Source organism: Mustela lutreola, chromosome X (assembly GCF_030435805.1).
Source record: "Mustela lutreola isolate mMusLut2 chromosome X, mMusLut2.pri, whole genome shotgun sequence".
Taxonomy (NCBI): domain Eukaryota; kingdom Metazoa; phylum Chordata; class Mammalia; order Carnivora; family Mustelidae; genus Mustela; species Mustela lutreola.
In genome coordinates this window covers 91808988-91881076 of record NC_081308.1, presented here as the reverse complement: position 1 = coordinate 91881076, position 72089 = coordinate 91808988, and the positions used below count along the sequence as shown (strand labels likewise).

The 72089-nt window shown below is 41.7% G+C and overlaps 1 protein-coding gene across 4 annotated transcripts; it reads left to right on the top strand.

Moving 5' to 3' along the window:
- The first annotated feature begins 17390 nt into the window (after positions 1-17390).
- On the top strand, positions 17391-69886 carry MORC4 (MORC family CW-type zinc finger 4). Of its 4 annotated transcripts, none has more exons than XM_059157460.1 (17): positions 17391-17780; positions 17899-17971; positions 23718-23850; positions 29344-29562; positions 30208-30354; positions 32645-32777; positions 33088-33216; positions 37080-37199; positions 38596-38696; positions 48254-48352; positions 51840-51968; positions 54220-54288; positions 54677-54728; positions 56108-56283; positions 67342-68035; positions 68320-68565; positions 68907-69886. In XM_059157460.1, the coding sequence occupies exons 1-17, from the start codon at positions 17679-17681 to the stop codon at positions 68985-68987; spliced, it is 2703 nt and encodes a 900-aa protein (XP_059013443.1). In that variant the 5' UTR covers positions 17391-17678; the 3' UTR covers positions 68988-69886. The 4 variants fall into 4 exon arrangements, with proteins under 4 accessions (XP_059013443.1, XP_059013441.1, XP_059013444.1 ...); XM_059157458.1 differs by having other exon boundaries at positions 68320-68603; XM_059157461.1 differs by lacking the exon at positions 17899-17971 and having other exon boundaries at positions 17392-17780; positions 68320-68603.
- The last annotated feature ends 2203 nt before the right edge of the window (positions 69887-72089 follow it).

The window sequence follows — 72089 nt, the reverse complement described above, 5'->3', positions numbered from 1 at the left end:
AATTCTATTTAGTTGATATCAGTACAAATAGGACTAATGATTCCTTTTTTGGTCAGGGCTCATCTGGCTTGCTGTGGTAAGTGGATGGACTTGCACATATAGGTCATATCTTGTAGGAATCAGACTAATGTTCAGTTGGTTGAATATGGGTTCTTTGTACTATTATTTCTGTTACCAATCACTGTATAACAAACAACCCTAAGATGTAGTGACAAAATAACCATTTATTTGCTCACTATGTTAAAGCTCAGAAACTCAGACAAGGCTCAGGAAGCTGCCTACATTCCACATGGTGTCAGCTGAGTCAGCTCAACTGAGGCTGGAAGACCCAAGTTGGCTCCATGCATATGTCTGGGATCTTGATTCTGATTCATTCTCCATGTAGCTTCTCTTTCCAGTAGGGTAGCTCTCCAAAAGGCAAAAACAGAAGTTACTAAGGCCTCCTCAGGCCTAGTCTCAGATATTAAACAACATCATTTCTGTGACATTCTATTTGTCAAAGCCAGTCACTAGGCCGGCCTAGATTCTTGGACAAGGAAAATAGACTCTTTTTCTTGATGGGAGGAGCAGCAAAGTCATACTGCAAATGGGCCTTCAGGATTGAAGGGATTGTCATAGTTATCTTTGAAAACAATGTACCATAGATAGATTGTGAGCTTTTGGACCCAGAACCCAATTATCTTTGCTAGAGCTTGATGTGACTGTATTTCCATTTGCTAGTCTCTGGGTGATGAGGAAGCAGAACATTATCAAGTTTGTTTTGGGAAAGGATGTGTGGGAAAGATGAAAGAAACAACAAAAGAAACTGAGAAGATGCATCCCAGGAGAGAGAAAGAGAACCACAGGGGCTTGGGAGCCTGGAAGCTAAGTGAATACATGTTTTAAAGGGAGGAAGTGAACAACTATAAGACAAATGGTGCTAATAAGTTGAGCAAAATATTTCTTTTCTGGAAAGAGCTATAAGAAACTGATAAAAAGTATTTTCAGGGAGACGTTCTGGTGGAGGGGAAAGGGAAGACTGCCACTTATCATAACCTACCGTCTTCTGTTTGAACTTCCCAGCCTTGCACATAAAGTACTCTTTTATCCAATATGAATTATCTGAGATCACAGACATTTTTCCAAATACCTTTTTTTTTTTTCTAAAAGGGCCTCTTACTAACAGCTTTTCTGGACTTCCAACTAAAGTTACACAATAAGAAAATGCAAATGTAAGATTGCTCAACTAATTTATTGTTCCTTGAGTTCTTTGCCACTTTTTCTCATGGGTGTCATGTATAATCTAAAACAAGACATGGAGAAATCTCTGACTTGAAGATTGAATAAAGTTTTCAGCTTTTAAAAATAAGGTTTTCAGGTCTCTGAAATAAAATGAACACAGTGAAATTATCCATATATGAACTTAGGGGAAAGGCCAGTTAGGCTGTTTGAACATGTAGTTCTCAGAACTACAGTTTTCCTCAGGCTGAATTTATTTTCCAGAGAAGGTGACTTTGCACCTCTGCACAACATCCCCCTGAAGTGGAATGTGGTCTGAGCCTTCAGAGTGTCAAATCCAGTTTCATTAACATTAGGTTCCTGTTCCCAGGGTACTATTCTATGAGGGAACTCTGTGGAAATTGGGAATTGTTACAGATGTAATTCTTGACCCCTCTGCACCCTTGGCGCTCTAATGTTTCTCCCCCCTTCTACCGATGTTCTTCAGTAGAAGACCCCAAGGCAAGATCTGTTCCTACACACAAGATACTTACCAGCCTGTAATTTTACCTTCTATCACAGCTCCTGTACTCCAAATGTCCTGTTCCTCATCCATTACCTCACACTCAGCACTGCCAGAGCTAAGTTCACCTGACATGCTGAGAATCCTCACATAACCTCCATATCAATACCTTGCCACCTACCTCACAGCACTGCTGACAGGCCTATAGCCTAGTCCAGCCTGGGACCTGGTGGAGCCTGTAGCTTCTGCTCACCCTTACACTCAGGTCAGCCAAGGTGAACAGCCCTGATCAACATATATATACATACCCACAAATACACATTGATATATGCAAACAAACACCATACCCACATCTACACAAACACTAACTCACCTAATGCTTATGTGTACATATACATACATGCATGTACATACATACATAACAAATATGCGAAGATAGAGACACATGCCCTTTATTTGGGGCAGTCCTTAGGCCCAACACACATACATGCCTACAAACATACATGGTATACACAGACACACAGATAAACATATACATACACACATATATATATATATATATATATATATATGAAAGAGTTGCTCTCAGGCCCAGTGAGGACACCAGCCAGCCATAGAGACTGTATGTGGGTCTGTTGTTATGTAAGCAAGATGGAGGATTCTGAATTGCTCTCCATAGTGTCAAAAGGGTCAAGGGGTCATTTTAAAGAACATCTGGTCCACTTTGAATCCCACCATTCTCAGCTGCATGAACCTTTTCACATACAAGAGAATAATCTTCCCTGTTTCCATTTCTGGAAAAGTTATTTGTCCCAGGTACCTTGCCAAGTGTTTTACATATATCACCTCATTTTACTCTCACAGTAACCCAATGATAGGAGCTATAAACACCATGCTATATGGTCTCCCGCCTTAACACAACACAGGTGGCCCTCCCTCCTTTTGGTTTCCAAAATCCTTTCATATGCACTACTTTAAGTTGATCTAAGTCTTGCAATAACACTGTGAAGTAGGAAAACTTGGCATTGTCTTTCCCATTTTGCAGCCGAGACTCACATAGGTTAAGGAACTTTCTTAAGACTGTACGAGCTCATAAAAATAAGCCAGATCTTACCATTTCTAACAACGTGGATGGAACTAGAGGGTATTATGCTATGCAAAATAAGTCTATCAGGGAAGATAATTATCATACGATTTCATTCATATGTGGAATTTAAGAAACCAAGGATGATAGGGGAAGGGGGTGGAAAAATAAAATGAGATGAAATCAGAGAGGGAGACAAACCATAAGAGACTTTAAACTACAGGAAACAAACTGAGGGTTGCTGGAAGGGAGGTAACTGGGTGACGAGTATTAAGGAGGGTACTTGATGTAATGAGCACTGGGTGTTAATGCAACTGATGAATCACTAAACTTTACTTCCGAAACTAATAATACACTATGTGTTAATTAATTGAATTTAAATAAACAAACAAACAAAAACAAAGCCAAATCTTAACCCTCTGTCCACATATTCTGGTTCCGGTAACTTTGCATATTTATTCTTTTGTTCATTGATCATACATTAATGCTCCCTATCCATTTCAAGAGATTGTACCAAGCACCATGAAAACAAACACTGAACAAGATACAGTCTTGACTTTGAAATTCTGACATTCTAGAGGAGAAGAAAAAACAGTAGAGAGATATATCATAATATATGCCGGATACTGGACTTGAGACTTGGACAAACTGGGTGGAATAACTGGTTCTGGTGAGGGAACCAGAATGAAAAGGAGGCCATGTGTGACAGTCGACTCAAAGGCCATGCTTTGTCCATGCTGCTGGAACATCTACCTGCTTTGTGTGTGCAGTAAATGATAGGCTATTGGCCTCCGAAAAATTGCAGTCAGTCACGTTCATCTAACTTTTCCTTCTGCGAGGTATGAAAGGCCTTAGTAAATAACCAAAGTACATTTTTCTAAGCAAATGCAGTATCAGGTCATCAAACATATAGGGACCAATAGGATAGCTGTCACAAATAGCTAAATTATTATAGGTGAGAAACTACATGATCTGAGGTGCCCCCTAAACTGTTTTATGTAGTTTCTTAGCGTTTTTAGAAAGTGAATTACAGGTGAGAATATTCTGGCCTAAATAAGATCAAATATTACCTTTTGCATGGACATCTTATGGTGTTTTGTTTTAATTTTGATTATTGGATACCTTTTAGTGTTTCTTTCTCCCTCTTTCTCTCTCTCTCTCTCTCTCTCGGAAAATTTTAAACATACCCAAGAAGAGAGAGAATAATATAATCCATACCCATCATCTAGTTTCAACAATTATCAACACTTTATTAATCCTCTTTCATCTGTTTTTTTCACACAGCCATTCTTTTTTTTTTTTTCCTGGAGCATTTTAAAGAAACTACAGTCTTAGTTTTGAGAAAGATTTGAAGGGGTGTGAAATTAGAATGAGAAAATATATGTCCTTCCAAATCTCCTGGGTCTTTAGCCCTAATTAAATTGCCAGCATGATTTTTTAAAAAAACTATTCCAGCTTTAGCAAAGTCTCTTTTATGGCATTAGCTCAGCTAACACACAACTCAACTGGACAAGGTGTCTTTTGGCCCTTCTCCCTTTAAAAGTGTTCTGCCAGAACAAACAGAATGGAAAAATTTTTTGACTGAACACTTCAGATAAGAACAAAGCACAACTCAGACATAGAAACGTAGGAGTTTCGGCTGGATATCGAGGATACCACTGTTGTTGCTGTTTGGGAATTTCACTAGCTTTGTGTTTTAAGGTAACACGTTTGTCCTTTCTGTCATTGGAACTATGATTTCATTTATTTCCTTGTCTCCTGTTTTCAAGAGAGCCATCTCTTGGCTGGTGGGCTTAAGGGATCCTGCAATTCACTGTGATGATTACAAGGTGAAAAGTTCTAGACCTTAATGAGATATAATTGTTAGGCTATACCATCTTCAGCATTACAAATGGACAATGATTTCAAATTCAAATCAATTTTATTCTTAAAGATACAAGCTTCAATGTTACTTAGAACAGCAGAATAGAAACAACTATTGAATAAAAGTAAAAATAAAATTTACTCTACTATTGAATAGTAGAGTGAATTAGAGTACACCATATGAATGGAATCTTATAGAAACACGGTTTGTGGGAAATTGCTTGTTTTATTGCATTACATGATAAAAGTTGTATATAAAATTATATACCCAGGATGAGCTCCCCTATGTAAAAAAAAGTACATGGGAACAAAATCGGAAGGAAATATGCCAAAAGGTTAGCTGCGGTTGCCTCCGAGTGGTAGGGTTGTGAGTGAATTTTTTTCTGTTTCATTTTATACTTTTTTGTCTTTTTCAAATTTCCTACAGTGAACATGTAATCACTTGCATAATCAGAAAAATACTTTTTCTAAATAAAAGGGACAAGCAAGTCTCAAAAGCTCAGTGCCTCGAAGCAGACCAGCGATCTGTTTTGAATGTTTCCAAGGCAGTGAACCAGGCAAAAGTAAGAAGGACGATTTCAGAGTCCCCAGGGGAGACTTGTGTAGTTAGTTCCTAGGAAACCAGAAGTTTTAGCCACTCAAAACACATGTAAGTGTTTTTGGTGTGAATCAAAACCTTCCATTAGACATAATTGCAACAGCAGCTGTTACACAACCTGTATAAACTATTTTTGGTGTGAACCAAAATTTTAACAACATAGAGACTGTTAACTATTTCATGGTCACATAGGTATAAACCTCATCCACCACTGGCCAGCCTTGGCTGCTGTAACAGAGGGGGGATTCCTGATACAATGGTGGAGTTTGCGGGGAGGCTTAGCCAAGAATTAAGACAACTCTTCTGAATGGGTCTTTTTCCTCTTTGTCTTATTCTTTTAAAAGGACAAAAGGCAATTTGAAAATGGCTTTAAAAATTTACTGGATTTCTTAAAATGTCATGAGTAATTCATGCCCATTGTAATAAGAATAACAAAAGTGTATAAGGAAATCTCATTTTTTTCTGATTTCATCCACTTGGAAAAACCAGTATTAATCTGATGTGTATCCTTACACACTTTTCTCTATGCTTATATAGTAATGTGCACACACACACACACACACCAAAAGACAGTTCCTCTTCCCTTTATGTTCTTTACAAAACTGGAGTGTTACTTTACACGCAAAGGAGTCTGGTCACAGAATTGCCTTGAGTGTTTGTTTTTTAAAAATGCAGATTCCTGGGGCTCACCCTAGGCTAATTAGTGAGTTCTATAATCGGAAGGGCTTGATTAACGTTGCTCTCTGTATTATTCTACAGCTTGCTTTTATATCTTAACAATACAACAATACAATACAACACAGTCATCCTTTCGGCTTAATGCCTATACATTGAAGTCACGATCTTTCAGTAGATGTAAAGAAAGATGAACAGATTTGATCATAAAAAGAAGTCACATTTTTTGTTTTGCAAAAGACAATGTAGGCAATATTAAATGATATAAGACAGATGACGAAAAAAGAGATGCAGCACATATAACTGAGCATTAATATTGCTGATATACAAAGAGGTCTTATAAATCAAGAATTTTTTCTAAAGGGCACTGTTGTGGTAAGAAGTAGACTCAAAGATGGAGTGAGTAAGCAGGATGTTAATTAAGCAGTAAGCTTTGGGGGTCCCTGGGTGGCTCAGTGGGTTAAAGCCTCTGCCTTTGGCCCAGGTCATGATCTCAGGGTCCTGCGATGGAACCCCACATTGGGCTCTCTGCTCAGTGGGAAGCCTGCTTCCTCCTCTCTCTCTCTCTCTCTCTGCCTGCCTCTTCACCTACTTGTGATCTCTGCCTGTCAAATAAATAAATTAAATCTTTAAAAAGGAAAAAAAGTAAGCTTTGGATCAATGGCTATGGAAGGGAAAGGAACGAAGCAGGAGTGGGCAGAGGGAGAAGTAGGGTTGTGATGCAGGCCCAAAGACAGTCTCAGCCCTGCAGAGTTATGCCTCATCACTTCTGTTCAAGGCCATCATGAGTTGAGCTGTAGTGTGGCTGTCACTCACTTTTAGCTTATACCCATGCACCATGGCAATCCACCCATGAACAAAGCTCGAGCTTTTCCCTCCATTGTCATCTGATCTTAAAGGATGGTCCCATATACCATAAGTGTGAGCAGAGGAAGAGATGCCAGTGAGATAGTGGTGGAGAACATGGAGATTTAGGCTGCCCACTCATGTAGCTACTTGTGTCCTCTGGCCTACTTGTGCTGGCTTTATCACTTCCTTCTGAGAGCTTACTGTTAGGATTGGTGGGTTGGATTGATTGACCTTTGGATTTGGTGGGTCTAACAGAATCCAGTTCATGAGGAGTGGTTGTGGCCACATGCTCACTTGGTGTCCCATGACCAGCTTATTCCAATTCTACCAGTACCCAGTAGTCTGCTGGGAGTTGTTTGTCAAAGGCATATAATTCTCTAGAAATGTCATAGCTCTGTTCTGAACCTGGCATTGTGAATACCCCATGGGCTTTGCCATGAACTCCACCTGGCACCTTTTTCCACCACTGCTAACTTTGATACTATAGGGTACTCTAGTCATACAGCCGAAACAGTAGGGCTGTTTGCACTATGGTGTAGACCTGTTACAGAGCTCTTCCTGCCTTGAGTTCCACTCAAAGGTGTCAGTCTTCACATCATCTAATATATGGGTCAGAGCAGAATTTCCAAGGGCGGAGTATGTGGTCTGCATGGCCAGGTACTGTGCTACCAGACGTTGTGCTGCCCTTCCTTGTGCTGTGAGGTTCAAAGTGTGATCACGTGTCCTTTACCTCAGATAGGATTACTCATTGTGCCCATAACCGATGGATGCCTAAGAAATTTATTGTTATGCAAAGCCCCTGAAACTTCATAGGGTTTATCTCCCATGTTGTGAGTGATTCTCTATCACCAAGGTCACCAAAATGCAAGACACTTTTTGCTCATCCAGGCTAATTAGCACTGTTTCTTTCACATAATGAATCATTGCAGTGTTCTGGAGGGCGTCGGAATCTCTTCAGACAGAAGGCAAGAGAGTTAATATAGATCTATAACAAAATTACAAATGTATGTTGTTTTTTCCATATGACTTTGATCTTTTTTTCTGAATGGTATAGAAAAGAAGACATTCACCAAATTAATGGTAGTATACCATTTGCATGGGGCTATATTTACATGTTTTAGCAAATATTTCACATCTAACCCAGTGGCAGAGTTAGGATGCTACTTGGTTGAGTTTAGAATAGTCTGTCATTTTCTAAGATCTGTCCATTTTTTTTTCCAAGGGTTAGATTACTGAATTAAACATAGATATGATAGGACCTAACAGCTGTGCACGTGTAGATGTTACGAATGATATTAATTTCCATACCTCACTGCTAAATGCAATCTTATTTTTCCTAAATTTCCATTACGGAAGAATTTTAAACTTACACAAAGTTGAAAGTACTATACAGCTAACACCCATGTAGACACTAACTAGATTCTACATTTTATTGCATTTGGTTTATCCCCTATTTATCTATTTTTTTATCTTTCAATCTCTCAAATTTTAAATATGCATTTCAAAGTAAGTCACAGACATCAGAACACTTCCCTCGAAAAAATTCATCATGTATATCAATGTTTGTTTACACTTCTTATTTTAGGTAAAATTTTCATATAATGAGAGGCACAAATCTTATGTACACCATTTGATGGCTTTTGACAAGTACATATAACCTATGCATCATACCATTTACACACCTACCACCCCCCAAACATACACACATTTGGGACCAGCCCCACCTGAGTGAGCTAGTAAGCTACTCAGCTAGTCCTTTCTGCATAAATTAGCCAAGTGCCTTCTCTCTGAACCCCTCATACCCAGGGACTGCATGGCTTGACTCACAGCTGGAGACTGGCCTTGTGGCCGGCTCACAGCAAGAGCACCCCCTCGGAGAGTCAGCCTGGGCTGAGCTAACAGCACACTCCTGCCTCATCTGGAGGGCACCCCCACCCCCACCAGGGGTGCTCCCATGCCATCCTTCCAGGGAGCTGAAGTTTCCCTCGCATTCCCCCTGAGGTCTCTGGGATTCTTGCCAGGTGGGAGCCTGGAGGCAGCCGGCCCGCATTTGTCAGGAGGGGAACACGGAAATCACCGAGCACACGTGCTCTCTGCTGACCAAGGTGCCTAGGCAAGGTCTGCTCAGGCTCCTGGTAAGACCCCAGGAAGAGAAAGGAGCAAGTCAACGAAGTCCAGAAGGGAGAGCGGCTTTCCGTAGGAAGGCCTTATGCCTGTCATGAGCTGGGGAAAGCAGTCTTGTCCACTAACTGAGGAAAGGGACTGAGCCTCCTGGAGACCCGGGGGCACTGGGAGGGAGGCCGGGGGCTCATTCCACACTTTGTCCTTGTCCTCTCTCTCACACTGACAGGTACGCCAGTGAGTGCTGACTCCTCTCTCAGTGAGACTTTTATGGAGTCCTCTGCCTGGCTGGAGAGGGAAGTGCTTTGGTAATCCACACCCCTGGGCCCTCAGGCCTGAGCCCCTGGCCCTGATTTGCCCTCTGGGAATTCTCCCACAGAGCTCCCTCTGGCCCCTGGTCTGTCCTGTCCAGGCCCTCAGCCAGCCCTGCCTTGCCCCCAGCCCCCTCCTTCCCTGGTGAGGGCTCCACAGCTTAATATTTCCCCTTGCTATAAAACTGCCTGACTACTTTAGCCCTCTGGCCTTGATCTGCCAGGTGGGGAGTATATCTCTCCCGCTCCCCCTGCCCTTCATTTTCTTTCTTTTCTGGAATCTGTTTGCCTTCCCTGAGTCTTCACAACTGGAACTGAAATCAGAGCTGTAGAACACACCAAGCCAGTGGTGTAATGAAACTAAATCTCTGTGCAAAATGCTTCTATTTGTATTCCAAATGCTGTTTTGTGCGCCAGAGCTTTTACCAGTAGCCACTGGAGAAACAAGTGCTAAATGTAAATCAAGTTAGACCAGCCACAGGTCCCATGCGAAATGACTGGTCAGAAAGGGAAATCCAAACAGTAAAGTGTAAAGGGAGTTTCTTTCAATGAAGAAACTGGGCTTCACATATTCTCTCCATCAAAATGGTTTTATCTTTCTATCTTTTGTGTAGTACAAAAGAAAGAAATACCTAGAGAACTCTCGGAGAGGGTGAAAAAGCAAACTAAGTTAGGCTAGATTGCAATGTCTAGGTCAGTGATTCTCAAACTTCTACTTTAATGAAAATCACCTATAGTGGGCTGGGCTGGGCCTGTTGAACTTGCATCCGTAAGGGGTTCTCTGTTGGTACAGCTGCTGTTAGTTTGAGGACTGCACTTTGAGAACCACTGCTTTAGGAGCTGTGCCGAGTAGGCTTGAAAGTCAGGAGTCTCTGGTCCTGGGGGAGGGAACCTGTCCAGAAGCAGGGACTGCGCCATGTGATCTAGAGGAGTTTTCTAGGACAATGCAGCCAGGCCTTGGGCAGAGCTCAGCAACCTACTCCTGGACACCCTTGGTGGCTGAAGAATATGAGTTACAGCTGGGACATCCTGTCAAAGGCCCTGTCTCTGCAGATGTCCTCTAACACCTGGTGTCCTGCCTTTCTCTTCCTGGGCGGTGGAGGGAACTGAGGCACCAACAAACCCCAGGACATGTGGCCCATTACGAGCTGTGCGGTAGAGCAGGGGTGGCTCCCAAACTGAGCATGTGTTGGAGTCACTGGGAGAGGGGCGTTCTTGGTAAAACCTTCACTGCTGGGTGACAGCCCCAGCACTTCTGATCAGTAGGTCTGGGATAGCAGTGGCTGACAATGTGCGTTTCCAGCAAGTCCCCAGGTGACACTGATTGACACCTCTTGGCCAAAGGGATAAAAATACTTCTGTGTTCTTGTGCCCAAGCAGAGGGGCCTTGGCCATGGAGAGAGATGCAGACCAAGGATCAGGCTGAACAGAGACGGGATTTATTTGGGCATCAGATTGAAAGTTCTGAGTGACTTGTTTTTTTTTTTTTTTTTTTTTTGAGTTAAGGATGAGTGAGAAAAATACGAAATTATTTACACCATTTATACATTCTACCTATTTTTGGAGCTAATTGTTGGATGGTGTTGTTTAGGTGCATCTATTTCACTAAAGGGAAGAGTGAAGAGAACGAACATTCATGAGTTATGTTAAGCTTTGCACTAGGCCTTTTTCATATGTTTCCTTGTTTGCTTCTCATAACAACCATATGAACAGACGTCGATAAAAAGAAGACATTCCTGTTTTTCCAGAGGAGGAAACTGAGGCTCATCTGAAGAGCTTGGGTAACCCATCTAAGGTCACACAGCTAAAAGAGTTGGGCTCAGGTCCCAGCTCTGGCTGCATAGCCTTTTCAGTGGCTCTGCTCATGAATGCATAAAGGATACATCCTTACTCAGAGACCAGAGGCAAGGAGGAGACAGTGTTTTCTGAGAAAACATGATAGAAACAAAGTGTTCCCCATGGACAGAATAATGAGGAAGGGGCCTGAGGGCATAGGTCAGGGCTAGATCGTGGTGGGCCTTGAATGTCACCTAAGGAATTTGTATTTCACCACAGTCAACGAGGAGTCCCTGCAAAAATGTAAGAGGGGGTGGGATATTAAACTGAGTGTAGCTTAAGAGAATGGGAGGTAGAGAACCCCAGAGCTGGAAGGCACCCGAGAGCTCATCCTTAGGACCCATGTGACAGATGAGAAAACTGGGGCCCTAGGAACATGGCCTCTGACACTTCCCCACGGTCACAGCCCAGTTTGGTGGAGTCAGGACAGGAACCTGTCCTTCTGCCTCTCGACCCTTCTATCCCATCTTGCTGGCCTCCCACACTCATGCTTCTTAGGCTCCCTCTCCAGCACATCCTTCCAGGAACTTGGGACAAGTGACCTTAGGGCTGAGTCAAAGAGGCTAGGAGAAGCCTCTCCTCGCCCAGGAGCACCCTGCATGGTAACAAGTACATGTGTGTATCATACATATCGAGCTACCTGTTCCAGATGAATCAGCTGGGAGGAAATGCAAGGTGCCTTTCTAGTTCTCCCAGGGCCCCTTCATTTGCCTGCAACAACGGCTGGGGGATCTCAGCCTGGACTAGGCAGAAATAAAAAAGATCAGGGAGGGACGCCTGGGTGGCTCAGTCAGTGAAGCATCTGCCTTTGGCTCAGGTCATGATCCCAGGGCCCTGGGATCCAGTTAGGCTCCTTGCTCAGCAGGTAGCCTGCTTCTCCCTCTGCCTGCTGCTCCCCCCTGCTTGTGCTCCCTCTCTCTCTCTGAAAGATAAATAAAATCTTTAAAAACAAAAAAGAAAAGAAAAGATCAAGTCGATAGTTCAGGGCTTTAGACCCTAGACCCTGGATCAGGACAAGGCTGGCTCTGGATCAGGGCAAGACAGACAGGGGCAGGCTGGAGGCTGTCAGAGGGCCCCACCACACCCTGCTTGAGCACTTCCCTGCTCCTCATTTTGAGGCAAGACCCAGGGTTTCACAGCCGCCACCCATGCTCGGCCCCCTGACAGGATCTGTTGGCTGGAGTGCTCCCTTACAATGTGCCAGCTGCTGCCGCAGGCCTGTTGGGTGGCCAAGTATGTGGAACCTCGTGTTATGGCCTTTTTACTGCCCTGTGGAGCCACAGTGATGCGGTTTGTATGGATTCATTTGCTGCTTTTGTTTCTTGCTGTGCTGCGGCAGCAAGGCCCCAAGGGGGCCCAATCCTGAACTTCCAGAAGCTCCCTTGGCCACTGAGGACCGTCCCTCTGTCTTACAGAGCTGGGGAGGGGCTGAGAGGCAGCCTCTGACTCCAGCTGCCAGTCAGGAGGCCAGACTCTTGGGAGGACACAAAGGTTTTGTTTAAACACCAAACCCCCCAAGTAGTAAACATACCAGTTCTTAGTGCAGCATTCCCAATGACCATAGCAAACGGGAGACATGGACCGCACAGCTTAGAAGAAAGCAGTAAGGGGCACCTGGGTGGCTCAGTCAGTTAAATGTCTGCCTTTGGCTCAGGTCATGATCCCAGGTTCCTGGGAATCCCTGCTCAGCAGGAAGTCTGCTTCTCCCTCTGCCCCTCCCCCCTGGCTTGTGCTCTTGCTGGCATGCTCACTCTCTTTCTCTCAAATAAATAAATAAAATTTTTAAAAAGGAAGAAAGCAGTAAATGGGCATTTTTAGTAGTTCCAAGTCTTGAATCAAATAAAAGTGAGGGGCAAACGAGTTTTTAAGAAACGGTAGTGGGTCACTTAGCACGGAAAATTCTGAATGCTACTTCCAGGTATAAGGGTTCTGGTCCGATCCTCACCAGAATAACCTTTATTGTCCCTGTCCATCTGTTCTGCCCCCCATGCTATATTCTATTTCATAACTGCACTTCTGGCTCCTCCTCCAAGCCTGCTACTAATTATGTTACCTGCACCCACCTGACTTCTTCTTTTTTCTTTTTAAGATTTTATTTATTTACTTGAGAGAAGGCAATAGTGAGAGAGATCACAGAGGGATAGAGAGAAGTAGGCTTCCTGTGGAGCAGAGAGCTCCATGCTGGGCTCAATCCCGGGACCCTGGGATCATGACCTGAGCCATTAACCAGCTGAGCCACCCAGGCGCCCACCCACCTGGCTTCTGATGGTTGCTCTCAGCCAACGCTCTCCATCATGTCAGAGCTGCTCTGGAGAGCCTGGCTCCATAGCGGACACTCCCACTTGCAGGCTTGACCTGCGGAAGAGAACCAGGACTGAATTTCTTAGAGCTGCTGGTGCCCCTCTCGCCAGCTTGTTCCTTATCTTTGCTACATGGTGTATCCCGCAGCCTTCGGGTGAGTTTTCCAGGCCTGATTAGTATATCCACTCAAGGATGCTCGCCTCTGAGTCCTTTTATCCCTTCTTCCACGATTGCCCCAGCAATGCTGACTTGCCAACCTCACTTAGCATAGATCCTCACTCTTCCTGTACTTCTAGGAGCTACCCCAGCAGTGAGTTTGTACCATTTCTTGTGGTCCTTGTCAGGGTGTTAAATCCTATACTCCAGGAGAGTGTTCCCGCATTGAGAAACTCACTTGTATCCACCATTATAGTCTAGCTCCGTAGATCAGGCGCTCGCAGAATCCAATTCCATGGGAATTTCTCCAGCTCCTGCCAATCCATGCTGGCTAGATTTGTGGCTTCCTGGGGGGCATAGTCACTTTCCTCCCTCATCAGGCCTTGTTAGGCAAGCTCATACTTCATTATAGACCCAGTGGCCAGGAGGGAAAGTGAGTGCACACTTTGCCTTGTTGAGGAGAAATTCTGTATCATCTCCAAGCAAGAGGTAAGGAGGTTATCAGTAGGGAAGTCAGATGAGTTTTGTAGGCAAATCTGGGGATTCAAGATTTTGGTGGCATCCATCTATATAGCCCCAAACCATGTGTCAGGGTCCTGTTCTTTCCCAGGAAACATTCTGAATCTGGCATTAGCAAACCTGTCTCCAGGGGGAGTTTAAGCTTCTTGGGAGCTCAATAACCACTGCATCCTACTGGTCTTAGAGCTACTATTTCCCCCCCTATTGTTCAAACAGTCGATATTTATCACACCAGATCATGTGTTCTCTTCTACGGATATACCATTCCAGCTCACCATCTCGTGAAGATCTTAACAATAATAGGACTGCCACCTTGTGGCAGGGGACTATCTGTGATGTGGTCCTAATTGCCAACTGGGCTGTGAGTGACCCAGCTCCCAAGTCGCATCTACGTGCCAATTTCTTGACTAAGCCTCCGTTTCAAGCATCATCATTTGAGTTCCCCAAGAAATGGACTGCAAGATAGATTGTAGCATGCAGGATGCTTCCTTACTAAGAGGTGTCGTTCGGGGGAAAAACAAGAAAGGAAAAGAGGTGTCTTGGATTAGCAGCTGTGGAAGGAAGCTTGTAAGGGCAGAGAGGGAGTGGAGGGGCGCTGCAGCCTCAGGCAACCACACAGAGAGATCGAGTTAGAGTGACCCTTCGGAATTGTCCCAAGTCTGACTGACATGGTCAAGGCTTTCCTACTCCGTTTTTGGTCCAACACTGTGGCCGCCTCAGAACACTTGGTGAGCTTGAGTGAAACAGTATCTGTACCTAGGCAATCCCTGAAGGGACTAATAGCTCTAGTCAGCTTGCCAACAGTATTCTCAGCAGCTCAGCCCCAAAGTCCTTTATCGAAATGGGAGATGGGCCGGCGTATCACAGTATCCACCACAGGCACCAGCTTCTTCGTCCTAAAAATTGTCAATGAAAAGGAAAGAATTGGGCATTTATCCTCCTTCCTACAGGAATTATATTTCAGAGCAACCAACCAAACAGCCTAAGCTCCCAAGAACTTAGTGGATTAGACGATCATGGTTTTGCAACCCCAATAAAAATTTTTTTTCAGACAATGAATGAACATTGATGAGACCATAAAGTGAAAGGCTGATGGGGAACTTTATAGCAGGATATTGAGGCTGCCTCCACCTGAACCCACTGATCAATCTGAATATCATTAAGTGTTGGATCATATGTACTTCCTGATGTGATGCAATAGGAAGTCTATAGCACCATCTACGAGCATTCCTGCTTTCAGAAAACCTTCGTAATGAAGGCTTTAGAGCCAACTCATGATTTCTAGCTAAGTTACACTTATTGCTCTAACAAGAGGAGCAAGCTGAACGGTAATTATGAAGAAGCAAACAGACAAATGAGAACGTAGGGCATTCAACACTACAAGGGACTGGGTTTCTTCAGTGACTCAAAAGCATGAAGTCAAAGAGGGAAGACTGTTTTAAATTAAAGTAAGTTCAAGGCATATACCCCATGCAGTGTGTGCATCTTGTTTGGATCTAGGTTTAAATAAACCAAATGTAAAAAGGCATACCTTGGAGACAATGGAGAAGATTAGAATATGGACTGTACTGGAGGACATCAAAAAGTTGTTATGAATTTTGTTTAGGGTAAAAATGGCATCGTGGTTATGTTTTTTAGAAAAGTCCATATTTTTAGAGGACACGGACGTATATAGGGTAAAATGATATGATGCTTGAGATTTGCTTTAAAATGCTTACAAAAATGAAAAAAGAATATATAAAGCAAATCTAGCAAGGTTGATAACTTTTGAATCTGAGTAATAAGTAGATGGGGATTTGTTATATCATTTTCTGCACTTTTGCGTATTTAAAAAGAAATTTTAGGGGACGCCTGGGTGGCTCAGTTGGTTGAGCAGCTGCCTTCGGGTCAGGTCATGATCCCAGTGTCCTGGGATTGAGTCCCACATCGGGCTCCTTGCTCGGAAGGGAGCCTGTTTCTCCCTCTGCCTCTGCCTGCCATTCTGTCTGCCTGTGCTCGCTCTCTCCCCCCACCTCTGATAAATAAATAAAATCTTTAAAAAAATTTCTTAAAAAAAAAAAGAAATTTTAGGATACAAAAAAAAAAGGACAAATGCAAAGAACCCAATGGAAGGAAAATGATGCTCAAAAGATATAAACAGGCACTTACAGAAAAGGAGATTCAAATGTACAACAAACATTTCAGCTTCACTGGTAGTTGGGGAAATGCAAATTAAAACAATAAGGAGATCCTATCTTTTATTCAGAAGATCTGCAAGAAGTCAAAAGAGCAGGACCAGATATCTAGCACTATGAGCATGGCAAAATAGCTGACTTGCTGAGGGCAAATTGCTTCCATCTTACAATATTTATTAAGAGTAAACCACGCATATACCATTAGACAGCAATATTCTGTAGAAATTATAGTACCAGAAATTAGAGATCTATACAGGAGGATGCCTGAGGCAGCACTTTCTGTGTTATCAAAAAAAAAAAAAAAAAAAGTTGAGAACAACCTGAGTTGTCTTAGAAGGATGGTCAAATAAATTCTGTTTCATCCATACCAGGGAATGTTGTATTTTTTTAATTAAACAATTTTTTTCTATAATCAAAGACTGTAGGTATAATAGCACAAAAATTGGAAAATACAAATAAAAAAATAAGAAACAAAGGTATAGTTCCAGACCTGGAGATATCCTGGAATACATCATGTCAAGTGTTTCTCATTGTGTGTGTGTGTGTATATGCATGCATATGTATTATGTATGTGTGAATATATATGCATATATAGAGACTTGTTTTTCCAATAAAAGCGATATCATATTGCACATGTTGTAATTTCTTGTTTCTTTAATTCCTTCATGAATATTTTCCACATCAATAAATATTCATCTACAAACATGGCCTTTAAGAACCGCATAGTATTCCATTTCATGAATACTCCATAACTCAACCAATCCCGCATTAGGGGGCATGTAAGTGCATTCCAATGTTTTCTCTCATAAACAGCCTCCCTGTACACCAGCAAAGCTTTGAAGATGATTTCCCAATTGCCTTCCAGAAAGTTCTGGGTACTTCTGGAGGCACTGGAGCCAGCATAGTCAGAATGCTTTCCCATCACGCAAGACTGCTATCTTCCCAGATAGCAAAACTGTAGTTTTTCGAACTTGTGAGACTTGTCTTATCCTGCCCGTTAGTCATGCAGCCGTACTAGGACTCCGTTCCAGAAATCCCTACACCCTCTCCCTCCTCCAGCCTCATTCCCGCCCCTCCCCACACACCCGCCCCCCTCCCCCCACCCGCGCTTTCCCGCTCGGCGGCCTGGCCTATGGCAAACACCAAGAATTAATTAGGGGCGGGGATCAAGGAGCGGCTGTCAGGAGGTCGCCATATTTCTGTACGGCCCCGAGGCCGCCCGACAGGCAGTCGGCGGGTCGGGAGAGGTGCTGACAGGGCGGGGCCGCCGCTCGGCTCTGCCGGCCTCACCCCTCCCGCCCGGGACAGGTGGCTGGAGCGCGCCCCGCCCCCGCCAGCTGCGGGTGGGAGCGAGGGAGGGCCAGTCCCGGACGGCCGCCGCCAGCTGCGAGGGAGAGCGAACGAGGGCCAGTCCGGGACGGCCGGGCGAGGAGTCCGGCGGCAGCAAGCGAGTATCGTGGCGGCCAAAAAAATGCTCCTGTATCGAGGGGCCCCCGCTGGCCCTGGCGCGCCGGGCAGCGGGCTGGCTCGGCCCGGCGGCGGCCCACAGGCCTTTGGGATTCGCCTGAGCACGGTAGGTCGGGGGCCCGAGGGGGCGGACGCGCGCTCGGGCCCCGGGGCTGTGGGGGGCGCGCGGGGAGGGCCTGGCGGGCCGAGGCCTCACGCGGGACGGGACCTTCTCTCGCCCCCAGATGAGCCCCCGCTACCTCCAGAGCAACTCCAGCAGCCACACGCGACCCTTCAGTGCCATCGCGGAGCTGCTAGGTGAGTGGCGAGGGCGGGCTTGGCCGCGATCGCCCGAGGCAGTGGTGCCAACGTGGTGCTGCGGACGCGAGAGGAATGCGCCGAGCCGCGCCAGGCTGGCCGGGGCTGGGGTGGGGGAGTTGGGACCGGCCCCGGCTCCGCAGGCGGAGGAGGGGGACTCCTCTCTGGCCAAGGGGGAAGAGGTACCGCGGACAAAGCTGAGGAAACAAGGTGTGTCCGAAGAGTTAGGACGCCCGTGTGGTTTTTCTCTCTGGATCGTGATGTTCTGGGCACTTTAGGATAGCTGAGTTAATAATCAAAAGGAGATGCATAAAAATATCGGGGCCCCAGGCTGCTGGGCTCCGCAGGGACTGGCGACCGATGGAGGGCGCCAAGTTAGCAGAGGGGCATTATGGAGGACCCGGAAGGGTCCTCAGGAAAGGTCTGGAAAACGGAGTTCTTAACTTTTGGGACCAGAGAGTCTGGGAATGATGGGACATCTTTTAAGAGATGACACGAGTGCATTTGGCTCCCTGCGACCGCGGAGGGCTGGGTTCGTGGTCCACGAGCGCCCTCACACCGCTGGAATGAATACTGAGCACTTAACCTCTCGCTCCACCGATGTTTGCTTTTAAAGCATTTTCAGTTGATCCCTTGAAGCCAAGTACACCAGCTTTTGCAGTAGTGTGCTAAATACTGTGTGGAAAGCAAAGAAGAAAGGCATTCCCGGACAAAATGCAGCACAGAGAGCACATTGTAAATGTTTCAGACATGGAAAGAAGGGAGAGATGGTTACAGGACGAGGTAGCAGCAAACAAAATCTTGAAGAGTGGTTTTCAAGCTCGCCAGATGAGCCTCAGCCCCGACTGAAGCAATTCCGTGTGAGTTGCCTTGAGCACGAAGTCAGCGGGCAGCAGAAGGGTCAGAAGAGGTATTGGGAAGGGTGACAGAGAACTTTGATGGTTAGATTGACTATCACAAGAATGCTTACATCGTGTATGACTGTTCTTTTGAAGGTGCAAGAAAGAAAAAAAGTGACTTCGACACACTTTGAGTCCTAAAGAACAAGGACTGTATCATTAAGGGTTTGCACCATCCTTTGAGCGAAACTCTGCAGGGTGGAACCAGACCTCTGAGTGGGTAACTCACCAAAAAGAAAAAAGAGGGAAAAATAATGATTTACTTAGGGGGAAATGGGAGAAGTTGTTTTGTTACTCCCGCACAGCTGCACTGTGCATACTAAACTTTAGAGGTGACTTGAAGAGTGTGTTCTGTTTGTAATTTTGACTATACTATATTATTTTTGTCCCAAGCATTAAATCCTTAAGCTGGGCCCAAGATGACTCCTATGAGTGCAAGTGTGTGTGTATTATTTATGTAGACACACATGCCTGCACACATGCATAGAGAAACACAGATTTTAAAAACAAATCACAGCTATTTGTGGTAATATTAACAGTAGAAAGAAAAGGAGAGCAAAGGGTTAACTGGTAACCCACAGTTTTCATTTTAGGTTTTCCCTCGATTTTTTTTTCTCCTCCATTTACGCATTAATTTTGTAGTGAATCATTCATTCAGTGAATATTTATGGAGCGTTCACTGTAGGCAAGGCCACCATGGTAGGAACAAAAATGAAAACAACATAGACTCACTTTTCTAGTGGGGGGGAGGAAACTTGTACAGAAGGTTTATGCTTTGTATAACAGCAAAATGGAAAGTGGTATATCAGCAAAGATCTACATATCGAGTGCTGTGGGAGTTCAGAGGAAGGAGGGATGACTTCCAGCTTACCAGGAAGAGGGGGGTTAGGAAAGGCTTTGTAGAGGAGGTGACATTTGAGCTGAGATTTGAAGGATTGGGACATGTGGATACGGGTGTGGGGAGGGGAGGGCATTCCAGGCAAAAGAAACAACTGCATGAACAAAAGCATGAAGAGTAGAGTCGCTGAGTTTCACTAGAGTGTGGAGTTTACAAAACAGTTACAACTGTAGGTCCTTAGAGAGCTTATAAAGTGCCATCACAAGTACATTTTTAACTTTACTCTTTGAGGTATTATTATATGGCATTATTATAATTAATATTATTATTGTCATTATTATTCTCGTCCTGCAGATCAAGATATGGAGCCTCAAGGAATTTAACTGACTTTTCCAAGATTACATGTTTAGTAAGTGGCAGGTCTAGGACTCAAGCGTGGGTCTTTTTAATCCCAAGTACCAAGGAGGTCTTGAGGTTAGAAAGGTACCTGGGGCCAGGATGTGACTAGGAGGCCCAACTATTTTAAGTCTGAAGTTTTCTGAGCAGGGAAAAGTCCTGATCAGAGCTGGGCTTCAAGAGAGTTAATCTTGTAGCAGTGTAAAAGATGGATTGCAAAAGGGAGAGAGCCATGATTTTGAAAGACTGGTTTGGAGGTTAATGTGATAATCTAGATGAGAGGGAATAAATGCTGTAAACTAAGAAAGTGACGGGGGAGTAGAAAAAGCTAGATGTGTGAGAGCTTAGGGATGCATAGGGTAAGAGAGAGTGAGGGATAAAAAATGATTTTTGAATTTCAAACTTGTGGTCATTTGAATGCTGGCGTTATGGGGTGTGGGGGGGGCGGACAGGAGGCAAGATTGGTTTGTGTTGGAAGGTGATGACCGTAATTTTAGACAAGAATGCTTTTAGTTACCTGCAGGATGTCTTTGGGGCAGCAGCTTGGCCCTGGCAGCCTTGCAGGAATCCACACAGGCTGTCTTCCTGGAACAGAAAAGGATGGGGGGCTTGTAAAGTGCTACCTCAAAGCTACCTCCCACTTGCTGTCCTGTCTGTACAGGGAGGCTGTCATGGGACAGTTTCTCATTGCGGCTCAGGTTCTGATGAGCTCTGAGGCTTCATTCACTTAGAATGCTTTCTTAGAAGATCAGGGGTTAGGTGACCAGGCCAAGGGATAAGATAGATTCCCTGGGATCTGGTTTCTCATGTTCTTGCCTAAGTCGGGGTGGGGGCAGGGAGTAAGGGGAGGCAGAGATAGGGTCTTCACACTCCAGGTAGTGTGGGCCGATATAGGAGAGAGAAGACTCCTTGGTAGGAGGCCTGGGTGGCTCAGTCGTTAAGTGTCTGCCTTCAGCTCAGGTCATGATCTCGGTCCTGGGATGGAGCCCCCCATTGGGCTCCCCGCTTAGTGTAAAACCTGCTTCTGCCTCTCCTGCTTCCCCTGCTTGTGTTCCCTCTCTTGCTGTCTCTCTCTCTCTCTCTGTCAAATAAATAAAATCCTTAAAAAAAAAAAAAAAGACTCCTTGGGATCTGGTTGCACGTGAGATTGTGTAGGCCAGGTTAGGAGGTAAAGACATCCCAGGATGTGGTAGTGCAGCTCTGGCCTAAAAGGTGGGCAGGGGGAGAGGAGCAGGGGTTCTCCAGGGTTCTCTGCCTGTCCTACCTGTTTGTGGGCTGGGTAGGCTGGGATAGCATTTGTTACATGTCGATACAATTTTGGAAGGTTAAGCAGCAATATAGAGGATCAAAACCAGCTACCAGATTGGAGCCTTATTATTATATATTCATTTGTGGAGGCTGACCTTGTTATTATTATAATTTCATTTGCTGAGGCCAAGAGAAAGGTCACTTCAAACTGAAAATAAGTGTAAAGCTGGGCTTGCTGCTGCTGGCTGCTGTCTCATTCCATGCTGCTCCAGCTGACCCTGGCGGCTGGGGTGCTCCCCTCCCCCCACTCCAGCAGCCTCTAGCCAAGGAGATAAAATGCCTAGCTGCTTCTTTGCAGCTACCTTGTAACTCCGGGAGTGCCTGTGTTAAAACTCTCTGGTATGTGTCCATTTAAAAAAAAAAAAGCATCTAATAACATTTGGGCAAAATTTGCAGTAAACAGGAAAGAATGAAAAGTGATTTTGTAAGAGGCGTGAGCTGATTCATTGACTGCACAGTTACATACACTTAGAATCGGGATGGACATGTGTGATGTGTTTGAGTTGTGAATGTCCATAAAATGTTAGAAGGACTTCCTCCTGTGTTCAGTTTTCAAAACAGAAATGACGCCCTGGCCATTGACAAGGTAAAGGTATCAGTCTCAATGGCCCTAGCTTTCTGCCAGCAAGAGTGACTGATAAGTCCTTAAACAATTCAGGGCCTGTTTGCCAAGTGGTTTCTTAAAACAATGTAGGCAGCTTCACAGTGCTGAATCCTTCTGTTAGTTTGAGGAAAAAAAAAAAACTGCCTCTCACACAAAGTAAAAGACTATATTTGTGATAAAGCCTCTATTGCATGTCAAACTTATAATTCCTGCCAAAAAAGTTGGCCCACTTGATTTGCCACATGATACAGGGCTTTGGCCCCACCTAGTTCTTAAAGATCGACCCTCTCAGACCTCTTAATTCCCTTTTGGAGCTCTTGGTAATGGTTTACTGCTGTTAAGACTTGTTGGGCTTACAGTCAGTGAGGATTTTATCAATGGACACGGGCAACACCACTATGGCCCTTGAAATCAATCCATGTCTTATTTTCATTGCTGGACATTCCACACTTCCCAAGTAGTTGTAACTGAAAATGCGGATTATATTTTGAATGTGAGTAATATTTCTCTTGCTTGTAAGGGGTGTTCCCAGTGGAGAAATACCATGATTTGAACAGTGGCGGTGGGACAAGTACATAGCCAGAACCCCACCTCGTGCTCTCTCAGCCCAGCCATGTGGTATCAGTAAGGTAGTCTAGGATGCCAGAGGAAGGGAAAGGGGGTGAAAGTGAAGGTCTCTGTCTGATTAAAGAGCTAGTAGGGACAGGAGTGCTCAGGGAACCCATCTGACATGTGGTTCAAACTGCCCTCTCATTCAGGCCAGCAAGTCCTGATGAGGCTGTTGCCGTCCATGTGTCCGTGACTGACACTTGTGTGACCTCGAGTCTGGAGCACAAAGATGTGGCTACTAGACATTGGTACCCCCGGACAGTTGTGAGCTTTGCCCAGATGTTAGAATTGGTTCTATCTGGTGACTTCAGAGTGATAAAGCCCGTTATGAAGATGGAACTCAGGAGGAATCATGTAACTTTACCTACAGGTTTTTTTTTTTTCTTTTTCTGCTTTGATTCCACCTTCTCTATTTAATGAGGGGGGACAGTGTCACCTTTAAGACTATGACAGTGTACTTAGGTAGAATGCCGCCCTCTCTGTAAGCATGCTTATTAGCATTTATTGGGACACCCCCCCCACCACCACCAATTAAATGTTTCGGTTTGAACTGCTAACTCAGTGCCTCTCAGGCCACAAACAGGTATGGTGATAATGTCTGTGTTCTTTAACAGAGAAGGTGATGTAGAAAAAAAAGAAAAGAAAATGTTTACAGATGCACTGCGATGTGTGCAGTGTGCACCAAAATTGCAGATTTAACTCTTCTCCATAGCCCCCCTCTCCTGTATGTGTTTAAGAGCAGTGAAGTGGCTGAAAGACTAGAAAGAAGTAATAAGATGAAAATGGAGCAAAATGCTTTGTGTAGAGGAGTTATTTTTCCCACAGACCCTGAAATATGAAGGGAGAAAGGCAGGTTACAGCTCAGTCGTTATATAAAATCTAGAAATCAGCTTTATAACTCCATCTGCCATCATTACCTATTGTTCCTAATAACCCAGTAAGTACACTACCATCAAAGCTCCCCACCCACCTTTGGGGACATCCACCTGAAGGGAATAAAGGCCAGTTTCTTTGTCTTGGGGCACTGAACTAGAGATTTTACTGAAATATGAGAAAAGGGGATCTAATATCACAGATTTCTACCTTTTGCAGATAATGCTGTAGATCCAGATGTATCTGCCAGGACGGTCTTTATAGATGTTGAGGAGGTCAAGAATAAATCTTGTTTGACCTTTACTGATGATGGATGTGGAATGACACCTCATAAACTACACCGAATGCTCAGGTAAAAATTTCTTCTTTCTTGTTCTCTTGTCTTGAGTTCACGAACTCTACCTAGGGCTTCATAATTTTCTTTAGTATTTCCCTTTCCCTTTATTCACTCAGCAAATATTTATTGCACATATATTATGTGTCAGGGCACTGATGATGCAGTAGACACTCTTCTTGCCCTCATAGAACTTACAGTTTAGTTGGCAAGTCTGACAGTGAGCAGTAATCATAATAAAAAATGGTAAGCACACTAGAAAAGCATAGGTTGCCATGGGATAGACCAGCAGGGGAACGAAATCTGATTCAGGAAGTCAGTCAAAGCCTCTTAGAGGAAGTGATACTTAAACAGATATCCGAGGGTGAGTAGTAGAATTTAACGAGGTAAAGGAGCAAGGGGCAAGGGGTTGAGAGTTCAGGCAGAGAATAGCAAGTGTAAAGACCTGAAGGCCTTCACTGACCTGAGATCACCTCCTAATTTTATTAGCCTGAACTCATTCTTTGATCAGAAGTATTGCAGTCGGGATGATTTGTGTATTAGGACCATGAATATGCCTGGGTATAATAAAGGCCCATGAAAGATAAATAGAAGACATTCATACACATAATCTTTGAAAGGTTTTGCAGTAGGAGGCAAAATTCAGGAATTTTCTCTTTTAACTGCTGAAGTTGGTGATAGAGATTTCTTTTGCCACTCTCAGTTCATTTAATTACTTTAAAAACGTTTGTAGTTGAGAGTGTTAGTTTGTACTTGATTATCTTCACATATCACTCAGTAAAAGATGAGTGCTTCCTCAAGTCCTTCTCTCTTCTTTTTTTTAGCAGATGAGGTTAATTACTCTCCACGTGGCTTCCTGAACTAGTGTGTGAAGTATGAGTAACAATGGAAGAGGGGTTCTGTGGAGGAGGGAGAGGGCTCCGAACTATAAAAATGGAAAACATTCATTTGGTTGTAGTCTCTTTCAAGATATTCTAATTCTATAACCCTGTTTATAGGGAAATCCATCTGATCCATCAAAGAAAAGAAATGAAATTTGGGCATTAACCAATGAAATTGTTATGTTTTACCATTCAGCAGTCTATGAATGATTAGAAGAATGTTTGAGGAAATCTTCTAGAGGTGAGATAGGGATGTGGCCAGTATGTTGGTGAAGGTATGGAATTGGCCCTATCTTTTAATTTATAGCATTGTTTTTAGCTCTTTGAGTTGGTGTTTTATATTAAAAAATAAAATTTTAGGTGGAACCAAAATATTGGTATGTCTAATTAGGTATATATTTATTTTTCCCCTAAAATCATTTATTTCTTTAATAAATCCTTCCCACCACACTTTGTCCCAGTGCCATGGGTGTCTGATAGTGGGCCCAGCCACTCTTCGTGCCTTCCATTTGTTCTGTGTAACTACATCCTTGAAACAAGGCAAGAGAAAGGAGGAGGATGGTTTCAAAATAATCACAACAGTTTTTGTTCCTGATTCATTCAAGAAATTTTTACTGAGCACCTGTGTGACAGTCACTGGAGATAAAGTGGTAAACCAGATAGAGATCCCTGCTCTCAAGGGGCTGACGGTTTAGTGAGAAGGACAGAATAGAATTGACTAGTAATACAACTAAATAGGTTATCTCACTTAGTGGTAAGTGCTATGAAGAAAGTTTCTATGAAAGTATATAGTGAAGGGATCTATCCTAGTCTAGGGAGTCAAAAAAAGATCCCCCAAAGACGGGGCATTTGAATTGAAATACAAAGGATGAGTATTATGTGTTTGTAATTTTGTTCCCTCCCCAAAGAACAAAATAGCCAAACCAGGCAGAAAATTACTTAGCTGTAGTGTTTTCTTGGCATTATCATACCAAGTATCTTTACCACTAATTTGAGCTGGGCAATTGTTCTTCATACTGCAAAATTAATTTTAGAAAATTTTTAATGAGTCTTGGATTAATGTATAGTATATATACCAGATTTTATTTATGGTCATATCTTAAAACAAATTTGAATGAGCTAGAAGGTCCCATTTATTTAAAAGTTCATTTAGTCCAATCCTAACTCCTGACCATGGATTCCAGTTACCATAATTTCATTATAAATAATTGAACTTTAGTGGTAGCCTTGAAAATTAAGTATGTTCATTTTTCTGGATTTGTATAATTATAGAGGTAATTATGCAAAATGACTAAGCCCACTGAAATTCTACTTCACCAAAAACATTTGTAATAACCCCATCTACATTTTCCAACCTTTCATGCTACTCTTCCTATTTCCAGGCTAGTAAAATAGTTCTCTAACTGCAGCAAGTTTCTCCCATAAATACAGAATCCCAATGAAAATCAAATTAAGAAGGAAAAGCCTATCATTAAATTCCTTCAAAGTCCACAATGAGTTCTCTTTAGCTTTTGGGGATAGTGTGAGGCAGCTAGTCTAAATGTCCAGCTGCCTTTTTCCACAAGGTAGAAAACCTCTTTCAAAGGTCTGGGATTAAAAAGAGCCACAGATCCTTGGATTAAAGGTATTTGCCACCTCTGCTCAGAAGTGCATTTCCTAGTAGGTCTGTTCTTCTAAAACAACAGCCAGAGAATAACTGTGTTTAGCAGTGTTCCACCGTTTTATGTTCCATATTACATCACCAGTATATCTAGGAAACAGCACTGCCTGCCCTCCTGTGTTCGCAGGTTCACTGAGGTATGTTTCATTGGTCAGAGTCCCAATTTAAATTGATCTCCTTAGATTCTAGAATCTTGACATTTTAAGGATCTCGGGAGCAAGCTGCTGTCTCCCCACATTCCACTCAGAGAGTTGGTATTCAGCCCTCCTCCCCCAGTGTGTAAAGACTGCCGTCTCTTACATGAAATGTTAGAACAGGATTTACCTTAGGGAAGCCACCTGTCTAAGCCAAGAGATCTCTGGAAAATTAGTGAGCTACACAAAACTATATAAAATGCATCCATACGATTCTGTTCTTCATTGTGAGGGCTTTTGTTTGACTGGGATCTGGCATCCGTTCCACAGTTTTGAGTTAAATGGAATACCTAACATGGGAATATAGATGGAATAAAAGAACACATGGATGTGATAGGTTAACTGGAACATAACAACAACAAAATCTAGAACTTCGGCTCCTCCCTTCTTATTTTTCTTATCCTTTTTCATTTCTGGTTCTGACCCTGAGCTATTACTTGTCTTCTCAGCCTAATATAGTCATCACGTCTCTCCAAATAAATAACACCAGGAGGATTTATACTTCTTATAAAAGGAAGAAGAGGGGTTAGATGGCAGGAGAGTCAGGAATGGCTGGGAACTTAAGGGGATTGAATAGATTCTTCCTGTTTTCACCACTTTCCCTTAAGCACCAAATTGAAGCTTGTGTGGCACTAGAGGTGGTTTAAGTCCACGTAACCATATAGATTTATTTCTCGTGGAGAAAGGCAGCTGGACATTTAGACTAGCTACCTCACACTATCCCCAAAAGCTAAAGAAAATTCATTGTGGAGTTTAAAGGAATTTAATGATGGACTTTTCCTTCTTAATTTTGTTTTCATTGGATTTTTGTATTTTCGGAATTACTGTTTATGAGGAGCCCTGAGTTTCAGATAAAACATTTGATCTGATGTAGAGGGAAAGGAAAGCCCAGGATAGTCTCAGAATGACTTCTAGAGTTAGTTTAAAATTAAGGTTTAAATGCTACTTTATAATTTAAAATATACTGTTCAGATAATTTAATCTTCCTAATGACTCCATCTTTTTTAGGCACTTCTTACACAAGAGGATTAGGAATGCCTGAATTTCACCAGCTTCCATAAGTTTATTTCCTGGGTTACTGAGGCCCATAGATGGCAGAAACTCAATGATCTTTTGGTATTTTCCAAGGAACTGCTGCCCTAGAAATTACCTTTTACTGTGGTTAGACTTATTTAGGATGTACAAAGCTCCTAGGAAGTGTCTAGAAGGACATAATGGTTTTATTGTGTAGCACTTTTAATGGAAAATTTAAAGGTGGTCCTTTTTTCTTAGGGAGTAAGCATAAGCCACAGCCTTCAGGAAGTAGAAACCAGGCATCTCAGACCTTCTCCAAAGAGCCGAGGCCAAGCCACTCAGCTGTGCCAGATAGACTTTCTGTTTTATTGATATTGGAGAAGCATCTAATCTGTAATACATGAAGGCAAAAATCACATCTTTTTCTGTTGTTATTTAACAGTTGTGTCTCCAGTGCTGAGTACAATACGCAGCACATAGTAGAGACTCAGTAAATATTTATTGAACAAGTGATAGTGTATGGCATTGTATACTTTGTCTGGAGAGAAGCAGTCCTTAAAATTAGTTTTATTTATGTTGAGAGAAGACCGTGAGGAAGTCAGTCATCATTTTCTGGATTTCGTATTTTTCATTTTTTCTTTTCTTTTTTTTTATAATTTTTATTTTTTATAAACATATATTTTTATCCCCAGGGGTACAGGTCTGTGAATCACCAGGTTTACACACTTCACAGCACTCACCAAAGCACATACCCTCCCCAATGTCCATAATCCCACCCCCTTGGGAATGCAAGATGGTACAGCCACTCTGGAAAACAGCATGGAGGTTCCTCAAAATGTTGAAAATAGAACTACCCTATGATCCAGCAATTGCACTATTGGGTATTTACCCTAAAGATACAAACGTAGTGATCCAAAGGGGCACGTGCACCCGAATGTTTATAGCAGCAATGTCCACAATAGCCAAACTATGGAAAGAACCTAGATGTCCATCTTTTTTTTTTTTTTTTTTTTTGGTTCTGTTATTCTGTTTTGTGTTTGAATGGGGTCTCTAAACAAGGGAAAGTATCTGGCTGCAGACATTGTTGAGGTGACACAGTGTAAGTCCCAAATAAAACAAGAGAGACCTCATTCTGCAGCTGCCTGCTGATACTCAGTGGTGGACCTACCTATTTTTATCCCTTGACCACATTCCAATGAACTGTCCCAGCAGATGGAGCAGAGGTTAAGAATTGGAAGGGTTATCCTTTTGGTGGAGGGTTGAAATTGTTAAGATATATAGCCCCTGGCTTTTCAGATTCTAGAGGGTGATCTAGATCTCATACTTCTGACCAGCACTGCTATCAGTTCCTTTTGTGACCCACATTTGGGCACACTCTGAGCTAACTGCCCTTTTCACCCTACCCTAACTTCACTATTAGCAGTCAGAACCATTGTGTCTAGATAAGAAAGGCAGCTGCCCACCGCCTCCTCCAGTTCTGTTAGACAGCAAGAAGTAGGCCATCTTGACATTTGTCAAGTATGACTGTGTGTACACACACCAGCTACATAGGAGAATCTGGGCTATTACATCATAGTAACTTCCTATGGTTTTCACTTAATAGTTTTGCCCAGAGGTACCAAAAGGAAAAAAGAAGGAGTGACTTTTTATAAGTGTGTTTTATTCATAAGCCATTCTGCCTGTCAGCCTGTCTTAGGATGCTTTTTACCTTTCTGGTTTCTTTTTTTTTTTTCTGATTTCTTTTTTTCTTGTTTAATTACAGCTTTGGCTTTACAGATAAAGTAATAAAGAAGAGCCAGTGTCCCATCGGGGTCTTTGGTAATGGTTTCAAGTCAGGTTCCATGCGGCTAGGAAAGGATGCTCTCGTCTTCACCAAGAATGGGGGTACTCTCACTGTTGGACTCCTGTCACAGACCTATCTGGAATGTGTCCAGGCCCAGGCAGTTATTGTACCAATTGTTCCATTCAACCAGCAAAACAATATCCTTTCTGGAAATGGTGAATGTTGGTTAAAATGGGCCTGATATGACTATTATGATAGAAAGCTCTTGTCTTTAGATCAAATCCTGGTATCAAAAGTTTTCATATTTAAAGAGTTATTCAAGGGTCTTAAATTTACCTGGAATTTCACCATATGAAATACTTTTAAAAATAAATGTGCCATTGACAGAAGCTTAGATGTGTTTTTTATTGTATTGAAATGTCCATTGTTTTGAAATACATACTATTCACCAGCTTATCTGATGGAAGAATGGCTTGTTTCCCTACAACTAAGACAAGCTGTTGTTTCTGTTAGACCACAGGTTGTCTTGACCGAAGCAGCACAGCAGCCAGGTTTGAACTCATTGCTTCCAAAGAGGCTAAAAATTCAGCCTTTGATCTGTTTCTTAAATAGCCTTTGTTTACACTGTGTCTTTGAAGCTGTAGTCTATAGGGGTAACTGACTTTGGTGTTTTGTCCCTGCAGCCTTTCTCCATTTTCCCCCTTTCCTTCTGCAGCAATACTGCCCGTGCTTCTGACTGTGTGTCTATATTTTGTCTAAAGATACAACCCAAAAGGCAGATCTTACTAATTGACAGCATCCTTTTAAGATATTAATTTTTCTTTGACTGCATTTGGTTTTACAAAAAATGATTATTACTGAGGATTCCTTGCCCAGCCTAGAAGCCATCTTGAACTATTCAATTTTCAACAGTGAAAATGACCTGCTTTCCCAGTTTGATGCCATCCCAGGCAAAAAAGGCACTCGTGTACTCATTTGGAACATCCGCAGGTATAGTATCTCAAGGATGATAGATTCAAGTAAGCAGAAGTAGTACGATGAAGGACATTTTCAGAAATCTCTTAAGAAAAGCAGAGTGGATAAATTTGATACGTATTTGTGTCTCATTTCATAGCTTTCCTTAATTTCCTTGGAACCACAGCTCCTGTTTGAGAAAGTGGTTCTTACTGGTAAAATGTGGAGCTTGAAAAAATAGACATGTGTATCCTGAGGCTGTTGCCACAAATAATCAAAACAGTTTGACATTATTCTAAGATCTTCAGAATCCATTATGAATATCTTATATTCATGGAGATAAGATAATGATAGTTATTTTACGTATTTGACAATGGAGATGAAGTATGAGAAAAACAAATTAGAATAACAAAGCACAACAACATGATCTTTAAAATAAGAACTTCTTAGTTGTGCTTTCAGAGTAGCTAGATTAGAAGTGTGAAAATCTTTGAAGCACATAAATTTGCACTATAATGAGGCTGGCTTCACATCATACGTTTAGAACTAATAAAACCATCTAGAAATACTCTAGGATATGTCGTCATTTGTTTAATCTTCTGTCAAGTGGAATACCTTTAACAGTGTCCACAAAAATCTAGAGATCTTTTATATAAAAGAGAAGATAACAGTATCTTTAGTAGAACAGGGTATCAGATATATTCATTCTTTTTCTCCTTGGGTGAAGTATTTTGCCTCATTTCTTAACTGGGTAAAATGATATAAAAACTTTGCTGGTTTATACAGAGTACTTTGAGTTAAAAAGAAGAACCTAAGGAGGTATTTTTGTTTTTTGTTTTACACATTGGTAATTTAGATCCTTCTGTGTCCTACTGGGAAAAATCTCAAGTAATGTAATTTATATTATAAAGGATCATTTTCCTGTGGTGTTCTCAGTGACTCAGACATATTAGGCAGAATTTTTTCTTTGTACATTGTTTTGAAGTTATATGGTATTAGGTGTTATGTGAATAAAAGTTTTCATGGTCAAATAACAGAGGAAACTGGCTTAAACAAAATTTACCTTGTTACTTTATTGCAGGACTTCTCAAAGGCTTTCATATGCTAATGTTATTTCAATCTGCATTGAAAATGTTTAAGAGAGCAATATAGAATGTGGTATTTCCAAGTTTCAAAAAAAATAATTTCTCCAGACCCCTTTTCCTTGAATGGTGAATGGTGAGGAACAGGGAGGACAGGAAACCACCTCAAAGTATGTGAGAGTGGAGTGAGGTAGCAAGAATCTGGAATATCCTGGAAATTTCAGAATATACTATTATAGTGAGGTGGGCTTCATATAGACCATAATGGCTCTGGTCCAGCCCTGGAGCTACATTTTCAACACCACAGCTCTGAGCCTTTGGAGCCTGGAGTGTGTGTGTGGGCGGGGGGGCTGGGGGTGTGCTATCGATAGAGCTTGAGGTGGCCCTGAGGGCCAGGAATTATTTCTCAATTTTATTCAGTCATACAACCCTTATTACTTGTTTCTTATTTAAGAGTATTTGGGGGAACTATGATTCCATGGAACAAACTTGGGGAACTGATATATATGTTTTCTCTATAGCCCATCATTTGTTTTGCGTTTTTCCCAGGAACAAAGATGGGTCTTGCCTTCTTACCCTGACAGTTGTTAGTGATCTAATGCGGAGTCTTGGAGTGGATCAGAGCTAAGTGGCCCAAAAAGAAGATGAGAAGAAGAAAGACCCTTATGAAAGGAATATGAGTACTTTTATAGTTAAATGATAATTCAAAAATGATATTCCAGAGGACTAGCAGATACATGCTATTTCTATAGCAACCTTTTTTTCCCCTCTAAGAAATAGGATTAGATCTGGGGAATCTTGATATTTCATTAGTCCTTATACCATTGCTGAAATCAGAAGAGGTTTTGATTCATTCCTCTATTTATTCAGTTGGAGAAGATTCTGCTGAATGACCTACTCAGCAATACCCAGAAGTTGGGACCTATTTTCAGATCCCACTGTGAGGGTAGCTGACATCCATTTATCGGATCAGATATTTCCACCTTCCCCTTTTTTTCTCCTTTTCTTCTGTACTGGCATCACTACTTCTATGAAACATAGTCAATTTGTTTAGACTGGGAATACCTCTAAATATTGTGTGATCTTCAAACCAAGTAATTTTTAGTTCCTTTGCACTGATAGTCAGGGAAAGAAATAGGTGTCTGAGTTTTGGCTCATATTGTTTCTTTTCTCTTGGGTTCCTAGTGCATTTTTGTCCTTTGGAGCCAGTATTTGTTAGATTGGTACTTGTCTCTTTTACCCAGAAATAAAGATGGAAAGTCTGAGTTGGACTTTGATACAGATCAATATGACATCCTGGTATCAGACTTTGGCACAGAAGAAAAAGAGACTGGTGGTGTTACTTGTGAGCTGCCAGAAACAGAGTATTCTTTACGGGTGAGTAAGAGTGATTTTTCTTCAACAATGAGAGGTAAGATGTCTTGTACTATGAAAATATTGTAGAACAAGGTCTCACTTTAGTTAGATAAAGATGACAAACTTTTAGCCCTCTGCTAGGATTCCTTTTCACTGTCTCTGCTAGAGCTGATGTAGTCACTAGCATTTTCATGCAGTAGTTGACATAGCAAGGTATAGAAACTAAGCGAGATCTTTGCCTGGAATAGATCTCAGTCACTAATAGTGTTTTATGAGAATGTCAATAGAACTGACAATGTCATATAATAATTTTCCCTTCACTGTTTCATAGGCATTTTGTGGCATTCTGTATATGAAGCCACGAATGAAAATTTTTCTACGTCAAAAGAAGGTGACCACCCAGATGATTGCCAAGAGCCTGGCCAATGTAGGATATGATTTATATAAACCTACCTTCACAGTATCCTTACAACTACATGAAGCTGACCTCCTCATTCCAGGATTAGATTTCTAAGTTGGCATAGGGAAACAAAAAACTTTCTTTTTTCCAATTGAAAAATGTGTGTTATAATATAAACCCTATTACAGTATGTTCTAATTTTTTTTTTTTTTGAGAGAGAGAGAGAGAACAGGGAGGAGGGGCAGAGGGAGAGGGAAAAAAGAGAACCTTAAGCAGGCTCCACATGGAACCCAACATGGGGCTCCATGTCACGATCCTGAGATCATGACCTGAAGTGAAATCAAGAGCTGGATGCTTAACTGACTAAGCCAACCAGGCGTCCCTACTGTACATTCTTTGAGAAGGTATTTCTTTCTTGTTGTTGAAAATATTTCTCAAAGGCAGTTGATGTATCAGTTTCATCAGAAATCACTTGGAAATTGTTAGAATCATACAGCATCCTGAAATTTTGGAGCTTCTGTTTCAGTAGATTCTGAAATCTCTTTTTTTAATAGGACATATTTATTTTTAAATTGTCATCTAATTCTAATGAATAGCCAGGTTTGAGAACCTCTTCAATAAGGAATGATCCACGCTGTTTGGTTTGTACTGGAATTTTGTTACATATTACATTGATTGAAATAAGCAAATATGGACTAGAACTTGCTAATCTTTTGGGCATGGTATGATTGTTGTTGTAACAAGTCCAGACTTACATTGGTGGAAGTTAGGAGTAGAAATCAAAGGTTGATTTTCTAAGGCGAGGTAAACCTTCATCAGGTTTGACATGGATTTCCTGGTACTTGTCATAATGGCAGCCACTCAAAGGAGTAATTACTGATTTTCACTTCTATCTCCATTGCAGTGAGAATGGATTTTAGATGCTTGAGAAAAATCTTAAGTTGTACTATGGAAGTGAGGTCCCTCTCTGTTGATGGCTTTGGGGGCAAAATAAAGTCTTTTTGAAAGGGGGGGAACTCCTAAGTGGTTGTGAAAAGCTGCTTTTATACTTTATTTTCTAGTAATTAAGCACAGCTCCTGGCCCAAGAAACATGTTCACACTCGATTTGCTTTATCAAAGGCATTATCTAGTTTGCTTTGTCCTTCTTCCTCGACCAAAAATGAGAAATTGTTGTTCCCTTTTTAAAAAGCTGTGTAAGTCCTTACTCCTAGGTCAATTGATTTTCTCCTGTTTTGGGAACACATAAATTCTCTACTACAAAAGTCCATGTTAACAAATCCAGAGCTAGCTTTGTTACATGTGTAGGTAAATTAGTTGTAATATCACTGTATGTAGGCTAGGATCTGAGTGTCCTAGGTTTCACAGAGCTGGTTTTAAAGAAGTGCTTTCTAACTGCTGTTTCAGGGGATACCACACTTCTGCCTCCAGCTTTTTTCTTTTGTGGGTTTCTATCAGAGCAACTCCTATGCATTGTTCAAAAACAAAATTCTCCTGAGTAAATTTGAAGATCTAATTGGCTTTATTAAGTGATTAGTGATTAGGGCAGTATCCCATCTAGCAATTAAGAGATGTTCCCAGAAGCTGTACAAAATGAAAGGTATTTATAGAGTGGGACAAAAAGTTGGTAGCAAAAGAAAAGAACGGATTCTTTTAGGCCAGGCTGGCTTCTTTTTGTGGGAGAAGGAACAGCAGGTTTTTTATCATGTACATAGTGCTGATCAGGAAATTTCCTATTGACTATTGAAAGGTCATACTCCTGGGATTGGTTGGAACCATAACTAAGTCTTGGTTTATCTTGGGCTGGGAGTGGGGGGTGCCAGATGATTCCGATTTGGGGTTGTTTTTGTTTTCTTCTTTATTCTTTAAAGATTTATTTGTTTGAGAGAGAGAGAGATGCACACATGGAGGGTGGGGGAGAGAAGGAGAGAGAGAATCTCAAGCAAACCCCCTGCTGAGCAGGAATTCCCCAAGCACGCTCAGTCTCATAACGCTCGAGATTCATAGCTGGGCTGAAATCACAAGTCAGAGGCTTAACAGACTGAGCCCCCCAGGCACCCCATTTTTTTTTCAACAGCAGTGCATTTGATACATACTTCAAACCTCCTTCCTATAAGACTAGTTACCTTCCCCTACTAGAATTTGGGTTAAACAAATTCACTATAGGCATGAGTGAAATGAAATTCCTGATAAAATTTCCCCCAAGGTCACTAAGGGATGAGATCACTGATGTTGACTTACTTATTCCTCAGTTATCAAAGTCCTCTTTTGTCTTCTTGTCCTCTTTCCTTATACTAATTTGGGGTAGGGAACCTCCTACCCCAATGTGCTCCCACCATGATTTAGGATTTTAAAAGCCTGCAACAGAAGAATTTGTCATATCTCTAAAAATGTTGATTTTATGGTATAGAGTTTTGGTTTGTTTTGGGGAGTTTGTCCTGCTTTTTCATTGGAATAGGGTCTTATCTGAGGTTTGATTGGAACTTCTGGAGCCCAGAACATGTTTTCTGAGCCAAACATTACTGTGTTATGTACCCACTTGTATGATGCCTTTGTATCATACCTGACACATTTGTTACATGGATTTGATGCAAGTAGCTTATTATGTAGAGGGGACAATGGAGATCATTTTTTGAGTCAGTAACAAATAATTTTTAACTCATTTGGATGTGAAGATTTCTTTATATTTGTTTTAATGAAAATTTCAGTTTCTCTGTCTCCCCCTTTGTCTTTCTCCCTCTCTTACCTTGCTTTTTAAATCAAATAGGACTTGCTAAAAACACATTATATTCATTTTTTACATATCATAATTCGCTCTATTTCATCTATCCAAGCTTGTTCACTTCTTCTCATGAGACATATTGCAACAGGACGATTCATTGTCCTTTTAACTCTAAAACTGATTTTTGTTCTTGGTGCTTTTGCTTTCATTGTGTTTTGTATGATTAGCAGGGCTTACCTTATTGCTTATACAGTTGATTCTTGAACAGTGCGGGGGCAGGGGTAGTTAGGGCACCTACCTCCTACACAGTCGAAATCTGGTATAACTTTTGACTCCCCAAAATCTTAACTACTGATAGCCTACTGGTGGTTGGAGGCCTTAACTGATACCATAGACAGTTGACATACATTTTGTATGATTCTAAATACTGCATTCTTAGAATAATAACTTTTTATTATTTTATTTGGTACTTCTGGGCTACACAGTTTGTGAGTCTTTAAAAGTTGTCACAAATCTCTAAAAACTTTTCTGATGTATTTATTGAAAAACATCCAGGTGCAGGTAGATCTGTGCAGTTCAAACCCATGCTGTTCAAGCATCAACTGGAATTGTGTGGATTTGTGTTGTACTAGTTATGACTCTTGTCTTATGCAACAGCAAACTGAGCAACTTAGCAAAGGTTAAGGAATGTTTTGTGATTGTTAATGAATTTCAAACCACTGATGGTATTTTGATGTATTTTCCTACACTCTTTTCTATGCATGTATTTATATATACATATTTTTAGATAATGATCATTGCTATGTTCTGAACATTTCCTAATGGTCCCAAATATTTTTCAAGGACACAATTTTAAGAGGTAGATAATAGACCATCTGACTATACCAATATTTTTTTAGTCATTCCCTCATTGTCAGACATTTGAATTATTTGTTTTTCTGTCATAACTAATTGATAAATCTCTAACTCATTAACCTTTATGGGCTTTCCTGACTGTTTCTCTAGGATAAATTCCTGGAAAGAGAATTACTTGGTCACAGATTAAGAATATTTTTTAAACTACTCTACATATTTTTTAATGTCCCATAGAAAGGTCATACTGATTTCTGTCCCATGGTATTGGATGATTTTTGTTATAGCATAGTACAGAAGGTTCTCTGTTAAATCCCCTGGCATTTGTCTCCTTAATGATTTTCTTCTCAGAATAAGCAGGTGAAAATAACTTTTGGGTTCTCTTGCAAGAATAATAACCAGTTTGGAATGATGATGTATCATAACAACCGACTCATAAAGTCTTTTGAGAAGGTGGGATGCCAGGTGAAGGTGAGTAGTTAATGTTTCTTTGCCATAAAAAGCTGAAAAGAGGAGGAAGAGGATTTAAAATTTGCAAACGGAATAGACTCATGAATGGCTTTTACTCCCATTTTAATGATAGTTGTTAAATCTGATCCTGGAACTCTGTGTTACTAGTGAGCTGTGTTTTGTTGAAAAGCTGTTTCTACTTCTCATTCTTCACAGATGTTGATCAATCCAGGAGCTTTGCTCAGTGTGTTTTCTAGGTAGCCATAGAGAAGAGATAGTATTAGAACACCAGCAACTTTGCAGTGTGTATCAGTTTATTAGTGTTTAAGGTAGCTCTTTCTAATTATTGGGAGACTGTAAAGCATAGAAGAAGCATAAAATTTAGTTGTTAATGACCAGGTTTCGAGTTCTGACTTTTCCATGTAGAAGCTGTGTAACTTTCACTTCATTGTTTAATTTCTCTGAGGATCCCTTTCCTTCCCTGTAAAATAGAAAAAACAGTAATAATTATTCCTGCTTTGCCTATACTACAGCTTACAGGGTTGAGAGACTTAAATGGGATAAAGTATGTGAAAATACTTTAAAAACAACTGTGTAAATATCATCATCTTTAATGTTTTATTGGCAATTTAAAGTAGTAATGTCCACAAGTATCCTATTCATTCCTGTTTTACAGGTAAGATTTCTAAAGCATGAAGAATGATAAAACACTTTGTATTACACAGTAGGACAAAGTTAAAGACGACTCAGGACAGCTAGTTTACAGCCTGTGCTGCTTTTCCTTGTTCTATCATATGTGCAACTCATATTTGTATGCCAGTCTAATTACACCCTGACTTTGTAAATCCAAAAATCTCTTGTATCAGCTTCCCATTAAAAACCACTGCAAGTCAGACTCCTTTTAGTAACTGTTCGGTAACCTATGTATATAAAAATTACTTCTTTTAATAGAGTGTCATGTTCCCGCAGCATCCTTAAAATCGTTTTTCACGTGAAGTTTGGTTTCCATTCCCTAGAACAGTAGTACGTGGCCTTGATTTTGTTTTGTTTTGTTTTGTTCTGTTTTTTAGCATTGTCATTCTTTGTTCAAAGAAATCTTATGGCCATCCCATAATATAAAACGGATGAAGATAGAAATAGTGTGTATTAAGTAGAGATGGCAATTAATCCCTGGAAAATCCTGGAGATTCTATGGATCATAGTTTGAAAATCTTTGCCTTAGAATTGGTCAAAGGTGCCAGTTCAGTCTAATACTTGCAGTTTGTTGAAGTACATTCTGAGTATTTCTCTAGATGTTGCTGTACTTTCCTTGCCTTTGAATGTTATGTAACCTTTCTATAACTGCCTAAAATAAAAAGGAAATGTCTCCAGACCATCAACAGTAATGTAAGTGTTGAAATTAATATTTTTTTCGAAGCCAACTCATGGAGAAGGTGTGGGAGTAATTGGAGTCATCGAGTGCAATTTCTTAAAACCCGCCTACAACAAACAAGACTTTGAGTACACCAAAGAGTACCGGTGAGTCACTCCCAGCCTGACATGTTTCTGATAGTTTCTTCAGATAAAATTCTCTTCTATTCTCTGAAACCTCTAAAATCATCTCTAAAAGCCAGCAAGATGAGTTAACTAAGAACTCCTTCAAATCTCTCTTCCAAGATTAGAGATAAAATGATTTGACTTTTCAATTAAAACTTACTGATACCTGATAGAGAGCGCCCACTAGAGATAAACCTTACCTTTAAAAAGTACAGAGAGAATATGGGAGTCATTTCCTAAAATACTTGTAGTGAAACAAAGAGTTGGGATTGATCTTAATGAAAAGGGATGAAAGGATCTGCAGGTATCGAATATGTTGGGGGGAAAAAAGCCGCAGTTTGAAATTTGTTCCAAAGAGTTTCTTGAAGCCAGTGAACAGATTGAGAGGAAAGCAGCGGGAAAGATATGTGTTTTCATAGACGCATCTAGATTTCATAGGTGAGATGAGAAAAGAATCAGAAAGGAACTTGATGTTGAGGCTGAAGCAGCAAGGATATTTTTAGAAGACAAAAAAAGGAATCAATAAAGCCAGGATAAAATAGTTTATTGTAAAACTTTTCAGGAGGGATGGGTCATTCATTCCTTTTTCATCAAGTATGAGATATCTCCAATGTGCTAGGTACTAGGGACAGAAGAATGAAAGGTAAGAATCCTTGATGTCTGTGAACAAATGGGATGAGATATATGCAAATAAGAAACTCACATACCTATAAAATAATTGCTTCAATGGAGGATACATGCAAAATGGGAAGAGCCTTTAAATACACCTAAAGGAGTCATTCATCACAAAGCAGATCCTATTTGAGCTTAAACTTGAGGGAGAAATTGGAGTTGGCTAGGTGGACAAATAGGGCAGGGACATTCTAAGGACCAGGAAGAATAGGCATGAAGGGGCAAGTGATGTTCTGGGAATAAGGAAAGAGAAGGTATGAGGACATTTGGTGCTGCTCTCCTTGAAGCCTCAGTAGCAAATTTTAGAGTGGGGGGAAAGTATTTCCCCAAATCTCTTTTGGCATACACACACACAAAAAAAAACTGTAACAAAATTAGTTAACTCTTCTGCTCCAATTTGTCAGAAACCATAGGAATTTTAGGTTTAGTGCTTGAAAAAGAGACAGCTGTTTGGATGGCAACCCTAAATTAATTCAGGGCAATTGGTTCTTGATCTCTAGGGCTACTCAGTGGGTATGGTAACTGCCTGCCCTCCATATAAGTAAAATGGCCTTTTGAATGTGAGTCTGGTCCAGAACAGAGATCTTTGAGTAGAACTTGACTCTTGAGGGTGAAAGTTTAGAAATGACATCAGTTTGACAAGTCTCAGAGCTAAGTCATTCTATTTCTCTTGAGTGAAAGGAACAGTGACTTTCTATTGATTAACCAAATAGTTAAGACTTGTGACATCCAAATATTAGATACTAAACATCACTTAACATTCTTTTATATCCTCTCTGTCACACACCCCCATCTACTTTTGAAATTTTAGAGATATTAAACCTTGGCTTGTGATGTTTCATTTTAGCACGATGAGCTTGAGGTGGTTGCAGGGCATTCAAACAGAGATAGTCTATAGACAGTAGGTTTATTTGACTATAAACATCTAGGATTTTTGCCTCAAGTAGCTTAATATCTGCTACACATTTTATTAAAAACAGTAAACTAGTATACTATACTATATACAGTCTTTTGAGGATAATAAATTTGCATTACTTTTATTCCAGTTCTGGCATCATGATTCTTTTTTACTGTATTTTATGTAAAAGAAAAGATGTTTAGTTAAAAAAAAAATTAGGGAACTTTGAGAAGGGGATTAGAGAAAGCTGTCTGCTATCAGAAATTCATCCTGAGTATTATAGATATTAAAACTGCAAATGCATGACATTTGAGGATATTTGAATAGAGACTAGCTCTGTGATAATACTAAAGAATAATTATAAATAAAAAAAACCTGCAAATGCTAAAAGAGATACCAGCCATCACAGTGCTGGAATGTCTACAAATAAATCAACTGTAATATCACTCTTAATAGTTGTGGATATCAGATTTCAGTTGCAACTACCAGGGCTCAAACTGACAACATTTTTAGAATGAATTTCAGCTTAAGAAATAAATGAACACCACTGAGCACCCCCCCGGTGCATGGCACAGTGGCTGGGCTTTGTGGAATTTTCCAGAGAAATTCAAGACATGGTTGCTGTCTTTGAGGAGCTTACAGTCAATTTATAATGATGAATTGTCGGGGATGGGAGGTTGGGTGAGCCTGGTGGTGGGTATTGTGAAGGGCACGAATTGCATGAAGCACTGGGTGTGGTGCATAAACAATAAATTCTGGAACACTGAAAAGAAATTAAAAAAATAAAAATTTTAAAAAGTACATAAACAATAAATCCTGGAACACTGAAAAGAAATTTAAAAAATAAAAATTAAGAAAAATGAGTTGTCACATACATAAAACAATTTGGAGAGCAATAAAATGGCCGTGTCATCAGCCAAAACCTTATATGGTATGGGAAAAAAATGCCCTGATAGAGCAGATAGGGAAGGTTTTAGGTGGAAGGTGTGATTTGAGATTTGTCTGAAAAGATATAGGACTTAGAAACAGGAGGAAGGGAATTCCAGGATGGGGCTACAGCATGATCTAAAGTAATGACAGGAACTTAGAATGCTGAGAGTATAGGGAGTGGGGCTAAGAGGAGACAGCTAGAGGGAAGGAAAATATAGTCTACTAGATAGAGCAGAGCCGTCTTCCTAGAGCAGGAGTTGACATCCTTTTCCTGTGAAGGGCCAGGAAATAAGTATTTGAGGGTTTGTGGGCCATATGGTCTCTGTCACAACTGCTCAGTTCTGCTGTCCTATAAAAGCAGCGCTAGACAAGAAGTAAAGGAATGAACTGTGTCCAGTACAGTGTTTTGGTTTTGTTTTTGTTTTTTTTACAAAAGCAGGCAATGGCCTGAATTTGGCCTACAGGCTGTATGCTGAGCCCTGTCCTAGAGCCACAGTTCCCAAACAGCATGTCAAGCTGCACTTAAAGAAGTCACAGAGGATTCATAGGATATTTGAAAATTTTGAGGGAACTACAGTGATACTTGACTTCTGCCTATAAATCCTAGAAGTTGTTTACTCTTTCTGCTAGAACAAATCACTACTCACTTCGCCGCTTAAGACAATGCTCATTTATTGTCTTCGAGTTCTGTAGTTTAGAAGTCCAATGCAAATCTCACTATGCTAAACTTAAGGTGTTAGCAGGGCTGCATTCCTTCCTGGGGACTCAAGGGGAGAATCCATTCCCTTGCCGTTTCCAACTTCGAGAGGGCTGGCATTCCTTGGCCTGTACGTGGCCCTCTTCCTGCATCTTCAGAGCCATCAGTGGTGGGTGGAGTCCCTCTCACATCACATCTCCGATGACTTGCTTCTATCTGTCATCACATCTGCTCCTCTGCTTCTGACTCTTCCCCTTCACTCTTCTCCTTTTAAGGCCCCTTGTGATTACACTGGATAATTCAGGATAGTCTCCCTCTTTTAAGGTCAACTGGTAAGTAAGTAACCTTAATTCCATCTGCAACCTTAATTCCCCTTTGCCAGGTAACCTGATACAGTCACAGGTTCCCAGGACTAGGACATAGGCGTCTTTGGAGGACCATCATTCCACTTACCACAGCCTGCTCCCTGGCCTCCAAAGATCCACTTATACCTCACCTGCAGAATATATTTGCCCCATCCCAACATCCCCAAACTCTCAACTGTTACAGTGACTCAAGTCTAAACCCTCATCTTAATGTCAGCACCTCACAATCCCCAAATCTCATCATCTAAATCAGATGTGGGTCTGATGCATCCTGTGGCAAAATTCCTCTCCCTCTGCAGCTGTGTCCTTTATTTGTTTTTGTATTTCCCTCTAAAATATAATGGTGATACAGGCATAGGATACCAGTTACAGATATTCCAGCTCAAACGGAGGAAAATGGAAGGAAAGCGGAGCCACAGGTCTCAAACCACTTCAAAGTCCAGCCAAACTAATTCCATTGAATTTCAAGTCCTGCGACAAATCTAGGGCTTGCATCTTCATCCTGCAGACCTCATGCTCTACCCTCTGGGCTCATGGCTGCACCCTTGGAGTCCTCTTAACTTTTTCAGGAAAGGGAGCATGTCTGTGCAGCTCAGGAGCCTCATCAGCCTGTTTCCTGACTCTAGAGTTTTGGAGGTCCACCAGCCTTCTTTCAGTGTTATACTCTCTCCATCCCTTCAGTCCAGTGGGGCAATGTGAGTGCCAGTATGCCAACCTCAATTCCCTTGTGGGTCTCCCACGTATGTCGTGGATATTCGTTGAGTCAGACTAAAAGCTCTTGACGGGTCTTTCCTAGATAATCCTATTTCTATTCTTGGCTTCTGCTGAGATGGCTGTGAAGATCTGAGTCACATTTTTAAGCTTTTCAAAGAGCTTTTTGTGTGACTGAATACACTGACCTTTTGATCCAAGATATTAGCAAAAGGTTTTCTAGGCACAGCCTTGGCTTTTTCTCTAGAGCAGGCTTTCCTGACAGTGAATGTCTCAATTTTAGCATCTTCTTCAGTCTGGATAGGCTGAGGATTTCCAAAATCATGAAATCCTGGTTCCTTTTTGTCCAATAGCTCTCTCTCAATATATTTGTTTTCTCCCCACCTTTTTATGTAAGCAGCAAGAAGACACTAGGCCACACTTCCAACACTTTGCTTGGAAATCTCCTCAGCTAAATGTCCAGTGTCACCATTTACAAGTTCTGCTTTCCACAGAACTGTTGGACACAGTTCTGCTGAGCTCTCTGCTGCGATGTAACAAGGATCACGTTCCTTCAAATTTCTCAGTAGCATGTTCCTCATTTCCTCCTGGGCCTTCAGCAGCAGCACCTATCTTATCATCCGTGATTCTGCTAACGGTCGGTTCCCAGTGATGAAGGTATTCTGAGGAAATTTGCATTTTCTCCACCACACCCCTCCTTCCTTATGAGCCCTCACCAGGGGGATGGCTGTTTAACATCCATATTTCTACTAACCATCTGCTCAATCTAGAATCTAGGTTCTATAGTCTCGGCCATTTCAGTCTGGGTCCTCAAATTCTTCCAGCCTCTGCCTACCGCTCAGATCTAAAGCTGCTTCCACATTTGTGGGTATTTGTTACAGCACCACCCCATTGCCAGATAACAAAATCTGTTGCATTCCTTTTGATTATATCATATCTTTGCAAGTCTGGGTGTTTAGCGGTTGTTGTGATAAAAAGTAATATAGGCAAGTCAACATTGAAGAAAAAGTGAGGGAAGCCGTATCGTTTCATTCCAAGGTTTGAGCAGTGGTACACTGCCCAACAGGCATGCACACATATCCATCCCAGTAGTAATTGTGGCTGTTTAAGAATGAAATAAAAATTTCCTTTTCAATTTATATGTATTATTTTTTCAAATCGATATTAAATTGTTTGGACCTAACTGTTTAGTAACTGGAACTGGTACATATTGCTTTTGACCTGAGGATGCCGTGAAAAACTTGAGACACAAAGGGTGCCACGAACTGAGAAGGTTTGAGAACTTCTGTCTTACAGGACTGTTGGGTAGAGTAGCTGATACCGTAGACAGTGAGACTCCATTGTGTATTCTTGAATGGTGGAATGACTTGAAACCCTTCTATCTTAAGGATATACTATGTTATAACTATATACTGCTTTATGGTTTTTAAGGTGCTTTACATGAATTACGTCAGCTGATAAATCAGGAAACAGGGCCCAGGATGGATTGAAGGAAGGATTAAAGGCTCTTGGAGTAACATAGGTCTGAGATGAATGTCTGAAATAAGAGTAGCTGTGAAGAAAAGTATAGGACAGATGTGAAGAAAAGTTCAAGTGATTTTGGTGACGTACTATGTAAGACATATAAAGGAGAGGGCAGAGTCCAAGATCATTGCAAGGACTCAAATTGAGTACACTGAGACATTGGCAGGATCATTGATAGAGTAATGACTCTACTTTGGGAAAAGGAACAGTCTTGTGGAGTGACGATGGTGGAAACTAGACCATAGCGGGTTAAGACAGGAGAATGAAGAGGGGGTAGTGGGTGTAGGCCACATATACCAGGATTGGAGAAGTAAAAGGATGGAGATGAATAGAACTGTAGAGTCAAGCCAGGGTTTTTTGAGAAGAAAAGGGATTTTAGAATACATGGTAACAGTATCTTGGTTGATATGGCGGTTACGTGACTGTATACGTTTGTCGAAACTGTTAGAACTACACACTTAACAAGATTATTTTTACTCTGTGTAAATTTTACCTGAATACATGAGAACAGACTTTTATTTTTCTTTTTGGTAAAAGTATAATTCGCATACTATAAATGTCACCATTATTAAGTGAACACTATAGTGGTTTTAGTATATTCATAACCTGTGCAGTCATCACCACCATTGAACTCCAGAACATTTCTACCATCCCAAAAAGTGACCTCTTGTCCATTAGCAGTCACCCCAGTCCCTGGCAGTCACATAATCTTTTCCCTTTTTTCCTCCAGTTTTTTTTTTAATTGTGGAAAAATACATGTACCATAAAATTTACCATCCTAACCATTTTTAAGTGTATTGTTAAGTGGCATTAAGAACATTCACACTGTGGAGCACCTGGGTGGCTCAGTGGTTAAGCCTCTGTCTTCAGCTCAGGTCATGATCTCAGGGTCCTGGGATCGAGCCCCACATCGGGATCTCTGCTCAGCGGGGAGCCTGCTTCCTCCTCTCCCTCTCTACCTGCTTCTCTGCCTACTTGTGATCTCTGTCTATCAAATAAATAAATAAATTTTTTTAAAAAAAGAACATTCACACTGTTTTACAACCATCACCACCATCCAGCCCCAGAACTGTTGTCATCTTGTAAAATGGAAACTCTGTGCCTATTAAACAGTAAGTCCCATTCCACTTCCCTCAGCCCCAAGCAGCCCCCGTTCTCCTTTCTGTCTCTATGATTTTGACTACTCTGACTACCTCATTTAAGTGAAATCATATAGTAATTTGTCTTTTTGAGACTGGCTTCCTTTAACATAATGTCCTCAAGCTTCATGCCTGTTGTAGCATGTGTCAGAATTTCCTCTTTTTAAGGACGCATAATGGCCTAGTGTCTGTGTGTGTGTCTGTGTGTATATCTATACGTATACAAACATGCACACGCACAATACATTTTGTTTATCCATTCATCCATTGGCAGACACTTAGGTTGTTTTCCACATTCTAGCCCTTTGTGACTTATAGTCTGTTTCGTTGGACATTAGTATAGCCACCATTTTCTCTTTTGGTTAGTATTTACACGGAACATCCTTTCACTTTCAATCTATTTGTGTCTTTTTTAATCTGAAGTTCATCTCCTGTGGGCAGCATATATTGACATCATGTCTTTTTTTGTGTTTGTTTTTTGACCCATTCCACCACTCTCTGTTTTTGATTGGAGAGTTTAACCATTTACATTTAAAGCACTTAGGGATAAGGAAGGACTTCTTGCATTTTGCTCTGTTTTCTGTATGGCTTAGAAGATTTTCTTTTTGTCCTTCATTTCCTGTATTACTGTCTTATTTTGTATTGTTTATTTTTTTTGTAGTGAAAATTTATTCCTCATTTCTTTTTGTGTACATTTTATAGCTGTTCTCTTTGTGGCAACCATGGGATTACATGATCTGTGATCAGGAGCAGCAAATAGCTATCAGAGTCCATATCCCCAATATTTGGAGGGCAGTCTGTTTTTGCCTATCCTGGATCCTGCAGGTTGCTCCTAAAATGTGTGCACAGCTGCCTGCCATGGGTCTGTGGATGGGAGATGGTAGCTATTCCTGTTCTGAGAGCTGAAATTTGCCCATGTACTGTTCAAGGCTTCTCCCAAAAGTTGCAAGCCATCAGTAGACTCTAGAGTTCCAAATAGTTCAGGCAGTTCTGCTAGTGCAGTGGCTGTCTAGGTGGGGGGATAGATTCCTGGTGCTTCCTACTCCATCATCTTTCCAGAATCCCATCTAATCTCCTTTTAAAAATAGTTTTAAGAGGCACCTGGGTGGCTCAGTCAGTTAAGTGTCTGCCTTCAGATCAGGTCATGATCCCTAGATCCTGCGACCGAGACCCGCGTCAGGCTCACTGTTCAGTGGGGAGCCTGCTTCTCCCTCTGCTGCTTCTTCCTCTGCCTCCTGCTCCTTCTGCTTATGCATGCATGCATTCCCTCTCTCTCTCTCTGACAAATAAATAAAATCTTTTTAAAAATAGTTTTAAAATAGCATTGTAAGAGAAAACAAGGAATAATTCTTCATCTGTGACTTGAAGGAAAGATACAGACAGAGAAGTGTGAGTTTTTAGTAGCTTGGAGGGGAGTAAGTGTTTATAGGGGAGCTCACAAATGATTACTCTTCTCTGTGTAGTCAGAATCTAACTTAAGGGCGCCTGGGTGGCTCAGTGGGTTAAGCCGCTGCCTTCGGCTCAGGTCATGATCTCAGGGTCCTGGGATCGAGTCCCTCATTGGGCTCTCTGCTCAGCAGGGAGCCTGCTTCCCTCTCTCTCTCTCTGCCTGCCTCTCTGTCTACTGTGATCTCTCTCTGTCAAATAAATAAATAAAATCTTTAAAAAAAATTTTAAAAAAGAATTTAACAATATTAGTAAGGTGGAAGTAAGGAAGAATACCTCTTAAGGAGAGAAGAGGTCTATAATACCTTTGGGAATGATGCATGGAGTCCAGAGATTTTTTTAAAAAATACTATATTTGTAGTATTTCAGGTGTATACAGCTCTACAGTTAGGTGTAACACTAGGTTATAGAATTAAATATAGAGCAGCCATTTTAAATTGGCAGTTTTTAAAAGTAAAATTCAGGTTTTGACTTATACACATAACATCGTTTGACCCTAGGTTTACTGTTGTTCATTGGGGAGGAGGGATAAAGGAGAAAGAGCCAGAGCCAGAGCTGGGGTCCAGCCTCCACTAACAAATGCTCAGTGGAGGGTTGAAGGGGGCTTTGTTGTCCATTGGTGCCCTAACTTCTGTGATCAACATTTGAGTGAAGAGCTATATACACATTTCTAAGTTAGGATTGGATTGATTTGTAATAAGTAGGGTGCAGTATTTGATATGTGATCCTCTAACTTTCAACTGGATCCTAAATTGTTTACCTGGAGTTATCGGACCGTCGGAGCAGCTCCCCATCAACTTATCAGTATGGCTCTGTCCTCGCTCTGCAATTTAGTCTTCCATCATTGTCAATAATGTCAGCTCTCCCACCTCATGATTCTCAAAACCCTGAATATCTGGAGAACACAGTACTTTTTAGGACTTGTGGCCATTTTACCTTTGCAACCAACGTGACCACTCAACATGATGACTGTCATTTTATACATGTAATTTGCAAAGGCCGTGGATTCCCATCCTAGTTTCTGGAAGTATAGTTGTTCAGACTTAGACTGAATAGTCTACATTGTCAGCTTCTCTTAAATGGGAGCATCTCAAAGATCATGAAATTGTTTGACAGATCCTCAGCATTGATGTCCTTCTACTTGCTTTTTCTTTCAGCTTGACAATAAATGCCCTTGCCCAGAAGCTCAATTCTTATTGGAAGGAAAAGACATCCCAAGAGAATTTTGAGACCTCAGCCATCACCAGGCCAATATCGTGAGTAGTAAATACGAATATAAAAAGTATTAGGGGTGATGTCGATAGAGCGAGTGGAAGGGACAAGGGTAAGATGGTGCTTTTCACATATGCAACTTTAATGAACTAATACTAGGAAACCACAGGTACTGATTCCATCATTCTCTAGACCTCTTCATTCTGGTTGAACACATGTGTGGTTTGGCTCATTAATGTGAAGAGTTTAGGACTGTGAGTTTATCCTACAGGCAGTGTGATATAGTGGAAGATGAAGCCATTTAAATGAGACACTTGTGGGTTGAAAATCTGGATCTAGTTCTTAATGGTTTGGTGAGTTTGGGTAAGTAAGTCACACTTCACCTCCCTGAGAATATGAAATTAGGTAGCATAACATTTTTAGCATAGTACCTGGCATATAGTACGTGTTCAGAAGTGTTAGCAAACTTCCTTTCTCTTTAATCTTAGGGAACATTGTTGGGCCTGTACCAAGGAATTTGAGGGTAGAAGTAAAGAACCCAGCATACCAGAAAAAGGTAGAATTTATTGAATCAAAGATAGGGAGTTACAGAACTTTGGATCAGGATGACATGCCTCAGTGAGCCAGCATGGGAGCATAAAACAGAGGATAGAATGTGTAACAACACGTACGTAATCAGTTACACCACCATCATGACAAAGATTAGAGTGTTAGAAGTTCATTTTGGGGATTGTCACCTGTGGGGGTTTTTTTAAATGGAAGTTATCAGGTAAATGAATGATACAGAATTTCCTTCTGAAGGCAACATGATCGGCTATTGTGTAAATCACTCTTATTCTGAAGATCTCTGCTCATGTCCTACCTCTGTGGTTTTCAAAGAAATGCCAACCTAGACAAGATGCCTTTTTTTTTTGCCTTTCACATAAGTGGTGATTAATGCAATGAAGCAGATGTTCATATATTGCTGGAGTGTGTGTGTATGTGTTACACAACTTTTCTGGAGGCAGAATCGTAATAATTACTATTATTTATTGAGTACTTATATGCCAGGCCCTGGTCTAAGTTCTTTACATGTAGTTTCATTTATTTGGTCATTACAACAACCCTATGAGGGAGACAGAATCATACTTTTACCTATTTACTAATGCAGACACTGGTACACTGAGAGCTTAAATAACTTGCTCAAGATGAAACAAGTAGAAAGTGGTAGATACAAGGCTCAAATATAGGCAGTCAGCCCCCCAAACCCAAGTTTTTAGCCATGACACTCTTCTGGAAGGATGCAGTGAGGGAAATATGGTCTAACCCCTTTAACTACCCATTTATTGCAAGCACAAACTAAATGCCTCTCCTGTCTGCCTGGGTGGAAGGATCTACCATGGTTTGATATAACCTGAGGCAAGGAGTTGCTGTCTCTAATGCTTGCCTCCAAGGCAGTAATATTGACGTGCTTCTGCAAGCAGCTCTTCTGTGCACCTCCATGTAAAACCAAAGCTAATAGGACCTTTCCTCTGCCCACCACTCCTGCTAGAAGTGCTTTTTGCAAAAACAGTGGCTGTGTGGAAATATATGGACACCAGAGGTCAGGCCTGAGCTTAGAGCTCAGAGGTTATAAGGCTGGGGCAGCCTGGAACCAGGAGATAGGAAGCTGTATATCCAGAAATGTGTATGAACTCTCTTCGTTAAAACAGAGTTTTAAACAAGAAGAGGACATTGTCTTTGAGTTGTAGAAATAAGAGTGTCTTTTCTTTTTTATATCTTTATGTATTTTCCAATTTTTCTATCATCTTGTATTTTTTTTTAAAGATTTTATTTATTTATTTGACAGAGAGAAATCACAAGTACACTGAGAGGCAGGCAGAGAGAGAAGGAAGCAGGCTCCCTGCTGAGCAGAGAGCCCGATGCGGGACTCGATCCCAGGACCCTGAGATCATGACCTGAGCCAAAGGCAGCGGCTTAACCCACTGAGCCACCCAGGTGCCCTCATCTTGTATTTTTATAGCTAGAAAAAAAGCATCATTTAAAAACATAAGGAAGGGGCACCTGGGTGGCTCATTCGGTTAAGCATCTGACTCTCAATTTCAGCTCAAGTCATGAGCTCAGGGTTGTGAGATCGAGCCCCACATAAGGCTCTGTGCTGGGCATGGAACCTGCTTAAGAGTCTCTCCCTCTGCCTCTGCCCCTTCCCCTCCCTACCACCTCCTGCTTGCACGTGTGCGTACGCGCTCTCTCTCTTAAAAAAAAAAAAAAAAGATAAGGAGAACATTGAACTAAGACATAAAAGAACCGTATCACTTTGTTGAAATGGCTATTAGAAGAATGGTATAAATGTAATATACACACATCTTGCTCTAGGCTAACATTTACATGTTTCTCAAATCAGCCCTTGATGCCCCTCTGCCCTCTTTCTGCTTCTTTTCTCCAGTCATTTCCCTCTAGTCTGCTTTACATTCCTTGGATGCTGACTGCTCCTATACACAGACCACCTCCTTTCACAGAGAAACACATTCACGATGCGATATAGTTCACTGGGTTAAGCTTCCTGGCAGGGATGGGAGTGGCTTTGTGTACAACTCTGGAAGGATATTACCTTAATTCAACCAGTTGTTGGACTGGAGCTACCATATCTAGTTAGGAAATTTAATCACATTTATAGGATGTTTTTTTTTTTTTTTTTTTTTTTTTTTTACACATTTATAGGATGTTTTTAAGATGAATGTTGGGAATATCAACCTAATAAAGTTTTGACTGAGGTATAAACAAAGACTTTTGAACAGAAAAAAGAGAGGACTAGGGAGTCTGTAGGGAAATGGGGGAGATTTTGTGATGATGATTCTTCTGTGACTCCTACAAATGCACTTTAAGCCTGTTGCACAGCTGGATAGAAGCAAATAAAATGATTTCTGTGGGTTTTGGTTCTTGGTAATATTGTTAAATATATATATTTAACATATAATATATATATATTTAACATATAATATATATATTTATATATTGATGTGTATATAGATTTTTTCCTAATAATTTTAGAGTTAAAATTATCATCTTGTTTGTTTAAAACAAGTGATTCTGGATAAATATTATTTACTTCCAAAAATAATGGTAGCTTACCTTCTTAATACTTGTTATAATTTTTCATCTCCATATCTGGTATAGTTCTATTATTATTTTATTTGTGAAGTTCAAGATGCATATTTTTTAAAGATTTTATTTATTTAACACAGAGAGAGAAAGAGATCACAAGCAGGCAGAGAGAGGGCGAGGAGCAGGCTCCCTGCTGAGCAGAGAGCCCAATATGGGGCTCTGTCCCAGGACCCTGAGATCATGACCTGAGCTGAAGGCAGAGGCTTAACCCTCTGAGCCTCCCAGCTGCCCCCAAGATGCATATTTTAGACACCCTGACCATAACATAACAGTTCTAACACATTTCCTATATAAAATTTTGTTCTTTCACTTTTGGGGTGTGACTTTCTAACGTAAGGGCACAGATCTAGGATATACGCAGTCATATTTCTGTTTTCCTTCTTTCAGGAAGATTCCTGACCAGACATGGGTACAGTGTGACGAGTGTCTTAAATGGAGGAAGCTTCCTGGCAAGGTTGATCCGTCTACATTACCTGCAAGATGGTTTTGTTACTATAATTCCCATCCAAAGTACAGGTAAGGTTGGGACTCAGTACTGTGTTAGGGAACATTCCTGATTAGTCTCTATATTCTAAAACACTTTTTAAAAAAGTTTTTCTGAGTATAGTTGACCTATAACGTTACATTGGTTTCAGATGTCTGACACAAGCATAGTAATTCAACAAGTCTATCCATTCTGCTGTCACGAGTGTGGCTCCCATTTGTCCCCATATAGCACTATGTCAGGGTCAGTGACCATATTCCCCTTGCTGTAGCTTTCATTCCCAGGACTTACTCCATAACCGGAACCCCACTCCCTTACGTTCATTTTGCCCACTTAAAACACTTGATCTCAAGTCTACACTCTGCAGCCTGGCATCCGAGCCCCTTGCTAACTGATCCCACCTTACCTATCCAGCCTTAGTTTTCACTGTAGCTTAACACAAATTGTATGCTTTCGCTAGGCCTGTGGCACCAGTGTTCCCTGCACGCGCCATACTTGTTCCCTCCTCCATGACTTGAGAGTGTCATTCTCCTTGCTTACTGTGTTTCTGCATTCCATCTGCGTGTCGAAATCTTATCCATCTGGGAAGCTGAAGTATTCTTGTGTGGTACTTCTCCTGTTGACAATAGTTTACAGTGATTTTATGCTGGCTTCCTGTGGTGTTTAATTCTTGACATTTGTTCACATACTGTTTTGTATTCTTTAGATAGTGTTCATATGTATATACTTTGGCTCTCCAAATGATTGTAAACTACTTGAGAACAAGGGCTTTACACTTCAGGTGGAGTTGATGATTTTCTTCATATGCTTCCCTTCCGCTGCCTAAATCTATCATGATACCTGTTGTGCATTTAATGCCGTCTGTGCACATGTCCCTTGCAGCATCTAACATCTGGATACTGCCTGGCATATCCGTGAGCATTCATTTCGGTTTAACAGATACTCCGATTTGACTCAGTAGTCACACAGGTTTAAAATAATAGTACGGTTTGCTTCACTTCAGCTCTGACTTTCTTAATATTGTTTTCCCCCTGTGGGATAAATGCTGATAGTAAAAAAGGTACTAAAACACGGTATGCATTTTAGGAAAAGTGTTCAAAATGGAGGAAATTAAGTAAGTGAGGTCTAGGTGTGTGATGAGTAAGCATTCCCCCATCATCTGCAGATGTACCTAAGCCCCTCTCCCTGGACAGTAACCAGGATGGTAGGACTAGAACATGGGACTAAGTGCTCAGGAGTCTCATTTTTGAAGCCTGGATCTTCTGTCAGTTTACACTTTAGTTTAGGAGACATAGCCTTCTAAGAAATGCCTCCTTATAAAATGGGTATAACATAGGGTTTCCAGTCATTACGGATTTCTGTTTATTTGTTCTAGGATTGCTTTAGATCACTGAATACATTTTCTAGTACTCCTTTTAGTGTTTACTCCTAAGATTCTCTTCTTGTGCTCTACATATAACAGATGTATTTCCATTTATAGAATCCTCTTTTTGCTCTAGTCTCCACTATTTTGCTTTTACAAGGTAAGCTCCTAATCCCTTATTGCTTCCCTCTGTCATCACCTCTGATTTTCTTCTTCAGGTATCATCACTTAGTTTAGGGAGTCTCATGCTTCTAGACTGCACCTTGGGAATTACTTTCTTCATAAACATGAGGCGTATGACCCAGGTTCTGGTCTCAGCAATCATCTCTGTGTGTGGAACCTCAGGCAGGTCTCTCTCATCCTTGAAATCCATTGTGTAAAAATAGAGATTATGCTTCTTGCCATGCCCCATCATAGGAATTTTGTAGCTGTCAAGTACTTTGTATGTCCTGGGGGAAAGGTACATATGCACCAAAAATTAGATGATGGTATGCCTTGAAGTAAGAATTGCTACATGTTGGACATCTAGGTGCCCTCAGTCGGTAAAGCATCTGCATTTGGCTCAGGTCATGATCCCAGGGTCTTGGGATTGAGTCCTGCATCTGGCTTCCTGCTCAGCAGGGAGTCTGCTTCTCCCTCTGCCTGTGCCCCCCTCCCTGGTTTGTGCTCGTGCTCATATGCACTCTCTCTCCCTCTCACTTTTTCTCAAATAAACAAAATCTTTTAAAACAACAAAGAAAAAGAATTGATGCATGGTAACATGGCACACAGGTTTTGTAATGTGGGTGGAATCTGAACTCTGTAGTGCCAAAGGGTTGTGAACCTCTATGACCTGCCTCATTATAGCTGTAAGGAAAGCAAAGGGTAAAACCAAAGGGCACATTTTGTTTCCCAAAGATGATTTCTTCTCTGCACTGCAGGAGATGCTCTGTTCCAGAGGAACAAGAACTCATCGATGAAGACCTGTACTTGAACAAAGCTAAAAAACAGTTGAGTATACCTAAGGTTTTAGATCATACAGTAGAGGGGACTTGACCCTTCCTAGCAGGACAGGGGGAGTTTTAAGAAGAGAGAGGACCTATCTTTCTATTTTGGCTTTGAATGATTTCCCTCTCACTTCTGTTCTCCTAATTCTTTCTTCCTTCTAATCATCTCCTGAGTGTCTAACACATGATTGTCTTCTGTCTCTCACCTTCCTTTCCCCCTCTCTCTCTTTTGATGGGGCATTGGACCTCTCTCTTCAGTGGCAGAGTTTAGGAAGGCACCCTCAGTTACTCAACTCAGAAGGAACCTTATAACCTAAATCTACAATTGGTAATCCATTTCAGATGAAGAAATTTCATGAGTGAACTAAATAACACTTTTATCTTCTCTTAGGGATCAAGTGGTTGAGAAGAAGAAGCTGCCGGTGGACAGTGAGAACCACCAGGTGAGAGACAGTCCGCCATCTTTGTTTTCTCACAGAAAATTTTCCCCAACAGAGGACATAGGTTGAAGAAAGCAGCAGTCTTGAAAGCTGCGTAGAAATAACAAACCATTTCTTCTGGTGATCTTTTTTTCCATTGGATCTTTTGATTTTGCCTTGATCTGCTGTTACTGATGTTCAGATCACCAAAAATAGAAGAGCCAAATCTTTTATTTCTCAGATTTGGATTTCATACTGATTCTGGACAGTGTGAATGTCACGTTCAGTGTCCCAGAATATTCAAGGCCGTGTTCCGTCCTCATACAGGCTGCTCCTATTGAGTGTCTAGTTTTTCCTCAATCTCCTTTCTTCCAGAATTCAAGGGTGATTCCTTCCTCCTTCCTCTTGGGAAGAAGGGGTGGTTCTCTCTGCCCCTCCCCTATCCCTGCTTTCAGGCTGGCTGGCTTTATAAAGACTCTGCTGTTTTGAATTTTCAGGAGCACTGTCTCTCGGACATGGTTGCCCAGCTCCGGACGCTGAAGGGTGCAATAAGGTTGGCCGTCCTCTCAGGGACACTCCTTTCCTGACAGCCACCATAGCACCCAAGTCTCTTCCCCACCCAACCTTGCCTTTCTGCATGATCTTCCTCTTGACCCTCTTTCCCAGAGATATCTGCTAGTAGCATGTTAGATTCTCCTTCTCCCCTCCCAATCAGGGTAGGTCAGACTGGTGAGGATAGAGGCAATTCGATACTAATCTTCTGACATCCTACTGAGACCCAGGCATATGAATAACCAGGTTTCATACCCTAATGTCTTGGCTTAATCATCTGATCTAGAGATTGGGAGATGTCCTGGGACCGCCCTGTCCTCATTCAGTTTACCTCCCCTTTATATTCCTCTACCTTCATCGTTTCTACTCTCTTCCTCAGCTGGCTCTCCCACGAGATCTTAGATGCATGTCTTTGTGTGTGTGCACTGGGAATATGCGTTCGTCTCTTGCATGCATTTCTCCAAAACCAGCCCTGACATTTGCTGCGATGCTTACTCCCTCCACCCCTGCCCGCATCACAGATCTCAGAGGAGTGACCCCCCAGCCCTCAACTGGGTCACAGGAGAGAATTAGATGGTGATTCGGGGGCCTGGGTGTGTGTTGTGGGTGGGGTGAATCTAGGAGCCAATAAGTGAGTTGGGGAGGTCTGTTGGTGTCCAGCCGATAAGGTTATAACTGAACTAGGTTCAGTGGTCTAGTGTACGTTACTGCGCGCTTTTTGTTTCGTGTAGGAAACCAGTTTCTTTTTATTTGGCCAAGTGTTTTCTCCTAGCATCAGAAGGATTTGACTCATCCTTTTGATATTTTATTGAAATTGGGATTTTTATGAATCACTTCTTTCTTTGCTCTAGGTATTTGCCAATCTGCTGAAGATCCCTGCTAGTCGAGATATGGATGACTTGAACAATAAGACAATTGAATATGAGGGAAAGGATAGTCCTAGCCGGCCTCCATCTGTTGGAGAAGAAAGCAAGACACCCTCTCTTCAGCTTAAGCCTCTGGATTCCAGTGTTTTTCAGCTTTCCAGGTGGGTAGAGAATATAGTCTGCCTTCAGTAGTAAGCCTCGGGGTCCATTTTCCTGTGAAGTAAGCCGGGATGGTTATCATATTTATGCTTCTCCTAAGGCCTAGCATGGACTTCAGTTGGAGAAACACGATTCGGGGGTAACAGAATTGTGTGTTGCGTGTACTTGCAATTTTTCAGCATTACAACTGCTGTGTCGAGTTTGTCTGTCTCTCTTTTGAGGCAGTCAATTGACAAATACTTTTATGTATTTTGTATCCCCATTATGTTGGGAACTGTGTTAAGTGAAATAATGGATGTGAAAACTCTTTGAAAAGCATAATATGCAATCCAAATGTAAGGTAATGTAACATAGGTAAGTGTTACTTCTTTCCTTAACCGTAGGAATATTGAGGTCCTGTGGGGCCCCATAGGTCTAGCACATGTTGGCCACATACAAAGAACAACTATTAGAAGTTTGTGCCATTAGGCAAGCCTTCTCATCCATTGTCTCCTAGAGTCAGTTGTGAGTGTGAGTGTCGTTTGGGGCTTCACTTGTCCATCTCCTAGCACCTAGTTGGTATGATTTCATTAGTCTTTCTAACAGGAAGGAGCATAACTCTTCTTTTTCTGAAATAGCAGGAGTATTTGAAGTGCTGAGAGATATGACTGCCCCTCCACTACCATGAGACTGGAACTCAGGACTCCTAATTAGGACTTGCCTTCTCCTATCGCTATACTTCTCCCTTCTGGCAAGGCCAAACCATAAGGCAGGTACAGGGTTGCCCTTTAAAAGTAGAAACTTCTGCAGTTGTCAGTAATGTGACTGTTTTATCGTGGGTTGTGAACTTCTCATTGACCCTCTTCATTTGGGGTATCTTCTTTATATATTTTAGGATAGAAGCAATGGTATATACATAACAGGGTAAAAAAACAAACAAAAATGACTCTTGGCTTTTCCCACTAATGGTACTGAGTCTTTTCCTTGTGTCTTGCTTCATAGGTGGGTCTTTTCAGTTTCTCATCTAGGCAAACATCTCCATATGTGTTCAAGTCCCCTCTTCTGTGATTCTTCCACAATTAAGCCCTGTAGATATTCAAAGAACCCCATGACCCCCCTGAACATGAACAGAAGGTCTCGAGAGGGAGTAAGCTATTTTAGGAGTGACACTATTAAAACTCTAAAGGAATTAAATGAGAATCAGTAGGAGATCACCTAGAACAGTGCCTTGGGAGCTAGGAGGCCCTGAGTAATTAATGTGAAATCAGAGCCCTGCAACAGGAGCCATTTCTAAGATTGAACTGTGTGGCAAAATAGAGTCCAGTCCGTCTCATGGCCTTGAGTCTCATTTGACTCTTTTCCCACCCATAGTTTTCCAACTCCCATTGTAGGTGAAGAGGGACATACAGTAGAGTGCTGCATAATTTTTAAGCACATTGTTGCCTCTCTGCTTTGATCTCCTTGAGTTGGCCACACATCCAAATTGCCATTGGCATTTCAAGGTGTCGTAGCTCTTGAAGGTTATCCTTTCCCTGCTGCAACCACTGCCTTTTCCTTTTTCTGCAGTGTTTCTTTTGTTACCCTGAGTGGTTTCCGGTCCCTGAAAGGAAGTTATAGACGCAGATACGTGTTTGTGTATTTAATGAGTGCAGTATGGCAGTACGGCCATTGGGTGGCGCACTTCATCAGGCTTTAATGAGGTTGTTGTATGAATTATTTATAGAACAGCCTTATCCAGGTTTGGGTTTTGGCTATAAAGGACAGGCAAAGTACATCATTCGTGTGTAATTTTAATTTGAGAATACTATTCTTTCAAGGGAAAACGATAACGTGATCTGTGATATTGCTAATGTCCTGTTTTATATAGGGTCAGTAAGCTGAGGCTGTCATTTTAAGCGACGTGGATAAGGGGATTCAGATTGAGTGCAAAGAGTCTGCCTTATTATAGGGAGAAGTGAAGGTATGCAGGGGTTTGGTAAAATATACATGGCTTTCTTGGTAAAACAATGTTAATGAGGTAATAGGTTTAGTCAGTAGTTACAAAGGTCTCTTGTGTTATTTATCAAAACCTGAAGCTAATAAGGGTCCTTGGGTCATGTAGTACAGCTTTCCAACACTAGATAAAATAAAGCCCATACTATCCAAGAGACTTTTTAAAAGTTTTAGCGGAATAAGTTATTTGACCTAGCAGGGGCTCCCGAGGGGTCATTGGAAATAGCTTTGTGAGTTTCACAAACTAGCCAAGGGGATGGGAGGACACGCGGTGAGGTATGGGTTCAGCCAGGATGCAAGTGGGCATAATCATTTAGCTTATTTCTGTTAAAGGAAATAGTCCTTTTTCTTCACTTATTCTGCATATATTTTGAGTGCTTGCTGTATGAAAGGCAATGTTCTAAGGCAGTGATGGACTCAAAAATGAAGAATTTTATGGCAGTCAGAGTTCTGTATGTAAGTATCCCCAATACATGCTAGGTTTCATATGTGCAGTTACAAACTTAAGGTCCAAGGTATCCATTAGCATATAGACACAGGAGGCAATTAGTAGCTATAATTTATTTAGTTGTTTAGAGACCCCTTGAATAAACTATATATCGAAGGCTAATTATAAATAGTTCATGTTTTAAAAGGATAACAAAAAGAAACCATCCAAATTACACTGTAATAGTTGAAGGAGAGGAAGACAGACATTCTGATATGTTTAAAGGAATATTTGAAACAACAAACACAAGGGAGAAAGAGAGGAACAATTTTATAAGTGAATAAAATGGATTCAGCAGCCAGTGTTAACATTTTAATGGGAGAGACTTCCAGAATGGAGAAATGAGGAGTGTGATAGACTATTTCACCAACAAATAACCTCATTAACTGGAAAATATTATTAAGCAAAACAAAACAAGCATCTGAAGCTCCTTGAAATTGTCCTAGAGGCATACAGCAAAAAAACATTCACTGAAGAAAATCTATGAAATCTCAGAGACAACTGCAAGGGTCTTCAGCCTTCAGCTTTGCTCCCATCCCTCTTCAAGCTGTATTTTACAAAAACTTCTCAGGGAGTTCTAATCCAAATGGGTATGGTCAAAAAGGTGGGGGCTCCTTCTTTCCCTAGCTCCCAGTGTGGAGCTGTGGTCTCACCTGGGTTGGACAGGCCTCCGGCTTTTCTCAAGTGCCCTAGTTCTGTCTTGCAAAAACTCTATTCCAGGCCAACCCAGAATACTAGGTCTCTCTTCTCCCATGCAGCCCCCACTCAGGGTGGAAGCCCTCCCCTCAGGACAGCGTGCTGACAGTACTGGACTCCTGCTGCTCTAGCTCCAGCTTGCTTACAGGGCAGAGGTTCATGCCTAAAGTAGCAAGCCCCCAAAAAACATCCTGGCATCCACATTCATAAAGAAAATTTTCTTTTATGCCATTTTTGGACAGTGGCACCAAGGTTCTGCTTAGGTCAAGGGGCCTGAAAGATGAAGAACTCCTTTACTCTACCGGAAGGACCTGACTTTTATGCGGAACAGATCATGGAGAATTCCATTCGTAAAAGCACTGTCAAAAATACTGGAAATCTTGGTAAGCAGTAATTAAGAGGGCTCTCGTAGCTCTGTGATAACACGTTACAACAAGCGAAATGGCTGAGCAGTCAGAAGTTTGCTAACAGAGAGAACCAAGGAGAAAGACAGTCAAGAAAGACCTCTCCTGGCATCACAGTCAGCCCTGGGATTAGGAAGGCTGCACATAGGCACGAGGCTCCATTTCCCCGGAAGCAGTCAGGCTAGGACAAGAGGTGAACTTTAAGGCAGTCCTTGAGTCTCACGCATATCAAGCAACAAAAGGACAGGGCCCTCGGTGGCACTAGGGACTTAAGCACAGCCTCTGTCTAACCACTGGCCAATTAATAAGCTTTTCAGACCCAGGGGCAATTCCTAAGAAACCAGGCTTAAAAAGAAATCACACGTATCCTGGTAGACTGGAAGACTGTGTGCATGCTCAAAGTTGTGCCCTCCCAGAGGTGATTCGAGAGGGAAAATCCAAGCTGCTACTACCAGGCCGGAAGTGGGGCCAAAACAGATTCCTTGAACTGTGATAGCAGCCTCCATGCCATACATAACACCCAATGGGAGAGGGTAAAAAGCTAACTGGCTGTGGGGGCTTAAGCACAATCTGTGACCAGTAACTGGCCTATGCTGACCCAGGGGTGACTCCTGCATGGCCAGGTAAGAGAGAAAAACCAAGAAGAAATCAATTTGTTCTACAGTGAACAGCCTCTGATACTTCTGTTCAGATTTATTCTGCTCAAATTTCTTCAGCCAAGTCACTAAACAACCAAGCAGACAACAACATCAACCACTCAGGCATATGGGAGCAGTGTCCAGAGTTGCTGTTCTGTTATTAAAAATACCCAACTCTCGGCGCCTGGCTGGCTTGGTTGGTGGAGTGTGTGACTCTTGATCTCACGGTTGTCAGTTTAAGCCCTCCGTTGGCTGTGGAGATTACTTTAAAATTTAAAAAAAAAAAATCTTTAAAAATGAAAATAGTCAATTGTCAGGAAAAAATCATGAGGCATGCAAAGAAATAGGAAAGTGTGACCTGTACATAGGGGGGGGGGGGAGAAGAAGATAATAGAAAGTGCTCATAAAGAGACCCAAATTTTGGATTTAGTAGACACAGACTTCAAGGCAGCCATTTTAAGGAAGGCATACCTGGGTGATGGGCATGAAGGCGGGCATGTGATAGAATGAGCACTGGGTGTGATACGCAACTGATGAATCACTAAACCCTACCTCGGAAACTACAACCAACCAACCAACCAACCAACACAAATAATGGAGACCACAGGGCAGTCACATCACATATTCATGGTAGTAAAAGAAGAAAAAGTGTCAAGCAAGAATCTTAAATCCAGTAAAACTATCTTTAGAAAATGAAGGTGAAATAATACATTTCCCAGATAAACAAAAGCAGATGGAATTTGTTTCTAGTAAAAATCCCTTTCAAGAAATACTGAAGGGGGGCGCCTGGGTGGCTCAGTGGGTAAAAGCCTCTGCCTTCGGCTCAGGTCATGATCCCAGGGTCCTGGGATGGAGCCCCACATCGGGCTCTCTGCTCAGCAGGGAGCCTGCTTCCTCCTCTCTCACTCTCTGCCTGCCTCTCTGCCTACTTGTGATCTGTCAAATAAATAATTTTTAAAAAATTAAAAAAAAAAGAAATACTGAAGGGGATGCCTGGGTGGCTCAGTCATTAATTGTCTGCCTTTGGCTCTGGTCATTATCCCAGGGTGTTGGGATCGAGCCCCACATTGTGCTCCCTGCTCAGCGGGAGCCTGTTTCTCCCTCTCCCACTCCCCCTGTTTGTGTTCCTTGTCTTGCCATCTCTCTCTCTGTCAAATAAATAAAATAAATCTTAAAAAAAAAAAAGGAATACTGAAGGGAGTTCTTTAGGATGAAAGCAAGTGATACCAGATAGTAATTCAAATTCACATGAAAAATAAGAGTGCTGGAAATGATAACTAATTCATTATAAAAGACAATATAATGGCTTTTTTTCCTGTTTCTATTTATTCATTCATTCATTCATTCATTCATTCATTTAGTCATTCTTTTATTCATTTATGTATTTGAGAGAGAAAGAGCCTGAGCAGGGGGAGGGGCAGAGGGAGAAGCAGACTCCCTGCTGAGCAGGGAGCCCAACGTGGGGTCGATCCTAGGACCTTGGGATGATGACCTGAGCCAAAGGCAGGTGCTTAACTGACTGAGCCACCCAGGCACCCTTACTGTTTTATTCTTAACTAAGTTAACTTAAAGAATAATTTCATAAAATTAAGTGTATATATGTATATAATTTTATATATGTGTATAACTTCGTTGTTGGGCTCATCCACAGATGTGAAATGTTTGACAATAACAGCACAAAGGAGGTGAGTGGAAGCAAAGAAGTACTGGAGTAAAGAGATAATACCATAGTAAGAAATGAAGAAAATTTCAAATGGAAAAATAAGGTTGATTAGCAGACTCTATAAACATTATAAATATGCAGTTGCTCTTTCTTCTCTCCACTTCCTCAAAAGGCGTAACATTACATAAAGTAATAGTTACAGCAATGTGTTGTTAGATTTATAAGTGTTAAACCAGAAAATATCCATATAACGTGAAAAAGGAACAGTAGAAGAAGAAAGGAACAAAGAAGGCATGGCTCATATAGAATACAGCAAGCTAAATAGCAGATATAAATTCTGTCATTTACATAATAACAGTAAATATGACTAGTTCAAACTATCCAATCAGAAAATATCAAGATTGGATTTTTTTAAAAATCCAAATATACAGGAGAAACACTTTATAATCAGAGATATAAATAGGTTGAAAATAAAAGAGTGGAAGCAGATATACCATGCAAAAGCAACCATAAGAGAGCTAGAGTGCTTATGCTAATATCAGACAAAGTTGACTTCAAACAAAAAGATGTTACTAGATTTTAGGAGGAATATTTCATGACAGAGTTCATCAGGAAGATGTAGTAATTATACCTATATGTGGACCTAATAACAGAGCCCCCCCAAATATATGAAGCAAAAGCAGACAGAATTGAAGGAAGAAATGGATATCAATAATACTTGAAAACTTCAATGGCCCACCTTCCATTATGGGTAGAAGATCAGCAAGGAAACAGAAGAGTTGAAGAATGCCATAAACCAACTGGACCTGACAGAAATGTATAGAACACTTTATATTCTTCTGAAGTGTACATGGAGTATTATCCAGGATAAGAACCTATGTTAGACCCGAAAACAAGCCTCAGTAAATTGAAAGGATTAATAACATGCAAAAAATGTAGTCCAATCCCAATGGAATTCAGGTAGAAATCAACAACAGAAGAAATTTTGGGAAATTCACAAATATGTGGAAATTAAATAACAGACTAAAAAGCTTTTGCATAGTGAAGGAGACCATCGACAAAAAAACCAAAGTAACCCACTGAATGGGAGAAGATGTTTGCCAATTTTATATCCAATAAGGGCTTAATATCCAAAATATATAAAGAACTTAACACAACATCAAAAAAAAACCCACAAAAAAATTTGGCTAAAAAATGGGCAAAGGGCCTGAACAGACATTTCTCAAGAAGACATGCAAATGGCCAGCAGACACATGAAAAGATATTCAAAATCACTCATACCAGGAAAAAAACAAATCAAAACCGTAATGAGCTATCACCTCACACCTACCAGAATGGCTAAAGTCAACAACACAAGAAACAACAGGTGTTGGGGAGGATGTGGAGAAAGGGGAACCCCTTCATTGTGGGTGGGAATGCAAGCTGGTGCAGCCACTCTGGAAAACAGTATGGAGGTTCCTCAAAATGTTAGAAATAGAATGACCATTTGATCCAGTAATTGCACTGTTGGTATTTATCCAAAGGAAATGAAAAGACTAATTTGAATAGGTCATATGCAGCCCTGTGTTCATTGCAATGTTATTTACGGTAGCCAAGACATGGAAGCAGCCCAAGTGTTTGTTGGTAGATGACTAGATAAAGAAGATGGGGTACACACACACACACACAGTAGAATATTACCACAAAAAATGAGATCTTGCCATTTGCAACAGGATAGGGTATAATGCTAAGTGAAATAAGTCAGATAAAAAAAGACAAATATTGTGTGATTTCACGCCTATGTGAAATTTAAGAAACAAAACAAACAAAAAAACAAGCAGAGGGAAAAAAAATCAAATGATAAAATGGACTCTTAAATATAAAGAACAAACTGGTGGTTGCCAGATGGGTGATGGGGGGGAATGGGTGAAATAGATAGATTAAGAGCACACTTATCTGGAGGAGCACTGAGTACTGTATGGAATTGCTGCATCACTATATTTTACACCTGAAGCTGACATAACACTGTATGTTAACTGTACTCCAAATACATAAGTAGCCACTAAAAACTTGAAGAAAACAGTAAAGTGATTTAATTTACAGTGGCTTCAAAAATAGTCTTTAGGAATAAATTTAACAGAAGTGCAAGTAAGCCTTGTAAACTGAGAACTGCAAAATATTTTTGGATGCGATTAAAGAAGACCTGAGTAAATGGAAAGACATGTCGTGTTTATGGATTAGAAGATTTGCTGTTGTTAAGATGGCCATATTCCCCAAATTGAGCTACAGATTTGATGCAGTCCCCTATCAAAATATCAGCTGGCTCCTCTGCAGGCAGACAGTTGAGGAATATGACAAAAAAAAAAAAAAAGGAGAAGATGGGGCGCCTGGCTGGTTCATTTGGTTAAGCTGCCTTCAGCTCAGGAGTTCTGGAATCGAGCCCTGCATTGGCATGGGGCTCGCTGTTCAGCAGGGAGCCTGCTTCTCTCTCTCCCACTGCAACTTCCCCTGCTTGTGCTCTCTCTCTCTCTCTCAAATAAATAAATAAAATCTTAAGAAAAAGAAAAGAAAATGAGAAGAAACTAGCTATGTAGTTTGAAAAGAATTCCTGGTGGATAAACCCTCAATTAGTCCTTACTAAATGAGTGAATACAGGTCTGGAATAAGAATCATTCCCTAAGGGGAAGATCAGACCTTTACTTACAGAACTGCTAAGTACTTCTAGAACCACTAAGTTCTAGATCCACTTATTTTTCTCTCACATAATAGTTTCATTTTTATTTCCTCTTATGTGCCAGGTTTTGTCCCTTCCTTCCCATCTAGCACAGCTAGTTAAGCTCTCTTCTGTCAAGGAGCTTATACTTTAGTACTTTAGTAGGGAATTTACAAGACACACACACACATACACACACACACACACACACACATACACACACACACACACACACACACACGGTAAAAAAGAGATAATATGTTATAATTGAGTGCTAAGGTGCTGTAGGAATTCAGAGGTAGTATTTGAGCCAGACTTAGACGTGCAGTATTGGGTAGGAGAAGGGCATTCCAATCAAACGAAGCAGCATAAGAAATCATGGGCATTTCTTTTGGCTGGTGTTTTTGAAGGGAAGTAATGAGAGAGAAAGCTGGGGCCAAGTAATGTCCCACCCCTCCCCCTGACTAGCTACATGACCCTGACAAAGTTAACTTCTCTACATTTGAGCATCCTCTTTAACCAATGCAGATAAACATACCATTTACCTCAGGGTTTTTGGGAAAACTGAATGAGACCATGCACATTAAGCACTTATCATACTGTCTGGCATGGAGTAAGTGCTCAATAAAGGTTTCTTGGGTTTTGGAATGGAATACCAAACTAAGGCATTTGAGCTTTTATGTTGTGGGTAGCAATAAATAAAGATTTCAATTAAGGGTGTAACATAAACAGGACAGCACCTTAGGAAGATTAGTAGCTTGGCAGCAGGTGGTCTGTCAGTGAGAGAAGGGGAGACTGGAGGAAGCCATTGCAGTAGCTCAGGACAGGGAATGTGAGCTCAAACCTGAGTATACTACTGAACTATACTACTGAACTATATAAAATTACTGAGAGTTTGCTGGTGTCATAACACAAATCAGACATAGGAGAGGGAATGGGTTTGACCTTGACAACAGAAGGCCAGTTTTCTACACCCTGAGACACCAGTGGGACAGGCAGGAAGGGGTGTGCTGGGTGATTGGAAATTCCATACTAGAGATCAGGGCTGGGGGAATGACCAGAGGTTATAGCCTAGAGGTGGTCTGAGATTACCAAAGAAAAGAAATACAGGGAGAGAGATAAAGATAGAACCCTTGGAGGCAGCAAAAGGAAGAGAAAGCATATCATTTGACTAATTACCTTTCATAGAAGTGTGGTCTTGCTATCTGGGATCGTGTACCCTTCCTTCCTACCTCTGAACTGAGAGACTGACTCTTCCTCCCTACCACAGCTAAATGGGCCCTCTGCAGTGGCCCTTTATGCAGGTTCTAGATGAATGCATTTGGTCTCACATTGCCCCTAAATATTTTTGCTTTCCCCCTAAGGTTGACACAGCAAGACCTATTAAGAGGCAGACCAGTTTTCTTTCTGGGTGAACACTAGTTTCAAAGAATGTTCAGGGCGCTGTAAGAAGCTAAGGTTTGAGATGTCTTACAAGTTCTCAGAACTTGCAAAGAAAAGTGGGCAACCTTGAAACACTGTAAGGTGACTGATGACATGCCTGATTCTTTCTCATTGAAAATTTGGAATTTGATATTTACTTAGAAATTTCTGCATTTTCTGCAGGGAGGACAAAATAATTATGGGGTAAAAATGAGCTGGCGTGCCGGGGGTGGGGGAGGTGTCCTGTCCTACTGCAGGATTTTAAATTGCCTGTGGATTTCACGGGTGCCAGTCATTTCCTTAGTTCCTTCACCACTTAGTGCGAATAGAAGCCAGAAATGGAAGGTGATGGTGCGATTACTCTCCTGCACTTTCCTGAAGAAGTGAGGGAGTGCCTGTTTGCCCTGACAGAGGGCAGTTCTTTTACCTGAAGAGGGAAATGATTTGAAGTGGCCGATTCCACTTGTTTGTTTCTGACTAGGGCCCTGTGTTTTAATTAACTTTTATAAGTGAATAATGGGCTATAGCCACAATCCAGTTGGCTGGCAAAGGAACTGCATGGTGTTCTGTTGCAATATAAAAAATGTGCCTAAGTCTTTGATACTGGGAGCTTTTTGTGACACTTGAAAATTAACGAGCTGGCTCAGCTTTCCTCCGCATACTCTACTAGGCTTTTTATGACCTTTTTTTCCATTCTCATGTTAGGGGATTTTGCATGTGTATTTGTGTGTGTGTGTGTGTGTGTGTGTGTGTTTCTCCCTTTCCTTGCATTTTGGAGTCAGGCTGGTTTCAATCCTGTTTTCAGAATTCTTACCAAGATCAACTTGGTCTTGTTATATCCAGATACTGACTCTCATACTTTTTGATTTCATCTCTCCATTCAGACTGGTTGCTAGCTCAGCAAGGTGCATGAGTGAAGGATTTGGAGTTCGGGGGTAGAGTTGTGTTTTCCTAACCTGAAGTGATCTGTGGATAACAGCTAGAGTCAGTTCTAAAGCAGGAAGTTTGGAGAGAGGCTCCATGGGATAAGAATACACCTAGCTTGTATTTTGACAGCTTAACATTTAATTCCCTCTTCTTCTTGCAGTAAGTACAAATGGATCCTGGGAGAGGAGCCGGTGGAGAAACGAAGAAGGCTCCAGAATGAGATGACAACACCTCCTCTAGATTATTCCATGCCTGGCCCTTATAGGAGGGTGGAGGCAGCTGTCTCCTACCCAGAAGGGGAGAACAGCCATGATAAATCCAGTTCGGAGAGAAGCACACCACCGTACCTTTCTCCAGAATACCCAGATGCAAACAAGAATCCCAGTCAGAGTAGGGAGGTGTCAGTCCTGTATTCAGGGGCCCAAGACCAACACCAGGGGTCCCTGCTCCCTGAAGAATTAGAAGATCAGATGCCAAGATTGGTAGCAGAAGAATCTAACAGAGGCAGCACAAATGTAAACAAAGAGGAAGTAAACAAGGGACCTTTTGTAGCTGTTGTCGGTGTTGCAAAAGGTGTTAGAGATTCAGGAGCTCCCATTCAACTGATCCCTTTCAACAGAGAGGAGCTGGCTGAGAGGAGAAAAGCAGTGGAATCCTGGAGCCCCGTGCCTTACCCCTCCGTGGCCTCTGGTCCCACCCCTGCCGCAGCCGCTGGGGAGAAGGGCCGAGGTTCTGAGGAGGGCGGAGGTCGCAGTTCGCCAAAGATGAAGAACCAAAGAGAACTGGAAGAACTGAAAAGAACCACAGAAAAACTGGAACGTGTTTTGGCTGAGCGGAACTTGTTCCAGCAAAAGGTTAGGGCATCACCTTCCCACTAGGAATAAGAGATCCTTGTAACCAAGAGACCAGAGAGTCGCGGCTCTTGACGATTTCCCGTTCTGAGGCCTTTCCACAACAGAAGCCATCGACTCATTCTGTGCCGTGTCTCAGACTGAATGAACCCGAGTGGGCTTCCCGCCCCTATCTGGGGATTGAGAAGGTCCCTCAGTGGAACGTGTATGGAGGAATGTATTAGGGACACATTTTGGTGCACTCCTAGCATGTGGGGGTCATTGAATTTCTGTTTCTTGGACTGCAGGTGGAGGAGCTGGAACAGGAGAGGAATCACTGGCATTCTGAATTCAAGAAAGTCCAGAGTGAATTGGTGACCTACACCACCCAGGAGACGGAAGGCTTGTATTGGAGCAAGAAACACATGGGCTATCGCCAAGCTGAATTCCAAATTCTGAAAGCCGAGCTGGAGAGAACCAAGGAAGAAAAGCAGGAACTCAAAGAGAAACTGAAGGAGACAGAGATGCACCTGGAAGTGCTGCAGAAGGCTCAGGTCTCCTACCGGACCCCAGAGGGAGATGACCTAGAAAGGTTAATTACTAGGGTTTAGTTATCAGCTTGTGAGTGCTAACGGGAAGCATCCCTTAGGACCCCCAGTTATTGGCCGTAGCTAAGGGAGGAAGCCTTAATTAATTTAGAGGCCACCAAGGAGCGAGGAATTACTTAGAGAGCTGCAGTCTCCCTGTGTTTGGTGGCACCGTGCTTTCTTCTTTCTGTCTAGCTAATGGACACGTCATTGTTGAGAGATGTAGGCCCATTTTTAAGGAGCTTCATTTTGTTCTGTTGGCTAATGACTTCATGTCATCTCTTCTGCCCCTTCACTCCATCATACAGGGCTTTGGCAAAGCTTACGCGGCTGCGTATCCACGTCAGCTATCTCCTTACTTCTGTCCTCCCTCACTTGGAGCTTCGTGAGATCGGGTTTGACTCAGAGCAAGTGGATGGGATCCTGTATACGGTGCTGGAGGCAAATCACATACTGGATTGAGCACCGGACTATACACTCTATATACCCTTCTGTACCCTACCCTACTCAACCCTACTCTACCCTACCCTACTCTACTCTACCCTACCCTACTCTACTCTTCTCTTGTCTTCTCTTTTCTTTTCTTCTCTTCTTCATTCCCTTCTTCCTCCTCCTTCCCTCTCCCCCTCTCTCTCCATCTCCCCTCCCCCCCCCACCTTTTTATGCCTTATATAGAGAATCTTTGAGTAAATCCTGGCTGTCACTCATTCTGCTTCTTATTCAGTTTTGATGTGGAGAAAGAGGCTAGTTAATAGGCTTTCAGGAGTTCCAGGAACAGAAAAACAGTAATCACCAAGCCAGGTGACCTGAAAGCTTTAATTTTCATGATGTAGATACTGGCCTGTTTTATATCCTTTCTGAAGTGGTTTGTATTCATTTAGGTTAAATCAGCCAGCAAATACTGGGTCCAATGTGGTAGGTGTTTGGGGATAAATTAAGAAGTAGAATTCATGGCTGCAGCCTTCGAGCGTCCAACAACCTAGTTGGAAGTGCAGGACACACGCCAGGTTCACTAACTGGTACAAGTGAGGGATACAAACGGATAGAGAAGTTCTGGGGGAGGAAGATGAGGCAGGCATCACATCAGAAATGGGACCTAAACTAAGATTTGTTTAAAGAACGAGCATGACCACACTGTCAACAATGGCAACAATGGTTGTCCTCTAGGGGTAGGACTACGGTTGATATTTTTTTTTTCTTCTCGCTATCTTCCTGCCTTTTTCAAATTTTCTATATAAACCCATTATTCTTCTTACATTGGAAAAAAATAAATTGTTTTAAAAAAGAATGAGTAGGTTTGGATATAGATATCAGATGAGAGACCCTGTTGAATGTATAAGGTAATTTTATATTTACAGTTCATGTCATTCAGCATTACCTCTGGAAGAATAGCATGAACAAAAAAGCCGGAACGTGAAAAGGACATGTGATAGCAGTGATGGGTTAATGTGAACAGAACTAAGGTTAAATCGTGACCCACCTACTCACTCTCACGTGATATTTACACGTCCATGCATGCTCAGATTAAAAAAATATGTACCACCGAACTGGGATTTCAGGAAGTGGGGAAGCCCTTTTAGAGCACGGAGGTCTGTCTGCCAACCCTCAGAATTCACCACCCACCTGCTCCTCAGCCTAGTGCTTAAGTAAGGGGCTGGTCTCATATTATCAGAAATAGTAAAACCTACACTCTTGTAAAAGTAGCTGTTTTGTTTATCCATTGCTTTATTGTATTTGTATAGCGCCTACTCTCCAACGAGTTCAAGGTACTCCTCACAAAACATTGAACAATGAACACTTAAACGATGCCAGCAGTGAAAAACAAGTAAAGGAGAAGGAACTGAAGGGGATGGTGGAATGGGCTCAAGCCCTCGCAGTAAGGATTAGGAGGTGCAGAGGGATGTTTGGGGTATTTGTTCTGGTTTCCCTGAAGAGCGACTTTGGAAGTCTCTCCCAAGCTTATTTTGCCTCCTTGGCGAGGAGGTCCGGCACAAGTACTCCAGGGAGACCAGAAGGCCTGGGGGGAGGCCCAAGCCAGGCTTCAGCATCAGAAGGAGTGCTGACAGTCACGTGCGTGCTCGCTTGTGCGCGCGCACACACACACACCCGGCCCCAGGCCCTCACCACACCGTACCTCTAGCCTGCAGCCTGGTTGGTTTTCATGGAGACATTGGGACTAGGTTATTGAAGGCCCCCATTGTCTAAATAAATATAAATAGTACTGAGAAGTGGGGCTGGGGGCGCATTTTTAGCTATCCTCTCAGTGATACTTATTCTTCAGGTGGGGGCTGTTAAAAGCTGGGACTTGGCACAGGTATGGACAATATGGATGGAAGGTGGTGTCGGAAGAAAATTCAGAGCATTGAAGGTTCAGCCTGTTGGGAGGAGAGTGAGCGTGTGTGAGTGGTGTGTGTGTGTGTGTGTGTGTGTGTAGGGCAAAGTAGGAGAGAATATGGGCAATTGGGCTTTAAAAAGAAAGATGTTGGGGGGGGGGAGTTGGAAAATGTAACTCCTCTTTACTAGTGCTTCCTCTGCACCCATTTCCTAGACCCAACCCCATACCGCTTCTTCCAGCAACAGTTAGGTCTGTGAGTCTGTCTGCTATGATGCCACAGTTGCCCCTATATTACCTGTTTGCAGTGAGACCACACCAGTGTGAGGCCCCTGGAGCCAATGTTAAAAGCCACAGTGGAGAGATTCGCAAGTGTCCCCCAGCCTTAACCAGAGCGTATATAGTGTGGAGGTAAAAGACATTGGAAGAAAAAAGTGGGTGCCCGCTCCTGGTCGTCCTGTTGGGCTAACAAGATCGTAACTCTCCTTTCAAATGTCTCTCCTGTTTACCCTTTAGGTTTTCATTTCCACAATCAACATTTAGGCCCTTATTATCTCATGCCTGGAAAATTGAAATCAACTCTTAACTGGCTTCCTTTTCCTCCTGTTCTCACTCCTTCCATCCACTCTTCTCACTGTCACGAAATTGCGCTGAATGACCTCCTCAGGTTATGCCTCTGCTCAAAGACCCACTAGTGCTCCCAGTTACCACGCAAGTACAGTACTGACCCCTCCCCGCCCCCCCCCCGTGGCCATTCCTGTGCTCTCCAGAGTCCTCTAACATTCCAAACACAAACCTCGTTCGATCCAAGCTGAACTGTTTTTCAGTTTCCGAACCTGCCTGGAGGTTTCCTCCTGCACCTTTACTGTTCGAACCTTCCCTTTACCTGGAACATCCTCCTTCATCATCTTTCCTTTGGCTCAAATGCCAGCACCCCCCCAACCCCGCCCCACCCCAAATTCCCCCAGTTAACCCAGGCAAGGCATAATGTTTTCTTTGATCACGTAAGTTTTGTGTCACAAGGCTTTTTATCACAAACTTCCTTGTCCTGTCTTCCTATTAGCCCTAGATTCGAATATATAGCTGCCTACTTGGCATTTACATTTACATGTCTCACAGGCATTTCAAATAAAATGTGTTAAAAATAAACAGTGACACA

Coding starts and splice junctions, on each gene's coding strand:
- MORC4 (XM_059157458.1), top strand. CDS start 17,679: ATGCTCCTGTATCGAGGGGCCCCCGCTGGCCCTGGCGCGCCGGGCAGC. Junction 17,781..17,898: donor TTGGGATTCGCCTGAGCACG/GTAGGTCGGGGG, acceptor TCTCGCCCCCAG/ATGAGCCCCCGCTACCTCCA. Junction 68,036..68,319: donor GGAACTTGTTCCAGCAAAAG/GTTAGGGCATCA, acceptor CTTGGACTGCAG/GTGGAGGAGCTGGAACAGGA.